At 47.7% G+C, this 71207-nt stretch overlaps 1 protein-coding gene, 2 long non-coding RNA genes and 1 other non-coding gene across 5 annotated transcripts in view; 2 read left to right on the forward strand and 2 right to left on the reverse strand.

Annotated features, from left to right (window-relative positions):
* Nucleotides 1-12672: 12672 nt before the first annotated feature.
* On the forward strand, nucleotides 12673-21996 carry Gm34994. 2 transcript variants are annotated; one of them, XR_377210.2, is made up of 4 exons: nucleotides 12673-13092; nucleotides 20285-20421; nucleotides 21224-21331; nucleotides 21858-21996. It is a non-coding gene; the product is annotated as a predicted gene, 34994 (long non-coding RNA). The 2 variants fall into 2 exon arrangements; XR_868708.1 differs by having other exon boundaries at nucleotides 12673-12736.
* A 20072-nt stretch (nucleotides 21997-42068) lies between these two features.
* Gsx1 (GS homeobox 1) lies at nucleotides 42069-44320 on the forward strand. Its single transcript, NM_008178.2, has 2 exons — nucleotides 42069-42671; nucleotides 43151-44320. The coding sequence occupies exons 1-2, from the start codon at nucleotides 42263-42265 to the stop codon at nucleotides 43525-43527; spliced, it is 786 nt and encodes a 261-aa protein (NP_032204.1). The 5' UTR covers nucleotides 42069-42262; the 3' UTR covers nucleotides 43528-44320.
* A 9176-nt stretch (nucleotides 44321-53496) lies between these two features.
* Nucleotides 53497-53626, reverse strand: Gm24556. Its single transcript, XR_003956096.1, has one exon. It is a non-coding gene; the product is annotated as a small nucleolar RNA SNORA17 (small nucleolar RNA).
* Nucleotides 53627-71196: 17570 nt separating this feature from the next.
* Nucleotides 71197-71207, reverse strand: part of Gm38751 — a 4042-nt gene continuing 4031 nt past the window's right edge. The window contains exon 3 of the long non-coding RNA XR_868710.1: nucleotides 71197-71207. This exon is cut by the window's right edge and continues 33 nt beyond it. This is a non-coding gene — a long non-coding RNA (predicted gene, 38751).

A 71207-nucleotide genomic window follows, 5' to 3' on the forward strand; every position in this document is an offset into this window, starting at 1 on the left:
GAGGCTTGTTTCTCTTGGCTGGCTAAGGCCATGTGTTGTTACCCAGAATGGCTTTAATCCTGGGGAGTTTTTTTTTTTTTTTTTCGAGACAGGGTTTCTCTGTTTAGCCCTGGCTGTCCTGGAACTCATTCTGTAGACCAGGCTGGCCTCGAACTCAGAAATCCGCCTGCCTCTGCCTCCCAAGTGCTGGGATTAAAGACGTGCGCCACCACACCCCTCTCCCTGAGTAGTTTTAAGCCAATTTTCTGTTACCAATGTTACAGACTTTTAACAATATATCACAAATTATAAACCAATATTTTATAACCAAGACATGCAGAACAATACAGTTAAGACCAGTCAAAAATAAATATGTATTGGCCACATGAATTTATATATTTAAAACAGACAGACAGACAGACAGACAGACAAAATTTTAATTTTGATTTATTTTACATTGAATTTATTTGCATTTTAAGATTTTTCAATTTTTAATTTCAGTTACTTCCTGTTGAATCCAGTTCTCATGGGCACAGAGACTCTGTATTGGCTTCAGTTTTCTTACTGGAGAAGCTGCGGAGTTGTTGCCTCCCTTGCTTCTGTCAGTTTGATCAGGCCAGAGGCAGGACTCCAAGGGAAGCACCAGTTTATCCCAATTCAGCTGCTTTTTCCCTAAAAATCCTTGAAATGAGTTAAAATTAAATCAAGGCGTGAACAGCCAGCATATGAAGTTTTAACCATGTTTTTCCTCTGACTATGAAACACAGAGCAACTATCAAGCAGAAAAACAGAACTCTAGACATAAACTGAAAGAAATTGACAGACAGGTGTGCCAAGGACAAACAGTAGAGTTGGAGGAATACCAGAGAGAACCAGATTTCTCACCAAAGTGACCCAAAACCAGAAACAGGCATTCCTCCAGGGGGAGCTAGAGAGCAACCAGGGCATCTCCTGACCTCTTGTGACCCTAGGAGATTTGCTGCATCCAGCCTTCCTCTTTCCACTGCAAATGTTCCAACTGAAACAATTTATCTGACCAAAGATAATAATAAAATACCAAGCAAAGGAATAACCCCAGATGCATAAAATCCAATTCACCAGAAGCAGAAAAACCAAGGTGACATAACTCCTCCAAAAGTTACTAATCCTTCAATAATGACATCTAGTCAGAGTGAGTTGGGTGGCCCCCCAGAGAGCTGGGACAGGGGGATCACAATGATGTTCAAAGAGGAGAATAAACTCCTGGAAGAGAACACAAATGGCTAAAGAGGTAAGGTGGATGACACAGGGTGCAGAAGAGAGATAAAAATGTGAAGAAAAAACAGCCAGAAATGCAGTAAATGAAAACATGGTAAACTCAACCAAAAGCTCTGTGGAAACTCTCACCAACAGAATGGATGAAGAAGAAGACATAAAATCTGAGCTTGAACACAAGGTGCAGGAACTGGAACGTTCCAGCAAGGACAAACATGAAATAATAAGAAGGTACCAGTCTAAATTCCAAGACAGACATGGCACTTTGGAAATACCTAAGCTGTGGGATTTAGGCATATAAGAATCTCATTCCAAAGGCATTTAAAAAAGGAAAGGAAAGGAAAGGAAAGGAAAGGAAAGGAAAGGAAAGGAAAGGAAAAGAAAGCAAAAGAAAAGAAAAGAAAAACTAAAAGAAAGAAAAGAAAAGATTTTTATTTTCAAAATAATCAAAACAAAATTTCTAGAAAGTAGGAAAAGAGATACTAATTCAGGTACAGGGCACTAAGCAAATAAACAAACAAACAAAAAAAAAAACAAAAGAACAAAAATGTCCCCCCTCATTATATTATAATTAGAACAAAAATATACAGACTAAAAATAAATATATATTGAAAACAGCAAGAGACCAGATCACACACAAAGGTAGGCCCATCAGATAACAGCAGACTCATCAACTGAAAATTTAAAAGCCAGAGGAACCTGGGCAGGTGTAAAAGGTGACACCTGGCAGCCCAGACTACTATACCCAGCACAACTATATAGTAAAGACAGAGGAACCTGGGAAGGTGTGAAAGGTGACACCTGGCAGCCCAGACTACTATACCCAGCACAACTATACAGTTGGTGGAAAATAAAACATTTTCATGATAAACACAGACTAAAAGAATTTATTACCACTAACTCAGTTCTGCAGAAGATGCTTGAAGGAATCTTTTGGACTAGAGAGAAAAGCCAAATTATCCATGAGGACACAGGAACAAGCACACCATACTGGAATAATAGTTAAGCAAGAGAAGAATGAGAAAAAACAAAACAAAACAAAAAACCATCACAAATAACAGGAATCAATGCACATGTTTCAATAATATCTCTGAATACTAATGGTCTATATTCTCTAACTAAAAGGCACAGGCTATTAGACTATTCAAAAGGCAGAAACTATCCATTTTCTGCTTCCAAGAGCTACACCTCACCACGACAGGCAGATACTACCTTAGGGTGAAAGAATAAAAAAAGATATTCTAGCTGGGGGGGGGGGTGGCGCACGCCTTTAATCCCAGCACTTGGGAGGCAGAGGCAGGTGGATCTCTAAGTACGAGGTCAGCCTGGTCTACAGAGTGAGTTCCAGGACAGCCAGGGCTATACAGAGAAACCCTGTCTCAAAAAAACAAAAACAAAAACAAAAACCAAAACCAAAAAAAAAAAAACCAATGATATTCTAAGAAAATGGACCTAGGAAACAACATTTGTTATTGTTAATATGTGTGACAAAATAAAATTGCACGCCCAAGCTAGTGAGAAAAATAAAAGTGGCTACTTCATGTTGATTACAGGGGCAATCCCTCAAGAGAACAGCATGACTCTAAACATGAATGTCCCCAAACACAGGTACACCCAACCTCACAAATACTACTATGAAGCCACAGATTAGCATTACCATAATAATAGAATAGAATTAATTTCAATGGCCAGCTTTCATCAGTTCATAGTTCACCTTGATCATATATAAGTGTGTGTGTGTGTGTGTATGCACAAAATGACATCATAGGTCAGATGGACCTAACAGACACATAGAGAAGGTCCCATGCAAACACTACAGAATACAGAATACACATGTCCCTCCGCAGCCCAGAAAGCTTTCTCTAACATAGATCATGTATTAGGACACACAGCAAGTCTAATCAAATACTGGAAAACTGAAATAATGTGTTGTATCTTACCTGATAACAGCATAATAAGACTAGAAATATCAACAGCAAGAGAAACTTTAGAACATACCCAAACTCATGGAGAGTAAACAGCACTTGACTCTATGAAGAATGGGTCCCTGAAGAAATCAAGACGTAGCACACAAAAAATCTATGGGATATAATGAATCCACTAAAGCGGAAGTAAATAGTTCTCAGTGCCTACGTTAGGAAATCAGAGCTGTCTCAAATAAATAACTTAATGATACACCTAGGGACCCAGGGATGAGAGGGAAGGAGCAACTCCAAATCAGTAGACAGAAAGACACCATCAAGATTAGAGCAAAAGGGCTGGAGAGATGGCTCAGCAGTTAAGAGCACTGACTGCTCTTCCAGAGGTCCTGAGTTCAATTCCCAGCAACCACATGGTGGCTCACAACTATCTGTAATGGGATCCTATGCCCTCTTCTGATGTGTATGAAGATAGCAACAGTGTACTCATATGCATTAAATGAATAAATATATCTTTAACAAAAAATAGAAGATTAGAACAGAAATCGGGCAGTGGTACCGCACACCTTTCATCCCAGCATTCAGAAGGCAGAAGCAGGCAGATCTCCAAAGAATAACTAACATTAGTACTTTTTAATAATAATTTAATTATGAATAAGTTCCATAAAATGGGGGGGGGGACACATTGCCAAACTCTTTTTTGTTTGTTTTGTTTTCTGAGACAGGGTTTCTCTGTATAGCCCTGGCTGTCCTGAAACTCACTCTGTAGACCAAGCTGGCTTTGAACTCATAGCAGTCTGCCTTCCTCTGTCTCCTGAGTGCTGGGATTAAAGGTGTGCACCACCACTGCCCAAAGCCAAACTCTTTTTATGAAACTAGTATTACCCTGATACCAAAAGCAGACAAAGACACAAGAAATATATTAATAAATGAAAGAAAATTACAGGCCAATTTTCCTGATGAAGATGGATACAAAATTTCTCCACAGAGTGATTGCAACCTGAATTCAAGAACATACTAAAAGATAATTTATCACAATCAAGTTGGGTTTATTCCAGAGATGCAGAGATGCTTCAATATGTGTAAGCAAATGAATGCTATAAATTACGTAAGTGGATTCAAGTACAAAATCACATAGATATCTCAATGGATGCATTTGAAAACAGGTATTTAAGATAGGGTTCTCACCCGGACCCCAAAGTACATGCATGGCAGGATCCTCTGAGAGGCTCCCACCAACAGCAGACGGAAACAGATTCAGAGATCCACAGCCAAACATTAGATGGAGTTTATGGAGTCTTGTGGAAGAGTCAGGGGGAAGAATTGAGGGGCCAAAGAAGATAGGCACTCCTCAGGAAGACCAACAGATTTAGCTAACCTGGACCCCTGGGAGCTCCCAGAGATTGAACCACCAACCAAAGGCAAGACCTAGCCCCCCCCACCCCCACATATGTAGCAGATGTGTAGTTTGGTCTTCATACGGGTCCCCGACAACTGGAGCATGGTGGTCCCTGAATCTGTATCCTAGTCTGTGGATGCCTGTCTGGTCTGGTCTCAGTGGGAGAGGATGCTAGGGTGGGGTGATACCCAGGGAGAGTCTCCCCCTTCCTAGAAGAGAAGGGGAGGGGCAATGGGGGTAGGAGCTGTGGGAGGAGGGACCTGGGAGAAGAGGAGGTTGGATATTGGGATGTAAAGTGAATAAATAAATTAACTAATGGGGTGGGAGTGGGAGTGGGAGTGGGAGGGGACGATGGGGTTCTCATGATGGTCAAAATGCTGAGAAAAATATTCAGCCCTAAATGGGACATCCATATCAAGGCTTGAGAACACTACAGAACAGGAGAAAGAACAAGCGAACATACAAGCTGGAGCTGGAAGAGTCCTCTGAAACTCTCAGGCTGAGCAGCCAATGATTGAGCAGAGGAGAGAGAAAGGCTGGACTTCTGATCCCAGCCAGGGGGTACTAGGGTAGAAGGAGTTGGGCACCAGGCAGGTGAGGGTCCATAAACTAGGTGTAGGAACAAGAAGAAAGGGGGGAGAGGAGGAGGAGAGAAGGAAGAAGAATCGGACAAAGAAGGAGAAGAAGAAGGAGAAGAAGGTGGTGACCATGAAGTCAGGCATGAGGAAGAGTCGCCAAGGGAGTTCTCCATGAGGACAGACACCTTCAGCAGAGCAAGCCAAGGAAAGATTTAAAAAGCAAGTAACTTGGGGCATGTGGGTGAGAAATAGTTAAGATGGCATAGAGGGTTAGGAATATATGCTCAGTTATTGTGCTTAAAGCTTGTTGAGGAAGTCTCCATCTCAATTATTTGAGAGCTAGCCAGGTTTTTAAAAACAATCTGCCCCTTTTAAATTTCATCCTATATACTTGGGCCTGCAATGAAGCAAGTAACCCATCTGTCAGCCTTCCTTTGCCAATGTTACCACCTAGCTATCACTATAACCAATGCCAGTGAGGTTTTACAATTGTGTGTGCAAGAGTCAGAAGCCTTTCCTGAAAGACCTGCCTCTGCCTCAGCCTCGGCACAGATGGCATGTGATGCCAGATAACCCCTTACCGGGAGAGGCAGGACTGTGCTGTGTGTTGTGGGCTGGTCTGCAGCATCCGCAGCCTCTCTGTGACACACAGAAATACCCTATTGTTAACTGTGCACAGCGTGAGAGCAGAAGGAGCTCAGGGAATTTGCCCCGTGGTGTCTGTCCTTCCTTCTCTTCAGGATCCCGAGGAGTCAGTCCCCACTGGAGCCCTCTGTGGCTAAGACAGATTTAACCCATCCCAACGGCTGTCACTGAGTGGGTTGTACCCATCAATCCATGAATAATTAAATGTAGCTTGTCAGTGTTCTGGAATATCTCAGATCAACTGTATTAAGAGGGCTCTGAGGTCCTCCTGTAACCTCATGTTACAGAGAGAGAGAGCAGGAGAAACTTCTGGAATGTCTTTCTATCAGTCCATTCCAGAGGGCTCCACTCTCAAGAGCTGATCACTTCTTAAAGGCCCAGCCTCCTGATAGCCTCACCTCAGGGCTTAAAACCGCAGCACAGAAATCTGGGGAGGTGTCTACTGCTTCAAATCCTGTTGTGGACTCTGTGGGGAGCCCAGCTGCCCCAGATGGGATTCGTTTTCTCATTGGCCAGGCTCCCTTTCTAGAGACAGGAAGGAAGGACTTCACTCCCTCCCATCCTCACACACCTTCCTTCCCACTTCCTCCAGCCAGCTTTCCAGGAGGGAAATGATCTTTGTAGGACAGACTCTGGTCCCCCAAGGTACTGGGGTGACAGCTTCTCCTGCACTGCTAGTTTAGAACACTGAAACACTATGAACACACATCCTTAGAAAGCTACAAAAAATTTATTTGGGGTTGGTTTTCTTTGCGCCATTGGTATTTGGTGGAGAGAAAGTCTGGTGCGCCAATCCCCACAGCTGTGCTGTTTTCTGTTGCTGTGAGAAAACGCCTTGACCAAGGCAACTTATTGGAAGAGTGAGTTTATTTGGGCTTATGGTTCCCGGGGAGCTAAGTGTCCATGATGGCAGAGCAGGGCCAGCAAGTATGGTGGTTGGAGCAAAAGCTCAGGGCTCACATCTTCAATACACAGAAGAGTTAATGCTTTTTTTTAAGCATAATTTTTTTATCCATGCTTTTGTGAACTTGATACCATGCACCCCAATCCTGTTCATTTCCCAGACCTTCCATATCCACCATCCACCCTTATAACTTTCCTCCAAAATAAAATAAAATAAATAGGAAAGGCCCATCTTGCAATGGAAGCTGCAACGTGCCAGCCACATTGGGATGTCACACAGTATACCACTTTGCTCAGACAGATTTATTTGCAAATGTCCGTTGCAATGAGGCCTCAGCAAGAGCTCGTTCTAAAGGCCCAAGAGTTAAACTTTCAAAGACTACCTCCAGGGATGTCCTAGTTAGGGTTTCTATTGCTGCAATGAAACACCATAACCAAAAAAGCAAGCTGGGAGGGAAGGGTTAATTCAGCTTACACTTCCACTTTGCTGTTCATCAGCAAAGAAAGTCAGGACTGGAACTCAAGCAGGCAGGAACCTGGAGGCAGGAGCTGATGCGGAGGCCGTGGAGGAGTGTTGCTTACTGGCTTGCTTCCCCTGGCTTGCTCAGCCTGTCTTTTTATAGAACCCAGGACCACCAGTCCAGGGATGGCACCACCCATCCTGGGCTGGGACCTCCCACACTGATCACTAATTGAGAAAAGGCCTTACAGCTGGACCTCATGGAGGCATTTCCTCAACTGAGGCTCGTACCTCTCGGATGGCTCTAAGTTGGGTCAAGTTGACACACAAAACCAGCCAATACACGTGACATACTTCCTTCAACAGGACCACACTTCCAAAGCCTCCCCAAACAGTGGCATCAACTGGGGACCAAGTATACAAGACCGTGGGGGGACATCTCATTCAAACTACTGCAACCTGCAAAGGGGATGCCGATTATCAGGTTCCTGGAGCCCTGAACCCCATGAAGAACAAGGGGATCCAGGCTTTACTTCTCTCACTACCTCGTAGGAACTGAATATTTGTTTCCAGTTGGTTGCTGTGTCCACTATATGCTAAGTAAGGAGTGTTTTACACTGACTGACATCTGCTTTGATCAATGGACTGGCAACATGGTAGGAATGATTCCCACAAGGTGTTCTCTGATCTTCATTTGATCACTGTGGTAAACCTGCATGTATAAACACACACACACACACACACACACACACACATTATATGAATGTATGTTTTGCCTGCTTTTATATGTGTGTACGACGTGATTGCCTGATGTCCTAGAAGGCCAGAAGAGAGTGCCAGACAGTTGTGAGCTCCTACGAAGGTTCTGGGAATCCCAAACCCAGGGCTTCTAGAAGAGCAGCCAGTGCTCTTAATCACAAAGCCCTCTCTCCAGACCCCTTAAAAACTTCTGTAAAGGCATTTGTATTCTCCTCTGGGTGCCTGGCCCTATACCATATCAGTAGGACAGCCATTTGCAGCTCTGTGCCTTCGTACTTGGAATGGAGACCAAATAGTATCCTAACTCTGGAGTCTCTGTGCATGGAAATGAAGTAAGGCTAATCACCCCCTCCCCCCCCCCCCCACTCCCCGCCCAGGTCACACAGCCGACAGAAGACACAGCCCTGATTTAGACACCGAAAGCTCTCAAAAACTATGTCATCAAGGCTAGTGCTGAGGTAAACGTCTTACCTGGATAGGACTGAGCCGCCCTCCACTGAAGGGACTTTGTAGAGACAAAACCCCAGACTAGCTCACAGACCCCCAAGCTCTGAGATGCAGGCAATCGCTTATGGAAATGCCAGGCAGATCACCTCTGTGGCCAACTGTCGGAGCTCCCCTTGGCGAGAGCAGTGGCTTGGGCAATCCATCATCCACTCACTGAGGCGCCAGCCGTGGGCTCTGGCCGCCGGTGCTTGATGCTATTAACATCGTTTAGTTTTTGGGCTTATCCTATTAAGAAAAAGGTTCCCACTGGCAACAGCAAAAAATCCTTTCCACCTCTTTCATTACCCCAGCTTTTCTTCCCTGTAATTACTATTGAGCTCCTGGCTGATTAAATTAGGTTTTTTGGAGGTCCTTTCTAAAATCTTGGGGAAATTATCTAAAAATCATGAAATCAATTCCCTTCCGCTGTTTTAATCTTTTATGCCCTCCGCTCAAAGAGGGATGGGCAGACAAGGGCAGGCCCTCGGAGAAGTGTGCAGCCTCCACACTGCTTGCCAGCCTCCTAGGGCCTTTGTGGACCATCTGGGTCAACTTCCTTCCAAGCAAATGAAATGCAAATAAAAATTCCAGCAGTTTTTCAGATGCAGGCTGCCTAGCTGATTAGCATGACAGAGGCTGGGAGATGAGGCCTGACCCTGTGCACTTCCCCTCAGCTCATTAAGTTGTAACTCCACCGCGCCTGCATTCACGCTGTGTAGTGACGCTGAAAGGCGGCTTTATCCAAAACTAGCTAAATTCACATTCACACTTTTTGCCTGGAAGTCTTGCCTGCTTCTGCACCCACATGAAAGTGAACCTATTGTGGCTGGCTCATGAGTCCCGCTGATTCTAAGACAATCTGGAGGGTTCCCAAAAAATGTTTATTTCCCAAGTTTGTATCCTTCCACTCTATGACGCCCCCCTCCTGAGTCCCCCCTCCCCCTCAGCTGCCCGGCCTCTGAGTACAGAGAGACACCCGGTGCTGGAGGAGGTTCAGAGCGTGCGTGGAATTTCTAAAGTCAAGTTCTTGGGGATGCTGGAAAGTGGAGATCTGAGAGGAGGATGTAGGTCTGGGTGATTCTGGGATTTGGGGGCTACCTGGACCAGCTTCTCAGAGATGTTGGTGGCCCAGGGACTCATGCCCTGATGTGTTGCCTGGCACAGATTTCCTTGGTTTATCTTCTAAAAAGCACGCGTAGGTTATAAAGCACGCTACCCATTAACCATATGTGAAAACACACCGCATCAGCAGCCTCGCTTGTTGGAGGCCCTCCTTGGGTTGTGGCTTCAGTATTTGTGGATATTTGTTGCTGAGGTTGGGAGGTCCCACTGTAAGAGAATGCCACATAAGGAACAAGAGCTATTTATCTTTGAAACTAAGAATGAGGGGAGAGGGGATAAAGTCTATGAGGGGGAAGAAGTCACTACTCTTTGTGACTCTCTGGTTGGCCCACAAATAAAATGCAGTAGATCAGAACCCAGTCTCACTGGGTGTTGCCGGGAGTTCAGAGGGAGAGAGCATTTCAGGAAGGTTTGGTTAGTGGTAACTTAACTATATGTAAACAAAGGGTGTGGCTCCTAGATTCCAGATTGCATGGAGGAGGAGGAAGTGCTAGGATCTGCATGTGGTAAGGGGTTGGGGGTCCTTGCAAATGCACTCCTTGTAAGGGTTTTGGTGGGTTGGGGCCAAGGAATGCCACAAAGCCACTCCATGCAACAGATCTCAGGGGAGAGATTTATTGCGCGGGGGTGGGTTGGGGGGGGTAGGGGGGTGGGGGAGTGAGGTTGTAGGGGGAGCACAAAATGAAGTAAATCCATAGATGTGTATGTATATATGTGTATATAAGGCTATATATGTGGTGACAACAGAAATGTATGGCATTTGGCGGTAGGTGACGATGTGGCTGCTGGAACTGAGTTGCTGAAGGTGGGTGAGGGTGGACCTGGTTCCTAACACTCCAGACATCTTCAAAAGCCCGGAAATTTCTTTTGCAGTTCTTAGGTTAGAAGTCAAAGGCTTCAAACCTGCTAGGCAGGTGCTCTACCACTGAGCTATGTGCTCAGCCCAAGGAAACTTTGCTCCCACTGAGCTATGCCCTCAGCCCAAAGAAACATTGTTCCCACTGAGCTATGCCCTCAACCCAAAGAGACATTGTAAAGCAAGTGGACAACACTGGGTCAGATACAGTGCCTTACTAGCTCTGGTGATTTCAAATGAGACAGGTCCCCTCCATAGGCTCGGGTATTTGAATACTTGGTTCCCAGTTGGGGACACTCTGAGAAGCCCAACAGCCTTGTCGAGGTAAATATGCCACTGGAGGTGGGTTTTGAGAGTAAAAAGCTGTGTTTACTTCAATTTGCTCTCTCTGCTTCCTGCTTCTGTTTGAAGACTAGAATTCCCAGGTCTCAAGACCTCACACCTGCCAGTCGCCTCCAGTCTTCTGCTTCCGCTTCTGCTTCCATACTGTGATAGACTGTTATCCCGGAAACCCTAACAAACTGTCTGCTGTCGGTTGCTTCTGGTCATGGAAGGGAAAGGTAACTAACACTGGCCTAGGTAATTTCCCTAGTCCTCTGGATACTGTGCTATCATAGCACAGGGCCCTGATCAGCAGGTGGTCCCTGTGTGGGTGGGGCCTGATTCTCCTGGCTGCTGGCAGACTATTTCCTCTTCACTTGGCCAACAGCAGGAGTTGGGTAAGGAAAGGGCTGCAGGAGCTGTGGAAGGTTACATAAATGTGCTCCGTCCGCTGTGTGCCTCACAACACACGAGGCACATAACCCAATAGGGTGTCCTTGCAAAAGAGCAGCGGCCATCAAAAGAAGCAGCTCTCCTCTCAAGGGAATAAGAGCTATGGTTTACTCTGCAGCAAGTACAGATGACCACAGCTCCAGAGAGCGCCTCCAGATCTCCCCAGATACAAGGTTCCAACATGGAAACAGTTGCATGGAGGAACAAAACAAGTAAAAACAAGTTTTGTTCAAGACATTTTTTAAAAAAATACATGGATGGAAACATTAGAGAGGGTTACAAAGGTGGGGGAGTGTCTCTGACACTTGTTTGTTTGTTTGTTTGTTTGTTTGTTTTGTTATTGGCTTTTTCAAGACTGGGGTTTCTCTGTGTAGTCCTGGCTCTCATGGAACTCGTTCTGTGGATCAGGCTGATCTCTAACTCAGGGATCCTCATGTCTCTGCTTCCTGAGTGCTGGGGTTGAAGGTGTGCACTACTACCACTGACTTTGTTAGCAGTTGAAGGGTAGGAGCTAATGGCCTGCTAAATTAGTAAATTCCTAAAGGCTTTAATCTGTTAGTCACAGGATACCAGGCCGGACACAGAAGTGGACAAGGAAGCTATTTAGGGAGCTAAAGCTAGTCCAAGATAAAGTATAATTAAGCTCTAGACTAGCAACATTCCAACCTCCCGACACCAGTGTAACTGTAATCAATTAATCAGGCCTTGCGAACACAGCTTCCTTCTGGGAATTTTCATTCCCACACCTCCAAGAGGATAAGAGAATTTATTCTGGAGTCAGATATGAATGACCGTGTTCTGGGAACACAGACACGGGTCACCCCAAAAGTCATGTTCCAGCATGGTATCAATTCCAGGAAAGTTTGCAGTGAGTCATAAGTCAAGGTGCTTTTCAGATTTACTGGTAGAAAAATCAGGTAGGCGGGTATAGAAAAGTGGGGAAATCCTACATCAGGCCTCAGGCACTATCTGAGGACATACTTAAGCTTTCCGGTTAGTGAAAACACATTCAGGAGTCTGTTTGTATATCCTAAAGGACTTACCTAGTGCTCACTATCTTAGTCAAGGCTACTATTGTTGTGATGAAACCTCATGGCCAAAAGCAAGTTGGGGAGGAAAGGGTTTATTTGGCTTACACTTCCATATCACTGTTCATCATAAAATGAAGTCAGGACAGAAACTCAAGCAGGGCTGGAACCTGGAGGCAGGAGCTGATGCAGAGGCCGTGGAGGGGTGCTGCTTACTGGCTTGCTCCCTGTGGCTTGCTCAGCCCGCTTTCTTAGGCAACCCAGGATCATCAGCCCAGGGATGGTACCGCACACGATGGGCTAGCCTTCCCACATCAATCACTGATTAAGAAAATGCCCTCAGATTTGCCTATGTCCCGATCTTATAGAGGTATTGTCTCAATTGAGTTACCCTCCTGTCTGATGACTCTAGCTTATGTCACGTTGACATAAAACCAGCCAGAACTGTCACAAAGATGTTACATCACATAGGGGTTGGGTAATAGATGGCTTTTGAGGGTGGGGGTGCTAAAGACGACCCAAAGTAATTTGGCTCTGGATTTGAAACATTCCAACCTCTCCAGGTCACTGAATGGTTAGTATGGGGTGTGGTCCTTTGCAAGAACTTTCATTCAGGAGGGTGAGAACTGACTAACAGGATGTGGCTAGCTTTTAAGCAAACTGCAACAAAAGAAAGGGGCTAATGCAGGAAGTCTGACTAGCCTGGCGCCCTTTCCATGGTCTGCGGTGATTCCGGATGCTTAAACAGCATCAAGGCAGGGTCTGATGTGTGACTGCAGATGGTGAGGCGATGGAGCGATAGCACCTGATAAGATGGTGTAAACCATCTACACCCTACATTCATCTGAAGGTACTACCAGCAACAGGGACGGAAGCACAGCCCCACACTGTCCCTCAGCACAGCTCCCCTCAAGTCACTGTGTAAGACATGTGAGTTCCAGAAAATGGCTACTTACATCCTACAGGAAAAACCTCAGAAAGAAGACATTCTTCATTTGGGAATGTAGTAATTTGCCTCAAGGTCAAGGGAGGGTACGTGTGTGGCCCAGGGGAGCCAGGCAGTGTGTGTGTGTGTGTGTGTGTGTGTGTGCAATGTGTGTGCATGTGTGTATATGTCTCTCTGTGTGTATCTGTGTGTACACTGTGTATGTGAGTGTGTCTATGGGTCTGTATGTATGTGTGTGTACACTGTGTATGTGAGTGTGTCTATGGGTCTGTATGTATGTGTGTGTACACTGTGTATATGAGTGTGTGTATACTGTGTGTGTGTGTCTCTGTGTGTATGTGTGCATAAGCTGTGTATGTGAGGGTATGTGTGCATGTGTGTGTGTGTATGTGTGGGTGCACGTGTATGGTATGTTCAGGTGTTTACATACCAGGGTGCTCATGTGAAAGTAACAGGCAAGAGTTCGTTCTTGGGGCTGGAGAGCTGGCTCAGCGTTTAAGAGCACTGGCAGCTCTTCCAGAGGGCCCAGTTTTGATTTTCAGCACCCATTGGTGGCTTGCAATTTTCATCCCAGGGATGAGACACCCTCTTCTGGCCTTCAAGGGCACTGTGCACATGTTGCACACATACATACATGGAGGCATATACAATTTTTAAAAGAAAAACAAAAGAATATTTGCTTCTGCTGAAGAACCCTGCCTTCATGGATCTCTGAAAAGACCCCCTCAGCCTTTGGCTTGGTGTTTGGTAGCATATGGGAGGTAGAGACCTCCAATTGCAGAATGGTGATCGCTGGTCCCCCTGGCTCCACACAACCATCTGGACTCTTCGGGGAGTTTGTTATCATGACACTTGGTTGTTTCATTTTTATTATTTTTGGAGGGGGTGTCATGAATCCTAGGCTGGCTTACATCCTGGTGTATAGCTGAGGGTGACCTTGAACTCTGAGCCTTCTGCCTCTGCCCCTCAATTCCACCGAATGCCAAGAAGGTTGCTATCTTCCTGCCAAGTACAATGAGATTTGAAGAAGAGAACAGGTTCCTCTCTGACATTGGCTGGGCCATGGGAAAAGACTCTTCAGGGCTGATGTGTCAGCTGGGAAAGGTACTTGCTGCATAAGCCCAAGTTTGGTCCCTAAGATTCATTCCCCAGGTCCCATGATGGAGGGAGAGATCTTCCCAAAGTTGTCCTTTGACCTCATATCATTAGCCATGCTGTCCCCATCAGATGAGCGCACGCGCGCGCACACACACACACACACACACACACACACACAGTAATGAATGAAATAGGCCTGGAGGACCCGCCCTAAGCTCAGCACTTGGGAGGCAGGTGGATCTCTATGAGTTTGAAGTCAGCTTGATCTACATAAGTAGTCACAGGCCACTGATGAATAAATGAAAATGTTTACATCTCTGGCATGAGAGAAAGGTGACGTTATAGAGACACCTCGAGGGAAGGATCGCTGCTCCTCGACACACAGACGTTGAAAGCATCTCACCCGCCCCCAAGCAAAGGATTTCAGCTCTACAAACAAACATTTGCTTGAGGCTCTATGCCTTGCCCAGTTGAAAACCTACAATTTTCCAGGAATCTCACTAGAAACCCTATTCACAGGAAAAGAAATTTCCTAACCTCCTCGGGCAACCTTAGTGGCTCCTGGCTCTTTAGATTAGAGAGAGTGTCATGAAAGTTACTTCTGGAGACAGCCTATCATCTCACTTACCCGAAAGGGAGAGATTACATTTATTCACTTCACTTTATATGTGTTTCCTGCTTATCTGTATGTGCACACTGTGTGTGCTTGATGCCTGCAGAGGCCAGAAGAGGACATCAGATCCTCTGGTATGTGAGTCACAGATGCTTATGAGCCACCATGTGGGTGCTGGGAGTCAATCCTGGGTCCTCTGCAGGAATAAGTGTTCATAAATATAATGCTGCAGGTGCAGTAAGGGGTTACCTGGTGGGCCCATGACAAGGTGTCCCCCTGAGAAATCACACTGTGTGGTATAAGGGTTTATTTGGGGGAAGGGAGGGGAGTGAGGGCCCAGAGAAGGGGTAAAGGCAGGCAGAGCCATGAGGGCAGAGAAAGCAGGGAGAGAGGACAGAAAGAGAGGGAGAGAGGTGGGCTGGGAGGGGGGTGGGTAGAGGGGGAGGGAAGAGAGAGGAAGAGAAAGAAGAGGGAAGACATGGGGGGGGGGGTGTTTGCTGCTGCTGCTGCTGTACCAGGCTCACACTCAGAGGCAATGGCAGGTTCAAGGCCAGCCTGGTCTACAGAGTGAGTTCCAGGACAGCCAGAGCTACACAGAGAGATGCTGTCTCAAAAAAACAACCAACCAACCAACCAACCAACCAACCAACCAACCAAATCAAAACTCACTCTGTGGCACCCTGGAGTTAAACCATGGTCCTTTTGCTCACCAAGCAAGGTTCAACCTCTGAGATAGGTGCTCTCTGGTTTTGAAGATATTTTCACTGGGTATAGACTTACAGGTTAGCTGGGTCATGGTGACACACGCCTTAATCCCAGCACTCAGGAGGCAGAGGGAGGGAGATCCGAGTTGGACCAGCTTGATCTACACAGTGAGTTTCCAAGACAGCCAGGGCTACACAAAGAAACCCTGTCTCAGAAGCAAAAAACAAAATAAAACAAAAACAGCAACAAAAAAAAACCAAACCAAAGCAAACAAACAAAATGTAAGTCTAGGTTTGCAGGTTAAATGATGTTGGTCATAGTTTTTTGTTGTTGTTGCTTTTGTTTTTGTATTGCTTTTGATGTTGGTTTGTTTTCAGGTTTCTGTCACTCCCTTCCTCGCTCCCTCTGTCCTTCCTCCCTCCCTTCATTTCCTTCATTTCCTTCCTTCCTTCCTTCCTCCCTCCCTCCCTCCCTCCCTCCCTCCCTCCCTCCCTCCCTTCCTTCCTTCCTTCCTTCCTCCCTTCCTTCCTTCCTTCCGTCCTTCCTCTCTTTTTAGTATACCACTTTACCATTTGCATTTTTCCATATTTCCTGTGTGTGTGGCTTCTGCCTCTGGCTGCTTTGGTGCTTTGGCATTGGCTCTGATGCCGCAGTGTAGTTTGTTTTGTGTTTCCTCTAGTTGTATTGAACACTGTGGGTCTATGAGGTTGTTGTGTGTGAAAAGCCTGGGCAGTTTCTGCTGCCGCCTCATTATTTCGTGTGCTTCCCTCTTCAGGGCTCTGGCTACGTGTGCATCAGGTGCTCCTGCTATGTGTGCATCAGGGGCTCTGTCCCATAATGCACTGGGACTGTTCTGTTCCCCCAAATTCTTTGTCTTCTGTGATGCTTCTGCTGTGGGGCAGACTTGCTGGGAAGATGCAGCACCACACACACCACACACACCACACACAGACACACACACCACATATACCACATACATACACAATACACACGCATATACACACAAACACACACTGCAAACACACACCACATGTACATCCTGCATACCACACACATGCCACACCACACAAACAGTGCACATATACACACATTATACCACACACACCCACACATACATGCATATATGTATGTATGTATGTATGTATTCACCCCCCAACCAGAGCGAAGTACAAACTGAAGTAATAATTGCACCAAGTTCAACTTGGAAAACCAGTGAGTTTTATTGGGCTCACTAACAGGAGTATTGGGTGGAGGGTGACTTAAAGTGGTAGGGATGATGCAGAAGCCACTGTGTCACCTAAAGTGCCAACCGCAACATGAGAACAAGAGAACTGCAACCACATAGTGCTCCACACAGCCTGGAGCCCTGCTGTCTCAGACTCCCTGCCTGCAGCCAGGTTGGCAGTTGCTTACTCCTTTATCCTGCTGCAGAGGGACCACCAGACCCTCCTAAGTTCTTTTTCTCCCAGACAGGTGACCTTTTGTTCACTCCCTGAGTCTCATGGTCCACTTCCTCCTGATTCCTGGAGGAAAGGCTTCAGTTTAGAAGAAACTGCCAAACAACAGCTTTCTTTGGAGTAGATTCCTGTTTCTATGCTTTTAAATAATCTAAAGTTTTTCTCCAAGCAATTTTCATTAACCCTCTCGTTTCCACCTCCGACAAGAGCGTTTTCATGCCTAGAACTTCAATTTGGATATTATTATTACATCTCCTTGCCTTCCATGTTTCTGTGCCCTACAGAGTGTGCATGTGACCGGGCACTGGAAAATGCAGCTTCTATACTTGGTGGCTTTGTGTCTGTAGCTCAGGTGGCAGCTCAGAGCTCCACCTGCCTCCCAGTGCTACTCTTGATGCTAGTGTTGAACAGATGCAGGACGTTTCATATATTCCAGTCAGGGCTGGAGAAATGGCTCAGCGGGTAAGAGCACTGACTGCTCTTCCAAAGGTCCTGAGTTCAATTCCCAGCAACCACATGGTGGCTCACAACCACCCTTAATGAGATCTGATGTCCTCTTATGGTGTGTCAGAAGACAGCTACAATGTACTTATGTATTATAATAATAAATAAATCTTTAATATATATGTATATATTTATATGTGTGTATCTGCCTTGCACTTCCCCCAACACATTCTTCCACTGCGAAAGAACATTACATCATCGTCTCCATGGACACGTGTTGACCAAAAGCTGGATCAGCACTGACACCCACGATGTGCCCACTAAAAATAATCTTACAAGCCTGGGGTTGTGACTCAGTGGTAGGACACACCAAAAGTCCCGGCAGTCCACCTCCAGCGTTACAGAGAAATCGTTATCGCACGTGTCCTTCCCTGTCGGGAATGTGCCTCTAAGACCCCCACAGTATGCCTGAAACCATCACTAGCACCAAACCCTACACATGCTGACTTCCTCACTTGCCCATACAAGCCTATATAATAAAGTTTAATTCATACGCTGACCTCAGTAAGATATCGAGACGAATAATCATAAACAAGAACGGTTGTAAAAAATATACCATGATGAAGTTGCCAGTGTCACTGCTTATGCACGTAGGGATCATTGATACATAAAATAAGAGTCCCTTGAACTAGGGCTGGAGAGATGGCTCAGTGGTTAAGAGCACTGACTGCTCTTCCAGAGGTCCTGAGTTCAACTCCCAGCAACCACATGGTGGCTCACAACCATCTGTAATGGGATCTGATGCCCTCTTCTGGTGTGTCTGAATAGAGTGACAGTGTACTCACGTACATAAAATAAATGAATCCTTTAAGAGTCCCTTGAGCACAGGTGCCAACGCATCATGCCTGTAGATCCCTCAGCCAAGCAGACTGTGTCGTGCCGGTCAGGTAGCCCATACAGTATGGATACACTGGCAAGAGACAAAAAAAAAAAAAAAAAACACAACTTTATCACTCGTCCCAGAATGGTCTGCAATCTAAAACTCCCGGTGTTTATTTCTGCGGTTTCCCGATTAATGATTTCTGATGGCATCTGAGCATAAATGGCTAAGGCTGCAGGAACCAAAACTGTGGAGAAGGGAGTGTGACCACCACACACCCACTTTACTGAGGGGGCAGAAAGGGCAAGGTTGTCCGCACAGTGTCCCTCAGCCAGCAGATGGCAGAGCAGTCATTCTGTCTGCCTCAGTACAGAGGATACTTAGAAACACTTACCCTCTTACAGAGTCTTTGACACCCTGGTAAGGACAAAGGTGACATGTGATTGTCTGTGGTCTGAGAAGAGACTCCATCCTGTCAAGCACCTAAAGGCTTCGCTCCAAGTCAGGGAGGAATGGATTGCTGAGCAGGTTCCTATCTCGCTTGGAGACAACTTCTAAAAAAAAACAAAAACAAAAACACAGATCCGAAATCCAAAACATTCGTTCTAGTTTAATGCGCCTGTCTGTTGCGATGTTCATTGAGACCAGTCAGAACATGCGACTTTGATTAATTCCATCAGACACCAGAACTTCCGGTGCTGCAGAGCAGAGGACCAGCCACGTCCCGGTGACCATCGCCTTGCAGGAGTTAACCAACTTCCTCTCTTACCTTGGACCACTTATATTCACAAACCTGGACCCTTTTGAAGACCACTAGCAATGGAATTCAGCCCAGGTTCCTCAGACCCCTTGGCAGTGGTGATGTGGAATACTGCCCAGACTGGCAATGGCTTTGCTGTGTGTCTCAGAGCTGATAGATGGGTCTCCAGCTAGGGCAAGACCCTTCAGCTAATACCACAGGCTAGAACAGCTGTCAGAAGCCCTGACACAAGCCTGGTTTTCAAGTGACATTCTATAGTCCCTCTGATACCCTCAGAAGGGGGTCTTCTCATTCCTGGAAGACATAATACCTGCAGCACACTTGGAGGCTCTGGCTTCTGAGCATTTCACACCCTTTCATTTGAGGTTTGCAGCAGCCTGTGTGAGAAGCAAGCAAGTATCTTGTTTTGTCTTCCAGACAGGGTCTTATTATGTAGCCCTGGCTGCCCTGAAACTCACTCTATAAACCAGGCTGGTCTCAGATTCAGAGATCTGCCTGCCTCTGCCTCTGCCTCTGCCTCTGCCTCTGCCTCTGCCTCTGCCTCTGCCTCTGCCTCTGCCTCTGCCTCTGCCTCTGCCTCTGCCTCTGCCTCTGCCTCTGCCTCTGCCTCTGCCTCTGCCTCTGCCTCTGCCTCTGCCTCTGCCTCTGCCTCTGCCTCTGCCTCTGCCTCTGCCTCTGCCTCTGCCTCTGCCTCTGCCTCTGCCTCTGCCTCTGCCTCTGCCTCTGCCTCTGCCTCTGCCTCTGCCTCTGCCTCTGCCTCTGCCTCTGCCTTTCCAGTGCTGGGCTCAAAGGCATGCACTGCTATGACCTGCTACAGGAAAGTATCTTTTTATCTTTGCTTTTTTTCTTGAGAACATTTAGGTTCAGAGAAGATAAACACTTGTTCAAAGTCACACCTGTAACAAGATTTGGGACCCACTATGGCTTCGGATTCTGAGCCTAATGCTTCTTCATGGGTGGGAGGGAGCTGCTCACAGAGAATGGTCTCAGGAAAGAGATGTCGGGATCTACAACCACCTCCAATGATATGGCTGTCTTGCAAATAAACCACAGCTATGTTTAGCCTTTGCGCTATAAGATGCCCACCCTGCGCGCACACACACACACACACACACACACACACACACACACACGACACAGCTCTGCTTACACAGGAGACTCCTTTCCTGTAACTACAGTAGTCACTCCTGTAAATGTATCATCTCTCATATTCTTTCAGACAGAATTTTGTATTCAGGACCAGGCTTTCTTCGGCTTCACTGGCTGAGTGTCTATGGTATCCGTGTGGCACCAAGACCTGATATAACAATGCTTCCAACAAGCAATGTAATGATCACTGATTCTTCCCAACCCAAGGTGAGAACAAAGGAAGACATGCAAGTAGCAAGCTGGCTTTCCCTATCAATGCCCAGAAACACAAGTGGCTGTCATCCACCACGCATCCCAAATTGTGTTCTCATCCTCGGGTCTGTATCCTCCCGAGTCCTCGGCAGGACAGAAAAGTCAGGGATATTTTCTACAATTTACAGACAACAAAAGGCTTTCACATGCCGGGATGAGTGACTGTTAAAAGTCTGCTCTTGTGATGGTGTGAGCAAGCCCACATCCTTAGGAGAGACTGTGAGGGTTATGGGGCTCGGAGAGGAAAACTGAGGCTGGAAGGCACAGAGGGGGAGCCAGAGGCTGGGGACTCCGGCTGTGAAGGGAAGGGGCAAAGAGTCAGGACAGGACACCAGCAGAGGAAAAGAGGGAAGCGGATCCCACTTGCGGATCATTTGCCATACACAGTAGGCCTTTGTCTTAGTCAGGGTTTCTATTCCTGCACAAACATCATGACCAAGAAACAAGTTGGGGAGGAAAGGGTTTATTCAGCTTACACTTCCATACTGCTGTTCATCACCAAGGAAGTCAGGACTGGAACTCAAGCAGGTCAGGAAGCAGGAGCTGATGCAGAGGCCATGGAGGGGTATTCTTTACTGGCTTGCTTCTCCTGGCTTGATCAGCCTGCTCTCTTATAGAACCCAAGACTACCAGCCCAGAGATGGTCCCACCCACAAGGGGCCTTTCCCCCTTGATCACTAATTGAGAAAATGCCTTACAGTTGGATCTCATGGAGGCATTTCCTCAACTGAAGCTCCTTTCTCTGTGATAACTCCAGCTGTGTCAAGTTGACACAAAACCAGCCAGTACAGCCTTTGTCACCTGTGAGCCACCATGTTACAGCTACCAGGAGACAGGGTACCAGTGATCGGGAGCCTATGACAAGGTGAGGAGAGGTGGGAAGAGATCAGATGCTCACTACATGTGATGTCACGGGGGAGGGGGGAGCTCACGGGGAGGGGAGGGGCTTGTTCTACAACTTCTCCATAGTGTCTCCTGGACTCCTCAAACCAGCCCTATCTGTACGTTTACATCTCAGTGACATGGAAGTCAGTGTAATTGCTCAGAGACACATGTTGGTGTCTGGGAAACAGGCCTTCCTGTCTGCCTCTTACATCCTCCCTTCCAAAATATGTCTTTTCTGCTACGCCCCAAACACCACCTTCTCAATGTCCAAATTCTCAGCTCAGACCTCTGACACCTCCTCCAGGGGCTCCTCCGGCCTTTGATGTTCTGTGTGGGGTCTTCATGCTTTCCTTTGCTAAGGTGCAAGGCTCTGGGTGGGCACCAATGACTCTTCTCTTGTTCCTACCTTGCCTTGATGGCCGCTCAGTGGATAACTGTTCAAAGAGAATGAATCTGAACCTCTCCGCCCTGCCTCTGCTAACCCGGCCCCCTGGATTCCTTTCCAGTAAGTCCATGGTATCTGTACCTGACAATGTCTCAAAGAACAAACCTGCCGCATGATGGATCTCACGGCTGAAGGACACCCCACCCACCCCCAACAACCCCAGATGACTGGACTTGCATGCTTCTGTGATTTCAATGTGTTCCCCAAAGTTCATGTATTTGAAGCTTAAATTCCCAGTGGACATACCAGAGGCAGAACTTACAGAAAGGCACAGGGTAGAATTGATGTTACAGAGTGTGTCAGTTACCTAGAAGGTGGATTTGTAATTTAAAACCATGCTTGGTCCTCTCTTACCTACTTTCCTCCTGGAATGATGCAGAAGGAAGGTTCTTGCCAGCTGTGGCCTCCTGATCTTAGACCTTCCAACTTCTAGATCTCAAGCCAAATATATCTGCTTTCTTTCCTGCACAGGAATTTAGATCTCTCCTAGAACCTTCTTTTCTTTAAAGATTACGCAGCCTCAGGTACTTGGTTACAGAAGCACAAACCAGACTAGGAGAGGCGCGTTAGTTAGCCTAGAGTGAAGCAGCATTCAGCTTCTCCCAATGGCAACTTAATGAGTGTAGCTTGAAGTTCTCAGTTCTGGAAAGGTCAGGGGAAACTGAGGCTGCACTAGCAGTCAGTGATAGTGGATGCCTTCTAACGGTGTCCCCAGCTGCCTCAGAGGCACCCCCAGGAAGTGAGAGTGGCATTAGCCATAATTACTCTCTTCATCCCTTCCCTTAGTGTCTAGCCTTCTGACACTGAGGCGCAGCACTGTCGTCCACAGTCGTGCTGGGCCACATTCATAGCTGTCCTGGGACACATGCAGCTTGCTCATGAGCTTCAGGTTGGACCTGCCTGACCAGAGTCTCCTGGTACATGGCTCCCATGGCTCAGTGAAGGGCAGACACCTGTAGCAGAGTCAGCAAGAGAGGCCAGATTTCAAAACCCGGCTAATCCTCATGGCTGCCCGACTTTGGTGATGTGGGAAAGACGAGCCTGGCTGGCTTGGCCGTACTACCCAAGAGGGAAGAAACTTCTGGCATCCAAGGAGGGGCCTCTTACTGAACTGACAGTGAGGCCGGGCTGCTCTATCTATGGCTGTTCCAGTCTTGAGCATTGGTGGGGTTGAACTAGGCAATCCTCCCTTTCAAACACCTCACAGAGTTTTTTCATCTTCATCTGGTAGGAACCTCCATACTAGAGCACGCTGGGCAGAATGAATGTCTTCCTCCAGCAACTTTCCCTTGATCCCTGAAGCAGGAAACTTCAGAATAAGAACATGCATATGCGTACAAACACACACACACACATGTACACACACACACACACACACACACACACACGCATGTACACACACACATACATGCATGTATACACACACACACATACACGTACACACACACACACGCATGTACACACACATACATGCATGTATACACACACATACACGTACACACACACACACACATGTACACACACATGTACACACACATGTACACACATACACGCATGTATACACACACACATGCATGTACACACACACACATGCATGTACACACACACACACATACACGTATACATACACACTGCCTAGGCAAGCAGGAACCCCACCGTTCAGAGAGCCCAGCCATGGTGGCCCGTAGCCTCGCAACAAGCTCTGTCAATGGTCCTGTCCCTCCTTCATGGAAACAGTAATGAGTTTATAGCAAGCTATAAAGTGGCTTGAGAAAAATCCAGTCCCCAGCTGGCAGGCCCAGCAGCCCACCACATTCATCTCAGCCCTGACTCCAACTGGACCTCCATCCATCACTGCCTCCTGCCATGGGAGACTCTAAACCCAGCCTCCAAGGCCTGGCATCTCCAGAGTCACAGAGACGGCGGCAACCAGCGGATCTCTTTGTCCTGGGGACTGTATAGAAAATGCACTTCATTCCAACATCCGCTCCCAAGCAGAAGTCTAGACTAGGCAAAGATTCTGTATCTCTATTGATTTTGCCCGATGGAGGGAGGTAGATGTGTGGTCTCTGCCCTTAGTATTATTATCATATTTATGATGGGACATTGGTACTTTTTCTCTGAAAGACTCTTGAGTCTTAAACAATAGTGATCCTTTAGAAAGGTCTGTTATAATGTGAGGAACAAATTAGTGCTCACTCCTGTGTTGAGTTCACAATGGGAAACATCAGCCTAGCTAGGCATGGTGATACAGGTCTGTGACCCTAGCCTAGACAATAAAGGTTAGAAGACTGCAAGTTCAAGGCCAGCCTGAGCTACATATTGAGTTTCAGCCATGTGGACCATACAGCAAGACTCTGTCTCCAGTGAGGAAAAGTAGGGACTGGAAATTGGCTTAGGGGTTAAGAGCACTTGCTGATTTTCAGAGGACTCAAGTTCAGTTCTCAGCACCTCTATCAGGTGGCTCACAACTGCATGAAACTCCAGCTCTGGAGGATCTGATGTATACACACACACACACAGAGTAAGTGGAAAGTGGGGACTTCTCTGAGAACTGAATGAATCCTGAAAAAAAAATCAATCTTCCTTCAGAAAATGCTCTTTAAAATGCAGACTCACTAGGCAGTGGTGGCACATACTTTTAATCCCAGCACTTGGGGTGGGGGTGGGGGGCAGGGGCAGGTGGATCTCTACAAGTCTGAGGCCATCCTGGTCTACAATGTGAGTTCCAGGACAGCTAGGGCTACAAAGGAAAACCCTGCCTTAAAACAAACAAACAAACAAACAACAACAACAAAAAACAAAAAAGCAGACCCAAGCAGAGTGAGCACAGTAGTGCACATCTTCGCTCCCACCACTCAGGAAGCAGAAACAGGTGCATCTCTGTCGGTTTGAGGTCAGCCTGATTTACCTAGTGAGCTTGGGCTGTGTAAAGAGACTTTATCAAAAGAACATAGAGAGAAAGAAGCAAAGAGAACACTGTTATATGCAAGAAGCCTTGCTGATGGCTGTACAGAAAGACAAAGGAAGATTGCGGGGGGGGGGGGGGGCGGCAGGGAAAATGCTGTGGGAAAAGGAGGGAGACATGGAAACAGGCTGCAAGAGCCTTGGAAATTTTGGAGGACATCCAACTTCCCAAGTGTGTTGGTCAGCTTTCCACTACTGTCACCAAGTACCTGAGACAGTCAACTTAAAAAGGCGAAAGGTTTGAAGGCCATGCAAAGAATGGTGGGTGGGAAGCTAAGCAGAAAATAAGGGGCTGTAGTCCCAATATCCACTTCATGCCCACAATGACCTAATTTCCTTTCAGTGGGACCCACCTCCTCAGCGTTCCACTATGTCCCAGTAAAACCACAGGATGAGGGCTACACCTCTAACACTTGGATCTGTAGGGGACACATCTCAGAAGTGCTATGTCCCTGGGATGAGATGGGGGTGTCCAGCACATGACATGTGGCGCCATGGTGCCCAGGGACATCTAAAACCAAGATGTCTGATGGCTCAGTACATAAAGTTCTTGCAAGAAATTGGAGCTCTGGTTCCTAGGAACCACATAGATGCTGGATAGATATCGTGGCTCACCTGTAATGCCAGCATTCAGGAGTCAGAGGCGGGGGGTTGGGTGGGGGGCACTAGAACAAGCTGGTTAGCTAGACTAGCTGACTCAGTGAGGCAGAATTTGAATAAGAGACTGCCTGAATATAAGATGGAGCATGAGCCACACCCTGTACGTACACACTTTACACACATGCAAACACTCACAAACACAGACAACATAAACAACATGCAAAAAAATCCATAAAAGTTCATTAGTCCACTTATACTTTCTGATTCTCTGAATGTCAATGATGGCATCCTGTAAAATTGTCAGGCTTCTGTTGTGTCATAAAATCCAGGGTGTGTGGTAGGGTCAGGGGTGGGAGGACTGGGAAGAGAGCTCAGTTAATAGAGGGCTACTGTGCAAGTCTGAGAACTGAGTTTAATCCCCATCACCCATGTAAATAGCCAGGTGTGATGTTGTGAGCTTGTAAGCCCAGCACTAGGGAAGTAAGAGACAGGCAGATTCTTCAAATTTGCTGGTAGCCTGGCCTCAGGTCACCATGCAAGACTCTGTCTCCAACAAAACAAAACAAAACCAACAATAACGACCAAAACAGCTGGGCATGGTACACCTTTAACCCTAGCACTTGGAAAGCAGAGACAGGTATAGAAAAAATACATATTCTAGCTAGCTCGTATAGCTCCCAAATAAAAGACACAGAAACCTGGTACTCACTTTACAAGCTGAAAGCCTAGAGTGGGCAGGTTCTGAGCTATTCTAATTTATATCCAAACCCAGCCCACTCCTTGTTACTTACAGTTTGAGTCTTGCTGGGCTTGGGTTGAGTTCTTGCCTAATGTGTGCAAGGCCCCAGGCTCCACCAGCAATATCAAAAAACAATCAGATAAATAAGCAACATCTGCATACAAAAAAATGATAGATAAAAGAAAGAAGGACATGAGGACTGAGAGAGATTTATTGTGAAGTATGTAAACTTGATAGGTCAAACTTCAAAGAAATTGACCTTGGAGGAAGGCAGAATTCACTGTATTTTGTACAAACTTCATTTCACATGCAGTACCCCCTGCCGCCATGATATTTATATCAAGCAAATTAACACAGACTCATCTGTGCTATCTTGGAACATACTGGAGCTAGTAGATGCTGTTTAATTACCAAGGCAGCTGGCATGTGGCTCAGTGGTACAGGGCCTGCATCGCATGCACATGGCCTTGAGATCAACTCCTAGCACTACAGAAACAAAACAAAAGAGTGAAAATGAGAAGTTACATGTTTTTATTCTTTTTTTTTAAAGATTTATTTATTTATTTATTTATTTATTTATTTATTTATTTATTATTATATGGAAGTACATTGTAGCTGTCTTCAGACACTCCAGAAGAGGGAGTCAGATCTCGTTACGGATGGTTGTGAGCCACCATGTGGTTTGCTGGGATTTGAACTCTGGACCTTCGGAAGAGCAGTCGGGTGCTCTTACCCACTGAGCCATCTCACCAGCCCCATGTTTTTATTCTTACAAACATAACAATAGTGACTCGTTCTAGGTAATGTAAATCACCGTTAACAGATTCTCAAATGCGGTAGTTTCTGTTCTGCATGACCTCTGCTGTGAACAGATTCCCCCAAAGCCTTCTTTGGAATCTCAGTCAGAGTGAGATGTTCTAAAGGGAGGTGAAACAGTCCATCCTGCAGGGAAGCTCCTTACACTCAGAAAGTACACAACTCAAAAGCTCCAGGAAGTTCCTGAAACTGACCAAATACATTAAGTCCCTCCCTTCCTTAACTGTACATAAGCAATAAGGTCTGCTGAGAGACATTCTCTGACAACCTGAGATGCCTAGAAGCAGAGATCAGCCAAACTGCCTGGAAGAAGCAGAGACTAGCCAAGATGTGTGGGAGAGGCTCTGTTCAACTGGTCTGCCTGGAAAGAAAACTCTTCAACCTGTTGAACTTCCTGCAGGCTGTTCAGTGCACTCCAGGTTTCCAGCTTTCAACACCCCAGTTGTCTTTGTGTCATTTCTGCTCCTATAAGTAACCCCTCACCCATATTCCTGTAAGTAACCCCAATAAAACTCATAGGCTCACTACAGAGAACTTTGGTGGTATCCACACTTTGGTTTGTTATCAGTTATCTGAGGTTAGTAGACATTGTTCATGTCTTCTCAGGAGTAGTGCCCCACAACAGCTCCTAAGCCTCCTAGTGGCTAGCTTGGATTTGTTCTCAAGGTAAAGGAAAGGCTCCTAGAGAGCACAGAAGTATGCAGGGCTTGGGACTGGCATTTCATTGCCTTCGTAGCAGTCACCAGCTAAGGAGGATGACAAGATCCATCCAGATGCAAAGGGCAAGCAACAAGCTGTTTCTCGGCATGTGAGCTGTAATCTCAGACCGCTAGAGCTCTGAGGCCACCATCTCTTTCCAATAGCTCTCCATGATTTCAACACCAAGTTTGGACTGAATGCTGTTCTACACAGCAAGGAGACTCACCCCAGGTTGCCACGCTTTCAGTTTTGAATGAGTGAGTTTAGTAACAACATACCAAGGCAGAGGACACCCAGAGGCCAGCCAACTGCCGTGCTCAAGACACTATGAAGAGAGGCAGAACTGGACATGCAAGGGTAGAGAGGAATAATTTGGTGTGAGTGGCCTGCCCCGCCATGATGGAGTCCTGGCCCGTGTTGCCACTGAGGGCCATGTGTGGATCTGAGGCCATGCAGCAGCAGCCTGTTCATGGTCAATGTCTATGGTTCATATTACCACCAAAGGCCATGAGGACATCCCCGGTCTGGGCTGCCACCAAGGACCACAATGATGTCCAAGGGCAGTGCAGAGCTGACCCCGCCCCTCACTGGCTGCAGCATTCTGGAACGTGGGCCCTGTGCCCGCCCTAAGCAGCACAGGAGAACTGACCCTGGTGATGGCGAAGATGAGCTGGCCCTGAGGGCATGGGTGAGGGAGAGATGCCCCCACCTTGCTCTCACCACCCGAGGCAGTTGGGAGAGCTGGCCCAGGTGTCATGACAGCAAGAGAGCTGACCCTGCCCCTTACCAGTGCTGTAGCATGGGGTGAGTTAGCCAGGGTAGTACTGGAAAGCCCACCCTGGTGGTGTTCTTGCGGGAGAGCTGGCAGGCTGACCAACTCAGCTACCACCCAGGGCCAGATCCGGGGCTCTGAGCTGACCCACCCCAACATGGATCCCATCTATGAACTGCTGAAGCGAGTGACGGGGCCAGTCCTGCAGAGCCAAAGCTGCAGGATCTCCATGAGGCAGGGCAACAACAGAACATCTGAGAGGAGCGACCTTGGGGATCCAGTATAGACAATGTAGCAGAAGCCAGAGGATTCTGCTGAAAGCAGGCCAAGGAGTCATTGCAATGGACATTTGCAAGCAAGGAAGTGGGGACAAAAGGATACACTGTGGGATAAATACACTGTGACACTCTACAGCTTCCAGGGTGAGAGGAATTTTTTTGTTTTTGTTCATTTTTATTTTATTTTATTATAATAAAATACAATAAAAATTTATTTGGTGGGGGGAGGTTGCAAGGGCAGAGGGCAGATACAAAGAGACCAAGAGCTGAGTGGGATTGGGGGTGCATGATGTGAAACTCACAAACTCAATATAAAGTTAAAAAATAAATAAATGAATAAATAACAAGTAGTGAGTGGAGACAAACAGCAGGCAGCCAGCAACTGTCGTGTTCACAGGAGCCAGCAGATGTGGTGTTCATGGTGGGTGGCAGAGATTCCTGGAGTAGCCCAGCTCAGACATGGAGCTGAAGCAACAAAGTCAGCAGCACTCTGGAGGGAGAGCAGGCAGAGCTCTGTGAGTTCAAGGCCAGCCTGGTCTGCAGAGCAAACTCTAGGACAGCCAGGGCTACACAGAGAAACTGTTTCAATGAACAAACAAACAAAAAGTGCTTAGAAAATCCTGCAGAAACTGACCAGGGCAGCCTTGCTGAGTCAGCCTGTCCTGGGGGCAGAGCAGCTCATTCATGGCTGAGCTTAGGGCTCAAGGGCACAATGTTTTTAAGACCTCTAGCTGTTTGCTGTTTCCCCCATCTTTATTATAGAGCCAAGGGACCAGCCTGATCCTTTTGTTTGGAGGATGTTGTAAGACAAACATGCTTGGGTCTGAAATGGGGTAGAGGTACATGTCTATGTCATTTGTGAATCAGCAATTTCCCAACATAAGAGATATCACAAATGTTTTCCTCTGTGTTCCTATATCTGGAATGAATATTTTTATCCATGTTAAACCATGACCAACACCTTTTAGAAGAGAAATACTTGGCTTCCTTGTTGTTCTGTCAATAAGCTCACTGAGTAAAAATAACAGCACTTACTAACTTTCTATGTTGTTGTTTTGGTTGGTTGGCTTTAGAGACAGGGTTCCTCTGTGTAGCCCTGGCTGTCCTGGAACTCACTCTGTAGACCATGCTGGCCTCGAACCAGGAGACCTGCCTGCCTCAGCACCCCCCCCCACCCCCCAATGGCTAGGACTAAAGGCGTGTGCCACCACTTTCTAGCTAACTTTCCATTTTCCATAACAGCAAAATCAAGGCAAAGCTGCCATGCCAGAGGTTGTTGACCATTTAGGGAAACACGTATTCTGGAGTCCTGGTGGCAGGCAGTAAGGTGAGACACTCAGTGCAGGTGCTAGCATTCCCCTCCTTCGAAACAGGAGTGAGCTTTGCCCCCTCCTCACCCTCAAGAGCTATCCCCACAGCACTGAGAGTTCAAAGAATGGTCTGGAAGCATTTGCTTCTTTATGATACTAAACAGTTAAAACACCTCTAAATGCCTACTAAGCACTAGGTTAAATTGATGGTTTGTTGCTGGGCTTAGTGGCACACTCTTTTGACCTCAGCAGCAGAGGCAGGAGGATCTCTGAGTTAGAGACCAGTTGGTCTACAGAGTGAGTTCCAGGACAGCCAGGGCTACACAGAGAAACCTTGTCTGGGAGAGCAGGGTTGTTTGTTTGTTTGTCTGTCCAAGACAAAGCATTATCCTGAAGAGCAAACTGCCCCAGATCTCACTATGTCAGCCATTTGTTCTTAAACTCATGACGCTCTTTCTGTCTCATACTCCTGAGGGCTCAGCTTACAGGGATGGGTTATCCTACCCAGCCTTCATTGTGTGGATCTGTACAATGAAACTACAGTTGGGTATTTCAAATATTATTTTGGCTGCTAGACATGGTAGCACATGCTTTTAAATCCCAGTACTCTGGAGACAGAGGCAGGAGGATTTCCATGAATTCCAGGCCAGCCTGAACTACACAGTGAAAGCCTGTCTATAAATAAGTAAGTAAATAAGTAAGTAAATAAATAAATAAATAAATGTTATTTGAGCTGGTTATATTAATGAGTAGGAGTATACTATTAAATGAAAAAATATCAAAATTTAATAAATATATTTTCCACATGGAAAAATCTGTGTGAAAAAATATCTTGCTGAGGATTTAGCTCAGTGATGGAGCACTTACCTAGCACATGCAAGGCCCAGAGGTTTTTCTGTCGCTAACACAGAAGGTAGTGAGTTTCTTAGTGATGTTTGCATAAAAAAAAAAAAAAAAAACTTAGTAGTTGCTCATAAAGTTCCAGGGATCTATTCCCAGCCTTGACAACAGCAACAACAAAAATCTGGACTAATGTAAGCCAAAATACCGGTGGTCACCTGTGAGAGATGGATTTAAGAATTTTCTTTCTATTTAGTGTCATTGCTGCTTAAATCTTTTTATTTCTAGATTTGTTTATTTTATTTCATATGTATGAGTGTTTTGCCTGCCACAGAGGGGGCTCCTGTTGACTATTTCCACAAACACCTGTTTTGAACTTGGAAGAAAAAGGCCCGAGCAGTATTTAGTCACTCAGGCCGTTTCCAGGATGATTTCCTGCCAGTCTAGCTTGCTTTAAACTGGAAAAGAGTGAGTATTCTCCCAACCCATCTGTGCATTGATGACAAGGGCGAATACATTTCCCTCCACGCCGATGTCGTTACATCTCTATCCCTTCTTTTTAACCCAGCACCACTTCCAAATCAATTTCTATGGAGAAAGACTACCTGGACATTTAAATCCATCAAAAAGGAGTAAATGAGCATTTCAGATACATCTATCAAGAGAAATGCCCCCTTCTCCCCATCATTGTGGGGCTTTGTCAGCCGCCCGTCAGATGAATGTCCCCATAAGTGTTTATTAATCATCCTCATGCTCGCTGATGGGCCTGGACACTTCACTCTTCTGCATCCGCGACACACAGAGGATGCAGTGGGCTCCTTCGATCTGTCTCTCCGTGCAGTTACTTACTTTGTTAAAGTTAATTTCCGCTCATTTCTGGCTTTGATGGAACGATTCCTTTATCAGTTCAATTCATGTGTGTTGTCTGCAATCAAGGCAATATTGTCTGCTAATGTGAGGTACATTCGATGCTCTCCCTCCATCTTATGCTAACGCCTTTCTTCTGCTGGTCCTGGAGTGGAGAATTGAGGATGAAGCTCCCTCCCTGGTCTTCAGAGATGAGCCGTGAGTTACTGAATGGCAGCCATTCATCTCTTCCTAGAATTCCTGGGCTGGAGAAGTGATGGGTTCCTGTTTATCCTAGGACCCACCCATATTGAAAAACAAGTTGATTGAAAAGAGAAGGGACTGGGAACATATGGTGGCGGTTTGTTATTCTGCCACATCTTCAGAGCCAACTCTCATTTTGCAACTCACTACTCCCTGCACTAGGCACTAAATGAAGGGTTCTACCATCTATGCCCAAGTTCATCATATCCCCACCATACTTACATAGCCCTTCTTTTTTTGGGGGGGGGTGTTTTTTGAGACAGGGTTGCTCTGTGTAGCCCTGGCTGTCCTGGAACTCACTCTGTAGACCAGGCTGGCCTCGAACTCAGAAATCCACCTGCCTCTGCCTCCCAAGTGCTGGGATTAAAGGCATGGGCCACCACTGCCTGGCTTTACACTTCTTATCCTATTCTCTCTCTCTCTCTCTCTCTCTCTCTCTCTCTCTCTCTCTCTCCTTCCCTCACTCCCTCTGTGGTCTTGAGCTCAGGGATTTCAGAGAGTGGGAGACTGGGGGAGAGAATATGTGTCTTAGTCAGGATTTCTATTCTTGCACAAACATCATGACCAAGATGAAAGTTGGGGAGGAAAGGGTTTATTCAGCTTACACTTTTCAATTGCTGTTCATCACCAAAGGAAGTCAGGACTGGAACTCAAGCAGGTCAGGAAGCAGGAGCTGATGCAGAGGCTATGGAGGGATGCTTCCCCTGGCTTGCTCAGCTTGCTCTCTTATAGAACTCAAGACCAACTCAGGGATGGCACCACCCACAATGGGCCCTCCCCGCCTTGATCACTAATTGAGAAAATGTCTTTCAGCTGGATCTCATGGAGGCATTTCCTCACCTGAAGCTCCTTTCTCTGTGATAACTGCAGCCTGTGTCAAGTTGAAATACAAAACCAGTCAGTACCATACGGCTTGGGATTGCTCTGATAAAGATGGGGAAAGAGCACAGAGCATCTCCAGAGGGCGTTGGTTGGTCCTTTGCTGTTAGGTGCTGCCAGCTGGCTGGTCCCTCAGCTGCTGGCTTCTGCCTACAGAAGAAAGGGTGGGGGGAGAGCAGTTCAGCCCAGAAAGTCTCAAAAGCAAGCTTACTGTTGGGAATTCCCTTGTGGGCCACAAACAAATCTGATTGGTGACAAAGGTAAAAGATCACTTTCACCCGTAAGGGGCAAATTGATTGTTCTTTTGTTGTTGTTGTTGTTGTTTTTGTTGTTGTTTTTGTTTTTGTTTTTTTTGAGACAGGGTTTCTCTGTATAGCCCTGGCTGTCCTGGAACTCACTTTGTAGACCAGGCTGGCCTCGAACTCAGAAATCCACCTGCCTCTGCCTAAATTGATTGTTCTAAAGGCAAGAGCTACTTATGGTAAGGTGACCATAAGTATTTTTCAATACAAACCACCTTAAACGGGCTTATTGCTGTCTGCTTGGTATCCACTGTGTTCCTTTTAAATCAACAAGCTTCTCTCTCTGCGATCCTTACTAGGATGGTCTGTTCTGTTGACAAACACCTTCATAACAACCTTTACTTCAGACTGTCACCGTAAAAGGGAAGGTTGTGGTTGGTTCCTTGGGATGGAGGCACCCCCCCCCCCCCCCCGCCGAGGAAGCTTCACCAATGGCCTAGCATTCTTTTTTTTTTTAATAAAGTATTTAGTCTTTTTTTTTTTAGATTTATTTATTTATTACATGTAAGTACACTATAGCTGTCTTCAGACACTCCAGAAGAGGGAGTCAGATCAGATATGGATGGTTGTGAGCCACCATGTGGTTGCTGGGATTTGAACTTCAGACCTTCAGAAAAGCAGTCGGGTGCTCTTACCCACTGAGCCATCTCACCAGCCCGGCCTAGCATTCTTTCACACAGGAAAAAAAAAAAAAATCAGACTCAGCTTTCATGGACTAAAAACCCATTCTGTCAGAAACACTGAGCTCTGCGTTTTATAAATGCATCAACATTGGTCCCTGGAACAAAGCCTAAGAGGTTGCAGACTATCCCAGGCCAAGCCCATGCAAGGGGACTCTCTATGCAAGGGGAGGGTACAAGGTTGTCAGACTTCATGTTGTGTTGTTCCATCACCATAGGAGACACATGAGAGAGAGAGAGAGAGAGAGAGAGAGAGAGAGAGAGAGAGAGCAAGGAAAGACTAAAGGCACTTTCTAAAGATGTTGTGAGTGAGTGTATATATATTTTATGGTTTTAGAACTTTATTGTAGAAAGGCAGGGAGAAAGGAGAGAAGGTAGAAAGAGAGAAGCCGGCCACGGCCACGTGGAGAGAGGGGGGGAGGGAAAGAGAGAAGGAGGGCTAGAGACTAAGAAAGGTGAGGGATAAAGAGCTTCTTAATATTTTAAAAACTAAACAGAACTGTTTTATTTATTTATTTATTCTCATGGCTCTTCTCTAGTATACCACACCACCTTACTTCCTCCAATTACTTAGAATTCTAGAGCTATCAAAGAGCAAATACAAGTTCTGACGTTAAGGAAGATTCTACCCCGTCCCCTTTGGCCCAGACCTTAGAAGTAGGTCTGAAATAATTCTACTAGCAGCTGGGGCTGCAGCTCAGTGATAAGAGGACTTATGTAGCTCACCGGAATCCCTGGGTTCAATTCCCACCACCAAAACAATAACAAAAATTGAGACTACTAATAATTAACCCCACCCAGACTGAAGCTGCTATCTGGAAAGTTCCAAGTCCTTCGGCAGTCTGTAAGTGAAACCCCTCTGGGGTGGAAGCATTCGGTTCAGTCAAACAGCAGCATCACCTGGAGCTGGGAGACAGACACAGAGATGACAGCACCCCACTTAGAGGAGAGAGCACCCCACTTTGCATTCAGAAGACCTGACCTTCTTTCACAGCCACTCACAAACTCTGTGGTCATCCCCAGGTCTCTCTCAAGCCCAGCTTCTCTGTGTCTGGGATGGCGCTGGCGCTCTGAGCAGTTGTCTTGCTCAGGAGCAACCATGCTAAACAGTGGACATCGGTTACATTTGAAATTTCAATGCACAAGTGCTTAGTATAAATCATATACATTTCCATAATATCAGAGGCATAACTACACTAAAAAAAAGACTATTTTGTTTATATGAAATTCTAATTTGTATGGGTATCCTGCACTTTTCCATTTCTTCTGCTTTTTTTTTTTTTTTTCCTGCCCCCAGTTGCCTTAGCTGTTGTCTTGGTCACTTTTCTATTACTGTGAGAAGACACCATGACCAAAGCAACTTGTAAAAGAAAGCATTGGATTTATGAGTTCTTAGTCCCATGGCCATCACAGCAGGGAGCATGACAGGAGACAGGCAGGCATGGCACTGGAGCAATAGCTGAAAGTTCACATCAGAAGACAATAACCATGAGGCAGAGAGACAGAGGGAGGGAGGGAGGGAGGGAGGGAGGGAGGGAGGGAGGGAAGGAGGGAGGGAAGGATGGAGGGAGAGAGCAAGCTAACTGGGAATAGCATGGATTTTTAGAACCTCAAAGCCCATTCCCAATGACATTCCCAATCTCCTCCAACAAAGCCACCGCACCTCCTAATCCTTCCTATTCCCACCAACTAGAAACCAATCATTCAAATATATGAGCTTATGGGGGCCAAATCATTCAAATTGCACAGCTATCTTCTAGGGGGACTTCCCTGATTTGTCTGCTTAATGTGAGTGTTCCTCAGAAATATATCTACAATTCCCTTTACCTATCTCCCTCTCTCCATCCTAAGTAAGATTAATGCTACCATTTTGGCACACATATGTTCCAAGCTTCTCCTTATTTCCAGTCAATCTCTTCCTCTGCCTGTGAAACATTAGCACAATGCTCTGAAGGACTAAAATCCAGCAGGTGCATCCGGCGTCAGATTAGTGGATCTGGTGGGTAAGTTCTTGCTCTGTCCTTTGATGTCATCACACACTCTTATCTCCTGGTGAGCATCTAGGAGGTGGCAGGCATGATGGATAGCTCTCTTTCTAGATGTTTCCCTCCAAGATATGCCTGTGTGTGTGCTCTGACGCATTTGCACACCCTCTCACGCTTCTTTAGTTGGTCCTAGCCTTTAATTCCTCTTTAGTTTCTCTGAGTAGTTCCTTGTCTGGTGGCCCTGATCCCACCTTAGGTGGCCAGCGCTCATCACTTGGCCTAATTCAGTCTTCCCCTTTCTTCTTTTCCCTGTTCACTCATTAATTTGCTAAATAACTTGTTGGATTCTTTCTATCTCCACCAGGAGTCCACAAATCACATTTCTTAGGCTCACATCAGGCTTGGTTTCTCCCCTGGCTTAAAAGTCTTGGAACATGGAGCTTGTGGTGGTTTGAATATGCTTGGCCCAGGAAGTGGCACTATTAGGAGGTGTGGCCCTGTTGGAGAAAGTGTATCACTGTAGGGTAGGCTTTGAGACCCTCCTCCTAGCTGCCTGGAAGACAGTCTTCTCCTAGTAGCCTTCAGATGAAGACATAGAACTCTCAGCTCCTCCTGTGCCATGCTTGCCTGGATGCTGCCACCTTGATAATAATGGACTGAGCCTCTGGACCTGTAAGCCAGCCCCAATTAAATGTTGTCTGTCTTAGGGTTTTACTTCTGTAAACAGACACCATGACCAAGACAACTCTTATAAGGCATTGCACTATCCAGGCAGGCATGGTACAGGAGGAACTGAGAGTTCTACATCTTCACCTGAAGGCTGCTAGTGGAAGACTGACTTCCAGGCAGCTAGGGTGAAGGTCTTAAAGCCCACCCTCACAGTGATACACCTACAATGAGGACACACCTTCTAATATTGCCACTCCCCGAGCCAAACACATTCAAACCATGACATTGTCCTTTATAAGAGTTGCTTTGGTCATGGTATCTCTTCATAGCAATGGAAACCCAAACTAAGATAGAGCTATAGAGATGGCTCAGTGCTTAAGGGCATGTATTGCTCCTGCAGAGGACCCCTGTTCTATTCCCAGCACCCACATGGTGGTTCACAACTATCTGTAACTCCAGTTCTGGTTCCCTCTTTAACCTCTGAGGGTACCAGGATACATGTGGTGCACAGAGATATGTAGGTGCTATTTCTTAGCATTTTATTGGGTTCTTATATCTACCACCCTTCCAAACCTTATTTCACCCTAATCCCTTCCATCACCACCCCAACACTAGGTAGGGGAGAAAGAAGGTTAGAGGGAAAAGGGGGTGTAGACCTCCTCAGAGTGCTTCCTGCTGACCAGAGACATCATCGAGTTCCATGGGGCAAGTCCAGTCTTTGTAGTCAGGATATCTAATTTCTTTGCTCATGATCACTTGACAAACCACAACAGCAGCAAGCTGGAGTAACAGGGGGAGCAGCAGCCTCCCCATTTATCCCCTCTCCAGAGTCCCAAATGTAAACTCTCTGCAGCTGGCAAAAATCACTCCCCTCCTAGAGCAGGAGACAATTACAGTTAATGGCTGTGGACAACCCGAAGCAGCCCCATATCCCACACCTGGGATTAAAACAAAAACATGTTCACATAACACAACTGTTTTTTTTTTTAAGAAACCAATATTCTCACTACAGACATATGTACAGGAAAAGCACACATGCACATACATTTAAAACAAACAAAAAAAAAAACTTAGCCAGGAATAGCGGTGCACACTTCAATCCTAATACTTGAAGGATGGAGGGAGAGGTAGGCCCTTCTCTGCAAATTCAAGGTCAGCCTGGTCTACAGAACTAGTTCCAGGTCACTCAGGACTACACAGAAAAGTTCTGTCTTTAAAACCAAGAAAGAAGCCAGCCGGGTGTGGTGGCACATGCCTTAATCCCAGCACTCGGGAAGCAGAGGCAGGCAGATTTCTGAGTTCGAGGCCAGCCTGGTCTACAAAGTGAGTTCTAGGACAGCCAGGGCTACACAGAGAAACCCTGTCTCGAAAAACCAAAAAAACAAAAACCAAAAAACCAAGAAAGAAAGAAAGAAAGAAAGAAAGAGAGAAAGGGAGAGAGAGACAGAGACAAAGAGGGAGAGAAAGGAAGAAAGAAAATGAGGAGGAAGGAAGGAAGGAAGATCTATCTTGAGAATCAAGCATTAACAGTGCATGCCTCTGATCCCATCACTCAGGAGTCAGAGGCAGGGGGATCTTTATGAGTTTTAGCCAGTGTGATCTAAAGAGCCAGTTCCAGTATTGAAGGGGCTACAGAGAGAATGTTTGTCTCAAAGAAGAAGGGGGGGGAGGAGGGGGAAGGAGGAGGAGGAGGAAGGACTAAATAAGTAAATCTTGGACCACGTGCAGAAATCCAAGGGTGTCAGTTCAAGTCTCCATGACTGGGTCTCACCTCATCTTCCTGTGCACACCCATTGTCACGGTCCTCAATCTCCTTGGGGATCTTCCTCTCCTGGTTGCAGTCAGCATTCCCTGACACCCCTGGCCTCTTGTTTCTGCTCATTGGGACAGCTGGCAAGCCCCTGGGCCAGCTGTCTAGACACCTGCTGCTCAGGAGACAGAATCTTTCCTTACAACAGGAATTCTCTGGTACCTCAGCCAAAAATAAAATAAAATAAAATAAAATAAAATAAAATAAAATAAAATAAAAAAAAAAGGCAGAACTGTGCTGCTATTTCCTAGGCGTGGACTGTATGTATCTCTTCCCCTTCCAGCTCAACCTCCTCTTTTCTATAAACAGGAAACATCTCAGACATGAAGTCTTTCTCCGTAAGAACTACCTCGAATGGAAGCCATTTTGTCTCTAGAACCTGCCTCGGAGGCTGGGGGTGGATGGGGCATTCTTAGGTTTGTCTGATAGTCAGTTAACAAACACATTGAGGTCTTATGAAGGCCCAGATCCCGGGAATGAGGGAGGACCCGCAGATTCCAAGACCCTTGACCTCCTGGGTCTCACCACACACGTCTGCCAGTCCAGTCAGGCTCCTCAGGATCCAGGTAGAATTAGGCTAGGCGGACACGGCAGAAAATCCAAGGAAAGTCCTGCTTCCGGGTGAGTTCTTTCACCTTGATTTATTCCCCCAACAAATAAGCCTATTATGAGTTAGGGAGTTTTTGCAACAGATACAGCAGACCCTCATTCTTCCAGAACACGGATTTCAGGATGGTGAGGGAGCCAGAAAAGTGAAAGAGCAAAAGGCACAACCAACTTAGAAGTTGCTTCTGAGGCAGAAGCTTCTGAGGTAGAGAGGGCAGGGAGACGGATGGTGTTTTAAATATGGCTTCTATGAGAAGGCAAATGATCTTTGAGGGATGGAGATGGGGAAAATCCACATTTATGCTTTTTTTTTTCCTTCCTGCAAATATCTCACAAGGGAGGCCGCGGTGTGCACGGGGAAGAAAAGGCCGGGATCGCAGAAACGGTTCCAGTTTGAGCCGTACCTGATGGACACTTGAAAACCGGCTGGGGGCGGGGAAGCGGGCGCTGAGGCCCAGGGGCTGGGGGGGGGGGGGCGACGATGGGGGGGGGGGGGCTGTCGCAGGGCTGTCAGGCTAATCCGGCTGCCTGCTCCCACCCTGCCCCTCCCTAGGGGGCGTTTGTTCCGCGGAGAACAGTTCAGCCGAAGGGAGCTCGGCCTGGAGCTTTAAGTAGAAAAGCAGCTCCGCTGCGGGGAAGACCACAAGAGGAACTGGGGAACGCAGAGGCAGAAGGCAGGGCGACAGGGCCACCGTGCGCCCGGGGAGCGGACCTAGCTGCCCGTACTGCTCCACGAAGCAGAACTTTTTATCAAGTGATTGCCTGGTGCAGCGGTGACCTAGGAACACCGAGCAGGGAGTCCATTACCCATCGCAGAGTTTGGACATAGCCAGGTTGCCAGCGCCTTCTCTTCAGGCCGGGTGAAAACACCCTGGGACAGGTCAGTCCCTGCCCGGGACTCCCCCGTTCCGAGTTACACAACCAACCGTTTCACCATTTCGGCACAAACCCCGGTCCACTGTGGGGCCGCACATTAAAAAGTGTTATTCGCTTTGAAGGTTTTGTCTAATGGTTCTAAACTGAAAGAAAATGTTTTCCTATTACTTAATTCAATCATAGCGAAGAGACTTGGTAAAAAGCCCACGGATTTTGTCCCAAAGTGTGACAGAGTTCTCTTTGTGTTTGCTTATCCTCCGCTGTCACACACTTTAATTCGCCTCTCTTTATCTGGCATTCAAAACTTTCTTCAATGACATTCAATAAGGTCTAGGGGCTGGAGGGAGAGGGGGAAACTGGTTATTCTCCCCCCCCCCCCCCCATATTCTTTCCCAGTAGCTTTGGCCTTGCTTGTATTCAAGGGCTCTTAACCCTTTCCTCGCTTGGGGCGTTCGGCAGCTCCCAGGAGAGCCCTTGCATTGGCACCTCGGCTGACTTGCCAGCTTTGGAGCGCAGCAGCCTCCCCCTTCTACCCTCGGGCAGCGTCCACACCCGTTCCGCCCTAACCCGCCTCAGCCCAGCGGGGAGCCCCTCTCTAGTCTCAGCTCTCCCGCCACCCAGCCCAGCCCAAATTTCCCAGAGAGCAATTAGAACGGGAATTAGGCTGCATTGATGCGTACCGGCTGGTTTGCGGGAGCTTTGGGGCCGAGACCATAGCTTGGGGGCACCGCATGCCAAGCACCAGGGGACCACTGAGCCCTCACTCTTGCTAGATGGCGAGATGGCACGCCCTCCACGCAGGTTAGCTCCCCCTATGGCGACCCTCCCATTGTCGAGGCAGTTGCTCTCACACACACCCTCTCCCATAACAAATCATCTTTGATTTTTTTAACCAGTTGTTTGTGGCGGCTCGGATGTCATGAACACTGCAAACCCATACAGAGGCCTCGGGTTTGGGCGGCCTTGCACTGATTCATCCACCCCCTCCGTAAAGCTCCCCTTTCTTGGTCTCACGATTCCGTTCACGGTTCAGAGCAGGTGACTGTGGCGATTTGTAAAATCGAAAGTAGTAAATTCGAAATCTTTTATGCTAATTTCTCATTGTATGTTAAACGCACAGGGACAGAGACAGCTCTGAATCCCGGGATGATTTTTTTAAAAAACTGAAGCTGTGTACACAGAGCGTGGCATTTGAAGTTGTTTAACCATTGTGTTACCAGAAAGAAAGAAAAAAAAGAGTGCGGCGACGGTAGGAGGAAGCAAAGGGCAACAGAAACTGGGAAAGACAGAAGAGTGCTCTTCCTTTCTCTCCAGCCGTGGGAAGCAACGCTTTCGAGTGCACCGGCGTGTCTAGTGGAGTGTGTGCGAGTGGAGAGTGCGCGCGCAACGTCTGTGAGAGTCTACACCATCCACACTCACCACGTTTGGTGGGGTGGGAAAGCTTCATACCCACGAATTCGGCTCTCACTCCCCTTGCTATGTATCTGTCCGTATTTTCAAAGACTACCCACCCGCGTACTTGTTTTGTTGCTATTTCTTTACATACACGGCCCTGTTGTTGAAGGGAAGAGCTGGTTGGCCAAGGGTCCACCGAACAAAGATGAGGAGTCACAGGCAACACCAAAATTGGGAGCCTTTGATTTTCTGAGAAAACACGGACAGAGATGAGGTTAGTCTCCAATGAGGACTAGGGAGCCTTTCTCTCATCCTCTGAGGCGCACTCAGAAACCTTGTTTTTCTGTCTCCAAATAGTGCGAGAGAAGAGACTCCACAGGTGGGAATGGTGGCCGCCCATTAGGATGCTTCATAGGATGCAGAGCTGAGCTTCGAGAACTAAGCGAAAGCGATACACTTGGTGGAACTGGGGTGGGGGGAACGAGCAAGGAAGAAGTAACAGAAAGAAAGGGACCAGGATCAAGTGGGCAGAGGAGATGGGTGTGCGCCCACGGGGATCTGTGCAAGCGAGGCAGCACGGGTGCGGAAATCAATAAGATAAATGGACCGATCGCCAGCGCAAAGCCAAAGGAAAGTAAGAAATAAAGAGAAAGAAAAGAATATTAAATCGCGGGAGAATGAGAAAATAAACCCGAAAAGGGAAGAGGAGGGGGGCGAGTGCGCCTGTTACGGCGTGGGTGGGGTTGACAAGAATAGAGTACATTATGCAGTTCATTTAGTTAACAAGTGAAATAATGAGGAAGCGTGCAGAGTGAATGCCAAGAGAAAGGGCACAAAAACCCTATTGAGAGGCCCCGGCCGCTCCTGGCGTAGCCCATCACATGGCAATAGTCCTATTTAAGCGGCGCCGCCGGCGTCTTTCAGCACCACTAGCGCTGGCCAGCACCTCGCCCGCTCCGGGAGGTGCCCGCAGCAGCAGCCAAGGTGATTCCAGCCCGGGCTTGAGCCGCGCGTGGAGCCTCCGGGGCCCGGGAAGCTGCGGGTGGCCGCGGCCAGGGGAAGCTACGACAGGATCTGCAGTTCCCTCGGGCTCCAGGGGCGGGCTGGCGGCAGGTGGACCGCGCGCCGGAGCCATGCCGCGCTCCTTCCTGGTGGATTCCCTTGTGCTGCGGGAAGCCAGCGACAAGAAGGCTCCGGAGGGCAGCCCGCCACCGCTCTTCCCCTACGCGGTCCCGCCGCCGCACGCGCTCCACGGCCTCTCGCCGGGCGCCTGCCACGCGCGCAAGGCCGGCTTGCTGTGCGTGTGTCCCCTCTGTGTCACCGCTTCGCAGCTGCACGGGCCCCCCGGGCCGCCGGCACTGCCGCTACTCAAGGCGTCCTTCCCTCCCTTCGGATCGCAGTACTGCCACGCACCCCTGGGCCGCCAGCACTCCGTGTCCCCTGGAGTCGCCCACGGCCCGGCTGCGGCCGCAGCAGCTGCTGCACTCTACCAGACCTCCTACCCGCTGCCGGATCCCAGACAGTTTCACTGCATCTCTGTGGGTAAGCGGGGTCCCCGCGCGAAATTGGGGGGCGGTGGTCCCGGGGTGGGGGGAAGTGAGTGAGCTAGGGATGGGGAAACGGCGCGCTATGGGGGACGGTGAGGATACTCGAGGGGCGCTCACAGTGCTAGACTGGGACCGGACGTAGGAACCGGGGAGAAGCCAGAAAGATCCTGGGGCGAAGGGGAAGGGGTTAAGGCCAGCTTTGAGATGTTCCTTAAAGGGGTGTTAGGGACAACCGATTCCGAGGAGAATTGGAGTCTGTGACTTGGCAAGGAGGCACCCGCCTGTGGAGTGATGAATGGAAGGATGGAAGGGATGTGTGCCTGATTCCAAGGTTGAGGCTAGCCTCAGTTCAGCGGGAAATTAGGCCCAAGGCTCAGAGGTTTGATGATCTCTCTCTCTCTCTCTCTCTCTCTCTCTCTCTCTCTCTCTCTCTCTCTCTTTCCCTCCCTCCCCCCCCCCCCCATCGCCCTCCAGACAGCAGCTCGAACCAGCTGCCCAGCAGCAAGAGGATGCGGACGGCGTTCACCAGCACACAGCTCCTGGAGCTGGAGCGAGAGTTCGCCTCCAACATGTACCTCTCCCGCCTGCGGCGCATCGAGATCGCGACCTATCTGAACCTGTCCGAGAAGCAGGTGAAGATCTGGTTTCAGAACCGCCGGGTGAAGCACAAGAAAGAAGGCAAAGGCAGTAACCACCGCGGCGGAGCTGGGGCGGGGGCCGGCGGGGGCGCACCGCAAGGCTGCAAGTGCTCTTCGCTCTCCTCAGCCAAATGCTCAGAGGACGACGACGAATTGCCCATGTCTCCATCTTCCTCCGGGAAGGATGACAGAGATCTCACAGTCACTCCGTAGGTGCGCCTTTTAGAGGACCATTGGTTTCCCCACCCCCCACCCCGACCCTTCCCGCACTGGTCCCCAGGCACCCGCTGGCCAACCGACGGATTTCGTTGGGCTTTGCGGTGGTGCGCAGCTTTAGGCAGAGCTAAGACCTTAGCAGACACTTGAAGACAGTGCCCCTGTCCCTTGGGCTTCAGGGTGTTTAGGAGGACTCCAAGCGATGAAGGCTGAGTCCTCCTCCTAGGACACAGCCTCTTCTCCCAGGCACGCAGGCCGGAGCACAGCGCCTTGCTGACCGCCAGCGCCTCTTCGCCTGCCAACTCTGGGCTGGTTCAAGCTTCCTCGGTTCCACTATTCTCTCCTTCTCGGTCAATCTGGGCTTTTCACTCCGCGAGTGGCTGTTTGCTTTTCTTTTAACATTTCTTTCTTGCCCCCAACTCGTCTCCCCCCACTGTGGTCCTTTATGCAACACGTCTATGGACTTAACTTTTCCTTCCCTCCTCAGGAAGTCTCTCCCTTCTGTCCGTTTGTCCCTTAAACAGGGATCAGGTCTTGCTGTTCGAAGAAGTCCCCCTAGCAGAGAGAACTGTCTCACATGGTATTGTATTGGGGAAAATGACTCTGTTTCCAATACGCTCTAAACCCCCTTCAAATGAAGCCGCTGTAACCAACCTCTCCCCATTGTCCAGGCCCCGACTCCCTCTGGGGACTGACTGACTGTGTCATTGTATCGTCTCTGTAATGCCAGAAGATATTTATTTATTTATTTATGTACAAAATTTTAAATAAACTTTTTTTTTCTTAGAAATTCCCCTGCCTCTGGGGTCCCCAGGCTTAGGCTGTAGGCCAGGCAGGCACAGGCAAGGGCTGGCACTCTCTGCTTGGGCGCTGCAGAGATCCAAGCTCAGCTCCTCCACTTACAGGTAGCCACTCTCCTCCCCACACCCGCAGCTCTCTTGAAGCTCCGGGATTCTACTCCAACTCCGTGTCCTTCCCAGTATTCCTGTGCAGGGCGGGCAGGCTGGCTGCTCCCTCCGATCTCCAACAAAAGATGCTATGCTTCCCTGGCTAATTCCAAGGGTAGAGACCAGGGATCCAACCTTCTTAGGGTTTGAGCTGCTCTAGCCTTTATGAAGGGTGCGCCCCGGTTTTGCTTTCAGGCAAAAGGTCCCTGAAAGGTGGCGCAAGATTCCAGCTGATTCCGGCTTTCCTCGGGGATCTGTGTGGGCTTTTTATGCATCTGTATTAGATGAGATGCGTGGAGTTCCGCCGAGCCGGTGAGCGCGTACGCGCTTAGACACCCAATAGCAGGTGTTACTACAGTTCGCGGACTCAAAGCTGGGCGAACTGCGGACCCAGGTGCTCTCCATCTGTTTCTTATTGGATACCTAGAACTCTTCTCTTTGTTCCAGAAGCCCACCACCCGTTCTCTAACACGCCCTGAGGAACCACGAACGAACCGGCTGTATTTAGGCAAAGATTCTTTTGAGCGGAAAAGTGTAGCTAGGGTTGCTCAGCATTCGTGATGGTCCCTTGTATTGTCTTCTCATTGAAACCAGGCTCAGTGCGAAGGTCTCTCTCTAGTTCTCCTCTAGAACAGCGTGCGCCCCCCCTCCCCAGAAGCCACTTTTGATTCCCCGGTTTTTGTGCAGGAGATCGAAGGGGGTTGGTTACTTGCCCCTGCGCACCCTTGGCCCCGCTCCCATTCCCATCCATCCGAGCCTCAGCTTCACTCGGACTAGTTTTCTGATCTCCCTGGAGAGGTCATGGTGCCAAACTAAAGGCAGCCAAGGCTTTCAGGACCCTAGAATAGCGACTGCCGATTTGTTGCTGGGACGACTTCAGCGGCTTCCTGGCTAACATGACCACCTCGTTAGATTTGTTGAGTCCTTCAGCTTCATGAAACTCACAAGTGTGTCTTTGGCTAGGATTCAGGGGTGGACTGCAGCAATGACTCTCAGTATGAAGAAGGCTGCAGTGGATTCGAAGGGCTGGTTTAAAACCAGGCCACCACCAAGATTACCTGAATGGGTGACTTTTGCGCAAAGGACAGGCTCCGCGAGAGGCCCCTCCGTGAGAAACACAGTTTCAAACCGTGCTGGGAGCCAAGTTGGGGGTGGGAGGCAAGACTAAGAGAGAAAGGTAGAGGCTGAACCCCTTCCTCTTTCACACCCTATTCCATCGCCACCCTCCCTGGGTCTTGCTCCTTCCCAGTGGCCTGCAGAAAGTGGTGGTGATTTGTGGTGCGCTGAGTCCACAGCAGTTCATTTCTCCCGGGAGCCAAGTTTCTTCTCTGGAGGTTTCTTTCCCAGGGCTTACATTTCCTGCCATTCTTGGTTTTCGGCTTTCTGGTGGATGACCCTGACGCATAGTGGGAAAGAGCGCAGCCTGCTCCTGCCATCTCGGTCTTTCCCTAGGCCAAGTTGAAGCGCAGCGCAGCGCGCAGGGAAGAGCGGAGGCAGCCTTGGCAGCGAACTTCTGGGCTCACCTCACCGTCCTGCCGCCTGGACCACAGGACGATTGTCTGAAAGCACACACAGGCCTCACCTTACAGCCTCCAGCATTAATACAGAAATAGCCTAGGTTTTGTAGGGACATAGACTCCAGGTTGAAGTCAGGGGTCAAAGCCATCCTCCAAAGCATAGTTTCAAACTCCATCCCAGAGAGACACAGTCCAGCCTTCAAAACTCGTGGTTTGAGCTGGAATTTAGAATTTGTAAGACAAATTTTAAAATTAGACCAAACCTGAAGATCAGGATGAAATTTCCTATAAATTATCGTTGAGTTGGGGAAATCCACATACAGGTTGCCAAGTTTATTTTGGCGATGAAGTCCTTTTCCCAGTAGAGTTTGGTGGCTAAGAGTTTAGATGGCTAGAATCCACCGTCCTGGCTTTACAAACTATTTTTACCATTCACTTAAACTGGGTAATTGTGCTCAATTTCTGTGTGACATTAAAGGACAGAATTTACATAGGACACTAAGCACAATGCCCACCAAATTTCAGTGGAAATTAATTGATGTTGTTGTTGCATTGAGATTGTTACCAATAATATCAACGCCTGTAACAGGAGTGTAGCTATTACTGAGTTATTTAGGGGATGCTGAGATGACACACAGTTTTAAACCGAATGAAGAGCTAGAAGAATCTGAGCAGGTAAAGGTTTGGTGGTGAGGCTTGCCCAGCGCTGGGGAGGTGGAAGCCATTCATGATCAGATCAGAGACAGGGCTGACCCCTCTGCTAGGAAGTGGAGAATCACTTCAAACAGGAATCCTCTTCCCATCTTCAAGTGGACGAGCTCCTCCATCTTGCTTTGCTGATGTCTCCATTCATGATTCTCTGAAGACTCTGCCCTATTAAGGATGCTAACGTATATCCATGGCCTCTACCTTTGATTGCCAGTAGTTTATTCTCTCTCTCTCTCTCTCTCTCTCTCTCTCTCTCTCTCTCTCTCCCTCCCTCCCTCTTCCTCTCTCTCTCCATATATATATATATATATATATATATATATATATATATATTACATATTATATATCTATCCACATATCTATGCATCTATACATTTATATCTATATATCACCTGTATATCTAGATATCTCTATCTAGATATCTCTCTATATAGAGGCAGAGATACCTATATGTGGATCTGGATATAGAAATAGGTATCACTTGAGACAGTTAAGGATTGTTGCAAAAAGTCTCCTGAAGGGCAGAAATGCTTCAGGCTGAAAACCACTAATCTGATTTATCCCCGCTGAAGTCCTAAATGGCCAGGATTGCACAGCTCAATTCTGAGCGTTCTTCCTCCCTCTCTCTCAGTTCCCTGGGTCTCAGACAAGTGAGGTGCTGGACCTGAGCTGTGGTGTGGTGTGAGAGAAGGAAGGGGAGGCTGCACAGCAAAGGCCTCGCTCCTCTCCTGGAGCAGCTCAGGGCCGAAGGTTGGCATCTGGAGGGCTTGCTGGCGAGTGGGCTCAGAAGCCAGCAGAGTCTTCCCAGAGCTTCCCGTTTGTATGCATGGATCAGGGCTTGTAGAGGAGTGGGCTTCACAAATTAAGTAAATCCATGCTATCTCACAAGGGAACCTTTCAGGAGAGCATTTTTTGAACTTCATGTGGTGTGTCCCCCACAAATCTTTCTCCTCTCCTGCACTTTCCTCCCTTCCCCTCCCTCTCCTCCATTATGTTTTCTAGGGCCAGTTTTTATCAATGCTTAACAGTTTAAATTTTAAAATCAACTCTTTTTTAAAATTAAACTCTTATCTTTGCCTCAAAGACAGAAACTTTGAAAACAGGGACCAAAGAGGTCTGGTAGTATTACTCGGTGACAGAATACATGCTGGTCACATGTAAGGCCATGGGTTCAAACCAGAGCCATCAAAAATGTCCATATACAGGTAATTGATGCCAAAGAATATAAAACAGCAGATAAAGGGGTGGCTACTGTACTAGTAGGTTTGTGTGTGTAAACGTGCATGCATGTGTGTGTATATAAGTGTGTGTGTGTGTTAGAAAGGCTAAGGCAAAATGAAGGGTTTTTTTGTTGTTAGTGGTGGGGTTTTGTTTTTGTTTCTAAGACAGGTTTTCTTTGTGTAGCCCTGATTGTACCGAAACTCAATCTGTAGACCAGGCAGCCCTCAAAATCAAGTTCAAGGCCTTTGCTCCATAGTGCTGGGAATGAAGGTATGGCCCACAATGCCTGGCACAAAATGAACAGTTTTATTTTATTTTTTAAATTGAAAAAATAGCTTTGATTGTTGTTTTCTGGGCTGGAGAGATGGCTCAGCGGTTAAGAGCACTGGCTAATCTTCTGAAGGTTCTGAGTTCAAATTTGAGCAACCACATGGTGGCTCACAACCATCCATAATGGAATCTGATGCCCTCTTCTGGTGTGTCTGAAGACAGCTAAAGTGTACTTAGATATAATGATAAATAAATAAATAAATAAATAAATAAATAAATAAATAAAATTTTAATTGTTGTTTTCCCTTTAATGTAAGATCAAGTGAAAAATAGCTTTATGTTCTTTTTTTTTTTTCCCTCCATTATTCACTTTACATCCTGATCTTGGCCCCTCCCCTTCCCACACACCGCGTCACACAGCCCCTCCCCCAAAATGAAGGGTTTTTTTGTTTGTTTCTTTTTTCTTTTTTTAAAGATCTATTTATTTATTTTATGCATATGAGTATATACACATAATGTATATAGCACATGATGTACACATTTTATGTCTATGAGTATGCTGTGGCTCTCTTCAGACACACCAGAAAAGGCCGTCAGGCCCCACTACAGATGGTTGTAAGCCACCAGGTGGTTGCTGGGATTTGAACTCAGGATCTCTGGAGAGTAGTCAGTGCTCTTAACCGCTGAGCCTCTCCAGTCTCTCCAGCCCGAAGGTTTTTAAAATATAAGGAAACCACTCAAAGGAGACTGAGGGCACAGCTCAGCTGATAGCATGCTCTCTGACTTGCATGAAGGGCTGGTTTCCTCCTCCCAAATGCATCCACATCCACAGCATAGACCGGGTAGAATCTGGTACTGAGGAGGTAGAGGCAGGAAGATCAGAAATTCCACACCACCCTTGGCCACATAGTAAGTTTATGGCCAGCCTAGGCTACATAAAACCCTTCCTTAAAAACCAAACCAAACAGGAAAAACAGCTGGTGACCTAAGAGACTAGGTTAGCCACTGTACCTGGAGGATCACCCTGTCAGACCCTGTGGCTCCACCCCTGTGGTTCCTAGGTTCTTTTTGAAGCACTAGGGAAGGAAGGATAAGACTGGGAACTTCCCATCTGACAGCAGGTTTCTGGACCTCTGTGTGCGAGCATTCTCAGTTCAAGGGGGGTGGGGGAAGACATGGCCCTTGAGCCATGCCCAAATTGCGGGAGGTGGGGGGGAGAATAAGGAGGGGTGCTGAGATTTTTGTTTTTATTCCTCCCTTGAAAATTTCATACTTTTATATAATTGATTTTGATTATATCAACTGCCTGTTCTTAGGGACCCTCCTCTCCCCGCACCCCCCTCTCAACTTCACATTCTTATTTGGCAGCCTGTTGAGCTGGCTGGTGTTGTCCTTATTGTGTGGATGTGTTAAAGGCTAATGAAGGGCCTTGTGTTTTGGCATGCACTCAGGCTACAGTAGGTAGGGAAGATATGGCCCTCAGGAGTCCTGGCTGCTCTTCCCTATGGTCAGACTGGGGCTGAGTTTAGAGACTCCTTAGGGAGCAGTTTCTTCTCTGCTGGTTGTGTTGGTCTCTGCTATTTACTGAGACCAATGGGGTCAGTCCAGTAGTCACCAGGAGGGGTACTGGGGACACGGATAGCTATTTCCTTTGCGTTAGGATGATGTGACTTTTTAGAACAATACTGTGTGTACTGAACAGAGCACTTCCTCCTACAATTATTGTGTTGCAGGCTTACCCTCTAATGCTCCTACTTACACTAGGAGAGAGGGTTTTTTTATAGGCTGGAAGGTGAGATGTAGTCACATTTAGAACATCAGGAACCCTTAAAAGAAGAGAAGATGAGGGCCCAAGACTCAGAAAAGACACAGGGGGGAGATGGACAACCCTGCTATCCCAACACTGGGGAGACAGCGCCCGGCTTAGAGGAGCAGGGTTTCCAGGCCAGCCTGGGCTACATTGTGAAACCCCATCTCAGTGAAAACCAAAACCAGCCGGAGAAGGAAGCTCCTGCAAGGCAAAGAGAGAGCTTTAGAAGTACCACACCGCTACTGCCCTGGCCTTGGAGCTCAGCTTCAAGAACTATGAGTCAATAAATGTCCCTAGTTTAAACTGCCTGGTCCAGTTGAGGTGTCTGTCAAGGCGGCCCTAGGCGAGTTTTAAGAATTCTCTCTGAACTCAGGCTATCTGACAAACGTGAGTTTTTTGTTGTTGTTGTTGTTTGTTTTTGTTTTTGTTTCTGCTCAGCATTCACGTCTCTCTGATCATTACACCTAGGTTATGTTCTTCCTGTCAAATGCAAATTAAAATCTTGCTGGGAGGTGGTGGCTCAGGCCTTTAACCCCAGAGGTAGAGGCAGGGGAGTCTCTTGAGTTCCAGGCCAGCCAGGGCTACCCAGAGAAACAAAATGAAACAAAACTCTCTTCTGGAAAAGAGCATCTATTGAAATAGGCACTTGGACCCTGTGGGACATCCCCCCACCCACAGAACAGCCCTGTGAACTAGGGTCAACTTCCCACTACCAAATCAAATGGAGGCTAGATGTTGGCTGTCCGACTCACTCGATGCTACTCAGGTCTGGGAACAGGACATCAGCAGGCTGAGGTGAGAGAGGAGTGACCCAGAGATGTGTGCTGTGTACTTGTGCTGTGCACTTGTGCTGTGTACCTGTTGTTCCTTATTGAGTCTCCATTTGATGGTCAATGACCAGTTGTCCAGATGGACACTTCAGAGATGGCCTTTAGCTGGATACCCACAGCAGAGACACTGCCTTGGCCCCATTCTCCTGCTTGCTTTCTACACCTTTTTTAAAACCTTTTTATTGGTTCTTTGTGAATTTCACATCATGCATGCACCCTAGTCCCACTCATCTCCTTCTCCCCTCAAGCCCTCCACCCTTGCAACCCCTCCCCAGCAGAGAGGAGAAAATCTCTATGTGGGAGCTGTAGTGTGTTAGTATGTCCCACAGTATACCCTTTTGACCACATTTCTTTGCTTGCAAATGTTCATTACAATGACTCCTTCATCTGGTATGAGACCTCTGGCTTCTGCTACTCGATCAATACTGAAACCTCACTGTGACACCTCTCAGATATTATGCTGCTGCCCCGTGTCATGGAGATCCCTTAATTTGGATCTGTAGGACCAGCCCCTTCATGCATTCCAACCGTTCATTGATGGGGTAGATATTGGGGTGAGCCAATTGGAAGCCCTGCATCTGGGCCTGAGAGGCATCTGAGCTGGTCAGCTCACAGGCTTTCCCACTCTCATGCTCTTGGGGCTGGCTCACTTACAAACCCTGCAACCAGGACCAGCTCTACCCTGTTGTCCAAGTGAAGTACAGGGCCCACTCTGCTGCGTGTGGTGGCTGGTGAGGGACAGGACAATTCTCCCACTCTCAGGACCCCACACCAGCTCTCTCACCTGCCATAGATGGCAAGGGACAAGGGAGGGCTGGAGGGTGTCTCTCCCTCAACCATGCCACTGTCCAGCAGACAAGAGGCTGGGCCGGCTCTTTGCGCTCTTACCCGACCCCCCCCCCCCCCATCCAGGGCCAGCTCTGTTGTGCTACCCTGGGGGAGGCGCAGGGTCAACTCTCCTGAATGCTGCATCAGGTGAGGGGTAGGGCCAGCTCTCCTCTCCGCCACAGGAGCAAGGGAGAGAGAGGGTATCTCTGCCTTGTCCGGGCCACCACCGAGTGGAAGGACCAGATCTCCCACACTTGTATCCTCAGCCAGCTCACCCGAAACTCCTGCAATTTACAGGATCTGCTCTCTGGAGTAATACTGCAGGATTTTCCCTGTCCGATTACATTAGGGCAGCAGGAGGCCTGAGATTGGACAAGAACAAGGGAGGCGGAGCTAAGAGTTGAAAGGTGGGAGAAAGGGAGAAGTGAACCTTCGTGGCTTGAACCAGCCACAGGTAGTTATGATATCATGAGGTTAGAATAATTGGGATAAAGCTTTTATCATTATCAATTGGCTCTGAAATCATTGTATTGGCATCTTGTAAATTGTGATTTTATTGATACATAAATCTGTTTGGTTAACCATAATTAGAAGCTTTAAGAGTTTTGATTCTACTGGGTAATTAATTGGGTGTTGTGATGGCTGACCGTGGGGTGGGCGGTCGTTGCGTGAGAGGAACTTGGGAGGTCCGGCCCCGGCGGAGAATTGGCGGGGTGGGAGATGCAGGAGCGTGGACAGTTGGCAGGTTCTTTTTTTTTTTTTTTTTAATATTTCTCGAAACAGAGTAATACAGGTGGCTAGGATGAGGTCAGCCCCACCCTTCCCCACTTTCATGCCTCCAAGGCCAGCTCAGGTGAGAGTTGGGGGCTAGTTCTGCACAGCCCTCACAAGTCAATATGCCTCTAGGAGGCAGCCTAGATCAGGCACATCTGCCTGGCCTTTGCTGGTAACAGACCCCTGCTGCTGCAGGGCCACAGGTCCAGATGTGTCCCCCTGCGGCAGCACAGGTCAGGACCCCACCATGGTCTCAGGTGGCATCAGGCTGGTCCTCACTACCCTTGAGCCTACAGTTCTGTCTCTCTCTCTCTTCATGTGCCCACATCCTTCTGTTTCTCTTCCATTTCTCCACCACTTACTTGTTCCTCTTAGTGGTACCATGGGTCTCTGAGTGTCTGGGTCACCTCAGAGTGGTCTCAAGAATGCTCTGGGACTGGAGAGATGGCTCAGCGGTTAAGAGCACTAACTGCTCTTCCAAAGGTCCTGAGTTCAAATCCCAGCAACCACATGGTGGCTCACAACCATCTGTAATGAGATCTGATGCCTTCTTCTGGTGTGCCTGAAGTCAGTTACAGTGTACTTACATATAGTAAATCTTTGGGCCGGAGTGAGTGGAGCCAGAGTGAGCAGAAGTCCTGAGTTCAATTCCCAGCAACCACATGATGGCTTACAACCATCTGTACAGCTACAGTGTACTCATATACATAAAATAAACAAATAAATCTTTGGGAGAAAAAAAAAAGAATGCTCTGCTCCACTTATGTATTATGGTACCAGGTAGGGGTCATCTTGGGTATAGTCTGCCACCTACACCCTAGTCCTGTCCAGTGCTGAACTGGTGGTCATCTCAGGCTAGCTCCCTGTCCAGGCTCCATGGCACCAGTCATCTTGGGCTTGATCCTTGCCAGACCCACCCAAGTGGCCCCTTGCGATAGGGTTGTCAGTCCCTGGGGAGGGGGTCGGTTCTCCTAGTCTCCTGCTTGCTCCTCCTCCTAGGATCCCTTCCAGGCCTGCCTGGTGCCAGACTGGTGGTTGTCTCAGGTTTACTTTATTCAGGGAATGTTAGGCTACTAACCATTCAGATGTTCACAGATCAGAACACTGAGTATAGACACGGCCACTCTCCTCTCTGCTACCTATTGCACACACATGTGACACAGCAGCCGCACCGGCACATTTAGGAGTGGCTCTAAGCCATTCTTCCCCAGCTTTTCCATGGACTATCACATGATTTCCTTTCCTTCTTTCTTTTTCTTTTAATTGTTGGTTTCTCGAGACAGGCTTTCTCTGGGTAGCCCTGGCTGTTCTAGAGCTTGTTCTGTAGATCAGGTTGGCCTCAGAGATCTACCTGTCTCTGCCTCCTGAGTGCTGGGATTAAACCCTGCGCCAGCGCCACCCAGCTCATTTCATTTTCTGCTTTATTAGCCAAAACCGGCTTCCATCACCTGCAATGAAGAACTGGGAGTAACGTAGCAACCTGTGTCATGATCAACTTAAGACTAGTGTGTAGTGTGTAGGCTATAGAAAGCACTGGTCTTCTACTGGAACTGAGTTGTATCCTGACCAGTGATAAGTCATAGATTTGGTGTCAGAAATGGGGGCCGGGTCTATCCACATAGAGTTCTCTGCTCAAGGCTCCTTCCAGGCATCTAGGCAGGGGTGACAATGTAGGAGTCCTCATCCAAAGGCCATAAACTAGAGCAGGATTAATCTCTCCTTGGCATACCCTCTGCTATCTGGGAGCAGCAGTGATTGGTTTCCTGAGAAGCCATGCACAGGACTGGGTGCAGGTTGTGCCCTCTTGAGTGGCCATCCACACTGTATACTAATTCATTCAGTCGCCCTCTGACTTTCACAGTCACCAGGACATGTGTGTTCTTCTACACAATGATGACAGTACACTAATTAATAAATACTCTTAATTATGGTGGGGGCTTTTCTACTTGTTTCTATTTGGGGTTTTGCTATGTAGGTCAGGGTAGCCTCAAACTCTTTACCCTCCTATCTCTGACTCCCCAGTGCTGACATTACAGGTGTGGTTTCACTCCTAATGCAAACATAAATTTCATTGTGGAAAGGGTTTAGAGCTTTGGACACTTTTCAGAACATCTGAGTCCCCGAGACCAAAACGTTTGAGAAGGGCTGTGGCTGTTTCCTTGGCATAGCCCAGATCCATGTCTTTTATGTGTAAGGGTGTTTTTCCTGTGTGCATGTCTGTACACCTTGTACATGCCTGGTACCTGGAGAAGGCTGAAAATGGCAACAGATACCCTGGAACTGCAGTTACAGGTGGCTGCGAGCCGCCATGCGGATGCTGGGAATGGAACCCAGGTCCTCTGAAAGATCAGCCAGTGCTCTTAAAGGCCATCTTGGCAGCATCTCTCAATCCAAGCCTTAATCCTCCTAACAGCTGTGAGAAGCAGGATACACAGAACCTGGAGGGGGCGAGGCTGGGAGGTGGGCACAGAGGCTGTGTGTGTGTGTGTGGGGGGCAGGGCACAGAGGCTGTGTGTGTGTGGGGGGGGCAGGGCACAGAGGCTGTGTGTGTGTGGGGGGGGGCGCAGGGCACAGAGGCTGAGGGGCTCTCAGCCTCATTCCAGGTCCATGTTCTCAAATGTATCACATGCTGCTTTATAAGACCTGGCCTCCGGTTCCTCAGAAAATTGGACATAGTACTACCGGAGGATCCCGTAATACCTCTCCTGGGCATATATCCAGAAGATGTCCCAACCGGTAAGAAGGACACATGCTCCACTATGTTCATAGCAGCCTTATTTATAATAGCCAGAAGCTGGAAAGAACCCAGATGCCCCTCAACAGAGGAATGGATACAAAAAATGTGGTACATTTACACAATGGAGTACTACTCAACTATTAAAAAGAATGAATTTATGAAATTCCTAGGCAAATGGTTGGACCTGGAGGGCATCATCCTGAGTGAGGTAACACAATCACAAAAGAACTCAAATGATATGTACTCACTGATAAGTGGATATTAGCCCAGAAACTTAGTATACCCGAGATATAAGAGACAATTTGTAAAACACATGAAACTGAAGAAGAACGAAGACCAAAGTGTGGACACTTTGCCCCTTCTTAGAATTGGAAACAATCACCCATGAAGGAGTTACAGAGAAAAAGTTAGGAGCTGTGATGAAAGGATGGACCATCTAGAGTCTGCCATATCCAGGGATCCATCCCATAATTAGCCTCCAAACGATGACACCATTGCATACACTAGCAAGCGTTTGCTGAAAGGACCCTGATATAGCTGTCTCTTGTGAGACTAGGCCAGGGCCTAGCAAACACATAAGTGGATGCTCACAGTCAGCTATTGGATGGATCACAGGGCCCCAATGGAGGAGCTAGAGAAAGTATCCAAGGAGCTAAAGAGATCTGCAACCATGTAGGTGCAACAACATTATGAACTAACCAATACCCTGGAGCTCTCTTGACTCTAGCTGCATATGTATCAAAAAATGGCCTAGTCGACCATCCCTGGAAAGAGAGGCCCACTGGACACGCAAACTTTATATGCCCCAGTACAGGGGAACGCCAGGGCCAAAAAGTGGGAATGGGTGGGTAGGGGGGTGGGGGGGGGAGGGTATGGGGGACTTTTGGGATAGCATTGGAAATGTAATTGAGGAAAATACGTAATTTAAAAAAAATATATATATATATATATAGACCTGGCCTCCATTTCTGGCACTACACAATAAGAAAATTTAAAAATAAAAATTGAGAGTAACTCTGTGAGCCACCCACAGCCTGGGTGCCCATTCAACTTCATAAGCTCAGGAGGCCCTGACATCGAGCCCTTCCCTTCGACTACACAGGAACTGAGGCTAGTGGCTACAAAAATAATTTAAAAATAAAATAATATTGGCCAGTGATAGTGGTCCCTGCATTCCCAGACCTTGGTAGTCAGGCTGGAAGGGAGTCAAGAGTCTGAGACTAACCTGGGTTACATGGTAAGATCTGCTCTCAAGATTTAAACTCAATCAATCAATAAGTCAAACACTTGCTAGGCCTGATGGGTTATTCATGCAACCCCACTGAGAGCACTGTGTGTTCCAAGGCTTGCCTGGGCTCCACACCAAGTCCTTGTCCCAAAACAAAAGAAGCCAGGTGTGGTGGCGCATGCCTTTAATCCCAGCCCTCAGGAGGCAGAGGCAGGTGGATTTCTGAGTTCAAGCCCAGCCTGGTGTACAAAGTGAGTTCCAGGACAGCCAGGACTACACAGAGAAACCCTGTCTCGAACTCCCCACCCCCCAAGAAAAGCAAAAGAAAACAAAACTTGTAGACTATAATAAAATAGCAAATAATTTTTAAAGTTATGTTGAGCACAGGAGTCATAACCTCTTTCCTTTCTTGCTTCTTATTGTAAAATATTATAATCATAAAAAATATTTTATTTTACTTCTTAAGACAATGTTTCACTATGTTGCCCTGGCTGGCCTTGAACTGAGAAATCTGCCTGCCTCTGCCTCCCAATTCGGAGTTTCTTACTTAATATCTGCCAATCTGACTTTGGGAACAAAGTATCAAGAGAATCATCTTCTCTCATAACAAACAGCAAGGATGGGCTGGTGAGGTGGCTCAGCGGGTAAGCGCACCGACTGCTCTTCCAAAGGTCCTGAGTTCAAATCCCAGCAACCACATGGTGGCTCATAACCATCCATGGCAAGATCTGGTGCCCTCTTCTGGTGTCGGAAGGCTTTATTATGTGTACTTACACATAATAAATAAATAAATCTTAAAAACAAACAGCAAGGAAACTCCAGCCAGTGGGCAATCACACTGTTTCATATCTGTTTTGTCCTGGTAGGTTTTTTTGGGTTTTTTTGGGGTGGGGTGTTTGTTTGTTTTTTGAGACAGGGTTTCTCTGTTTAGCTCTGGCTGTCCTGAAACTCACTTTGTAGACCAGGCTGGCCTCGAACTCAAGTGCTGGGATTAAAGGCGTGCGCCACCATGCCTGGCTGTCCTGGTAGGTTTTGAGACAAGGTCTCTCTATGCCGCTCTGGGTGATCTTAAACTATAGAACTCAGGTTCACCACCAATCCTCAGTGCTGGGATTACAGGTGTGTGCACCACGCTGGCTCTCGATTCACACAGTGCTATTATACTCACAACACTGGCAACTGTAGGTAGCTCTGTGTGTTACTTGCCTTCTAAGCCATTTTATCCAATGCCTGGTATCTTTGCAATGCTAGGGATCAAACCCAAGGTCTTGTGGGTGCTAAGCAAGTGCTCCACCACTGAGCCACATCCACAGTTCCTTAATCCTGGCTGGGCGCAGTGGCACATTGCTTTTAAATTCCAACACTCAGGAGGCAGAGGCTGGCAGATCTCTGGTTCAAGCACAGCCTGTTGCTATAGAGTGAGTTCCAGGACAGGCAGGGTTTTTAAACCCTGTCTTAAAAAACCAAGGTGTGTGTGTGTGTGTGTGTGTGTGTGTGTGTGAGCGTGTGTGCTCGAGTGTAAATCCATCCCACATGTACCAGTGCAAGAGAATTCCAGTTATAATAGTATCACTTAATTCAAGGCCCTCTGGTGACCAGCCAATGTCCTGGAACTCTTTGCATGCACTAAGCTATCTGTGCCCACATGATTTATCTTCATAACCCTAGCCCCAGTGTACCAAGCTTAATATGACATTTGCTAGGTAACAGAAACCCCCTTTTCCTCAAGTACCTTTTAATTAAAATGTTAATTTGGCCGTGCATAATTTATCTTAACTCTAGCCCAGAAAGAAGGGTGCTAACTTAAACAGCGGTTTGAAATTCTTTCATCAACTTAAGGCATTCGGGGAGCTATGAAAGATGCTTCAGAGAATGAAGCTGTCAGGTATTGTATGTGTAAATAAACCTTTTAGCTCACTGGCAGAATCCTAGCGCCGCAGGACTAGAAAAGCATTCTGGGTATTGGCATGCAAATGAGCGTGTCAACAGCGGTTCAAGTGTACCTTGGGGTGGTAAACAAGCTGATTGTCATGGGAAATGTAGTCGGCTTGCCCTGTTTGAAACTGTTACAAATCCCTTGTTTGGTTAGATCTCTGAAAGTTGAATTTGTGAACTCAATAATACAGCTTAATACCATGCTCCCAGCCACACTGTCTTTGGATGCCTGGCAGGGTTGTGTGGGCCTTTAAGGAGGGACAAGCAGGCATGCCCAATTAGGCTTGGAATGTACAGAGGGCCTGAAGGAAACACAAACAGAGGGCTCAAGTGAGACGTGGGCTACAATTAGGAAACGGCCAGGGGAAGCAGTTCTGTGTCCCACGGTGGGATGGTCACGACCTTGCTGGCCCTGTGCACTTCTGCAAATGTTCTGTTCTCACTCTGCCTGAAATGTCCAGCCCTCCACTCCCAGTCACCCCACCCCACCCGGCCCCTTTCAGGAGGTTTCCTTCTTCCTGGACTTCCCAGGCAGAGCTGATTCTCCATCCCAGGGGTTCCGTCCTGTCTGTCCCCTCTAACCTGTGTTTATTTGTGCAGACTTAGTGAGGTGACCGGCAAGATGCTGCTACCTGCAATGGTGCTGCAGACAGGAGGCTGAACCTTCCCCAGTCCCAAGACTTGGGCATGTTGGGGGCACTTGTAAAGGATGCCATGTGTTCTCAGTTCCTATCCTCAGTACCTAGAGGAAGGTGTCAAGAAAAGGCTGAACTCTGGTCCTACCTTTCTAACTGTATCCCCCTTTTGGTTCTCAGTGAGCACAATTACAAATAAAAACAGCTTCAGGAGCTGGGCAGTGCTGGTGCACGCCTTTAATCCAGCACCCAGGAGGCAGAGGCAGGCGGGTCTCTTGAATTCGAGGCCAGCCTGGTATACTTGAGTGATTTCGAGGACAGCCGGGGCTACACAGAGAAATCCTGTCTCAACAAACAAACAAACAAAAAGCAAAAACAAACAAAAACAAGAACAGCCACAACAAAAACAGCTTAAGGGAGGAAAGACTTCTTTGGCTCAGGATTTCAGTCCACGCAGACTGAATGCGCAGAGACTGAAGACAACAGCCAAGGGACAGGTATGGAATCCTCAAAGGCTGGACCAGCTGAGCTCCCCCCAAAGCACCACCCACTGGTCAGAAAGCACTTTAACAGGAACCAGGGCTCTTTAAAGTCAAACCACATCGAATGCCCTGCATAGAGAATGCCTCTGCAGCTTCCACACACCTCACTCTCCTGAGGGATCGGGACCCCCAGATCACCCCCACACTGCATTTTATAAAGATACCTTCCCCCTTTCCCAGCCTAAACCTGTTGGTTTGTTCGTTTGTTTTTTCCTTTTTTGGCTTGTTTGTTGTTTCCTGTTCTGAGATAGTCTCCTGTATCCCAGGTTGGCTTTGAACTCAATATTCAGTGGAGAGTAACCCTGAACTTTCTGATCCCCTGTGTCCACCCACTGAGCGCTAGGATCACAGGGGTATACCACCATGCCCAGTTTATCTGATGCTGTTTAAAATTCTCAACCAGGCTTCTTGTTTTCTTTTTGAAACAGTGTTTCTCTTTGTGTAGTCCTGGCTGTCCTGGAATTCGCTGTGTAGACAAGGCTGGCCTCAAACCACCTGTCCCTGCTGGGATTAAAGAAGTGTACCACCACCGCTAGGCAAAACCCTCCTCTTCTAAGAGGCCTTTGGAGTTTTGTTTGTTTGCTTGGTTTGGTTTGAGACAGGGTTTCGTGTGTCTTAGGCTGACCTTGAACTTCGGATCTTCCTTGCTTGGGTGGTAGAATCTCAAGTGTGAGCCACCATGCCTGTTTTTATGCAGTGCTGGATGTCAAACCCAGAGCTTTGTGCAAGCTAAATGACTACTCTACCCACTGAGCTACATCCCTAACACCTTTAGTGTTTTGCTTTCTTAATTTTCATTGTGTATTTTCATTGTACACAGAATTGTGCTACACAGAAAGACATTCCCAGCGTAGGGCACATCTGTACTCTGTGCACGTGGCCCTGTAGCCCGCTGCTACTCTTAGTCCCACGGTCCCCTCACCAGGCTTACTTCTGCTTCCTGGTCATACATACAGAAATGCTTTTATGTGTCTGTGTAAGCGCTAGGAACCAAGAATGACAGGAAATATATGATATTGATCTTTCTGAGACTGCCTTACTTCGCTTACCATGATTTTCTCAGTGGTATCCATTTTCTTTTTCTTTCTTTTTTTTTTTAAATTTTTTAATTTTATTTCTGGTATCCATTTTCTTAAAAGCAATGCAATTTAATTGCTTGTTTGTGGCAAAAACAAAACAAAACAAACAACAACAAAAAAACAAACAAAACAACCAAAACCAAAAACCACGGTGTGTATGAGCTATGTTTTCGTCATCCATTCCCCTGTTGCTGGACACCTAGGCTGGCTCCACAATGTAGGTATCAACACTGACGTATGCGCGTGCGCAGTGAACACTGATGTATGCGCATGCGCCTGTGGCACATTAGGTGCTACGTAAATGCTCAGGAATGGAATGGCTGGGTCATAAGGAAAATCTATTTTATAGTTTTTCTGGTTTTTGTTGTTGTTGTTGTTGTTGTTTTTAATTTTATATGTATGAAAGTTTTGCCTGAATGTATATCCTTGCAGTAACTAAGTGGCTAGTGCCCATGGAAATCAGAAGAGTGTCCCAGGTCCCTTGGAACAAATGGTTTTGAGCTGAACTTGGGCCCTCTCTAGCAAGAACAGCCAGTGTTTCAGCCACTGAGCTATCTCTCCAGTTCCAGTAAATCTTGTGTGTAAGTGCCTGTGTTTGTGTCCGTGTGCATGTCCGTGTCCATGTGTCCATATCCGTGTGTGTGTGTGAGTGCCTGTGTCCGTGTCCGTGTGTGTGAGTGCCTGTGTCTGTGTCCGTGTGCATGTCCGTGTGTGTGTGCATGTGTGTCCGTGTCCGTGAGTGCCTGTGTCTGTGTCCGTGTGCATGTCCGTGTGTGTGTGCATGTGTGTTCGTGTCCATGTGTGTGAGTGCCTGTGTCTGTGTCCGTGTGCATGTCCGTGTGTGTGTGCATGTGTGTCCGTGTGTGTGAGTGCCTGTGTCTGTGTGCATGTCCGTGTGTGTGTGTCCATGTGCATGTCCGTGTGTGTGTGTGAGTGCCTGTGTCTGTGTCCGTGTGCATGTGTCTCCGTGTCCGTGTGCATGTCTGTGTCCGTGTCCGTGTGCCTGTGTCCATGTCTGTGTGCATGTGTGTCTGTGTCCGTGTGTGTGTGTCCGTCCGTGTGTGTGCACCTGTGCACGAGCATGGATAATGAAACTCTATGCTGATTTCTGCAGTGGGTGGACTGGTTTTATGTCTCAAGTTGTTTTGCTATTTGATTTCTGATATCTAATGAGGGTGAATATTTTCTCATATGTGTATTGGCCCTTTTGTACTTTAGAATGCTTTGCTCATTTTACCAACTAATTAATTGTGTTTTGATGCCTTGATATTTAACTCCTTTAGTTCTTTTTGCATTCCAGATATCAATGCACATATTTTCTCCCATTCTGCAGATTGTCTTTTTTTTTTTTTTTAATCATTTAAATGGTTTTTATTTTCATGTGTATGGGTGTTTTGCTTGCTTGTGTGTCTGTGCACCACAAGTGCAGTGCCTGTGGGGGCCAGTAGAGGGCGTCTCAATCCCTGGAACTGGAGTTACAGATAGTTGTGAGGAACTGTGTAGGTGCTTGCACCTCAACCCAGGTCCTTGAAAAGAGCAATCAGTGCTTTTTTAACCACACAGCCATCTCTCCAGCCCCTCTGCAGGCTGTCCTGAAGAGCCTTTTGTACTTGAACCGATCCCTGAAGATTTCTTTGACCAAAATGGCATCAGTTTTGTGACAACCATTTAACTATCCCCAGGAGGCCTGGTCAAACCAGTGAAGAGGGGCCTGAGTAGTGGGAGGGCCCACCTGTTATCACTGAGGCGTCAGCCATGGGAAGTGACTTCCCAGGGCATGACTCATGGTCTCTATGTCACTAAAGATGTATGGGAGCCAGGATGGGGAAGGGCACACCCGAAAGACTTCCACACTCCACTCCACAGTGCTACTTTTGGAAGAAAAGGTTTGGTTATAAAGATGAAAATGTTATTTATGTTCTTATTAAAAAAAAAAAAAACAGCGCTGGCTATGGTGGTGCCAGGCTTTGAGAGGCAGGAGCCGGTAGATAGATCTCTGTGAGTTTGAGGCCAACCTGGTCTACGTAGGGAGTTCCAGGAAAGACCCTGTCACAAATACAAAACAGAACAAGACACACACCCCCTCCCAAAGAAAAGAAAAAGAAATAAACAAACTGTGAGACAACACTTTTATCAAACCTTGCTGTTGGGTTGGCCATTTCAAACACGTATGTTTTGGTTTGTTCACATGTTAAAGTCCATGCTCAAGACATGACTGTCTTGGGGTGGAACCTTCAAAAGGTGCAGCCAAGTAAAAGTAGATGTTAGGGTGTCCTGAGCTAACCCAAGCTTTTTATTTTTTTAAATAATATTTGAGAATTTTATACAGTGTATTTTGATTCATATTTATCTCTCCTTCAACTCTAGGATTCACCCCTACTTCCCTACCCACCCAACTTCCTTTCCTCCTCCTCCTCTTCTTCCTCTTCCTACTCCCCTTTCTCCTCTCTTTTCCTTTCCTTCCTCCTTCTCCTCCACTTGGAGACCAAACCCTGAAGCACAGTCAATACAGCTGGTGCCACACCCTTAGAGAAGACCGACTTTCCCTCCTGGAGCATCTATCAACTGCCCCTAGCTCCTCAGCCAGGAACGGGACTTTGTGCCCAACTCCCTCCCCTTGTTAGGATTTTTGTCTAGCTTGAGCTTGTACAGGTTGAGCCAAGTTCTTAAGGGAAGGAGGGATTAGAATATGCCTGGAAGGGCACATGGAGGGTACCTGCCGAGGACACATTAGCCATCTATATGCCAAGGAGAAAGGCCTTGGAAAAATCAGAAGTTATCAGCTCCCGTAGTGTGGCCATGCAGTGGGCAGCTCTGTGAGACACGCCCCCAGCCTGCGGTGGCAGCTGCCATTGGCTGGCACACCAGTACATGTGACGTCTACTGAAAGCTCAACAGGCAGAGCTTCCTCTGCCAGACGTAGGGATCCTTCTGATCCTACGGTGACATCAGAAGACAACCCCCAAAGCCACCTTGGGGCAGTCTCTATGCCATGTTCCAAATTTCCCTGGCTTGCCCCGACCAAGCAGAGGCACAGAATCACTGGCAGCCATTAGGCTCCCTGAAGGCTGTAGGAACTCTGGCGTCTCCTCCCAGCTATGCTTACTCGATAAGCATTGCTCAAGCACACGTGGTCTGCCCATCAGGGTGCAAGGGGAAAGTCTACCCTGGGATACAAGCTTACAGCAGGCAGGAGGTGAAAGACTACCCAGAATCACCACAGCTGGTGGAAGAAATCAGCAAAAGATCAGAAAGAACTGAGGTGCTAAGAGTCTGGGGAAGGGCTACGGGTACCGGAGATGTCAAGGACAGCACAAAAAGACCCACAGAGTCAACTAACCTGGGCCCACGGGGTCTCACAGGACTGAACCACCAACCAAAGAGCATACATTGGCTAGACCAAGTCCCCCGACACTTGTGTAGCAGATGTACAGCTTGGTCTTCATTTGGGTCCTTCAACAATTGGAACTGGGGCTGTCTCTGACTCTGTTGCCTGCCTTTGAATTCCATTCCCATAACTGGACTGCCTTGTCTGGCCTCAGTGAGAGAGGATGCACTTAGTCCTGCTGAGGCTTGCTTGATGTGCCAGGGTGGGTGGTACCCATGTGTGTGTTTCCCCTTCTTTGAGGAAAAAAGGAGGGTAGGATGGGGGAAGGGGTATGAGGTGGGACTGAGAAGAGAGGAAGGAGGAAGGCTTTGACTGGATGTAAAGTGATTTTTTTTAAGTGAGTCAAAAAAGAAAGGGGACTGGAGAAATGGCTTGGTGGTTAAGAATACTGGAAGAAGACCAGGGTTGAATCCCAGGCACCTCTATGGCAGCTCAAACTTGTTTGTAACCCCAGTTCCAGAAAATCTGGCACCCTCACACAGACACACATGCAGGCAAAACACCAATGCACACCAAAACAAAAATAAATCACACACACACACACACACACACACACACACAGAGAGAGAGAGAGAGAGAAAGAGAGAGAGAGAGAGAAAAAGATGGCTCAAGGCTAAGACCCCTGGCTGCTCTTTAGAGGACTCAGGTTCCATTTCCAGCACTCACAAGATGGCTCACAACCATCTCTAACACCAGTCCCAGGAGATCTGACGCCCTCTTCTGACCTCCACATGTACTGCATGCACACAGCGCACAAACAAGCATGAGGGAAAACCCCTACACATAAAGCTGCGGTCATGGGCAGGAGGACCTCTCCTCAGCAGAGGAAGAACTACAGAAAGCACAGCAGATCTTGAGGAGAGTGGGGGTGAGGGTGAGGGTGGTCAGACAGACACTGGAGCCTTGCAAGGCTGGCTGGGAATTGAACCTTGTGCTTGCCCATTCCGTTGTCCTCAAACTTAGGCTTTCTCATCTACGGCCATTTGTCTGCAGAGCTGACTAAGTTCCTCTGAGACAGCAGACCAATGGCTCCTAGGATAGATACAGGAGTGAACAGGAGGCAAGCTGTCTTAGGATTTTACTGCTGTGAGCAGACATCATGACCATGGCAAGTCTCATAAGGACAACATTTAATTGGGGTTGGCTTACAGGTTCAGAGGTTCAGGCCATTATCATCAAGGCAGGAGCATGGCAGCATCCAGGCAGGCATGGTGCAGGAGGAGCTGAGAGATCTACATCCTCATCTGAAGGCAGCTAGAAGACTGACTTCCAGACAACTAGGAAGAGGGTATTTAAGCCCACACCCACAGCAACACACCAACTCCAACAAGGCCACACCCACTCCCACAAGGCCACACCTCCTAAAAGTGCCACTCCCTGGGTCAAGCATATACAAACCATCACATAAGCTAACTGCTTTCATATCAACCAAACACATAAATGGCCAAGGGCTGTGAGGTCTGAGAGGGAGATGGAAAACGGGAACTTTTATGAAAGGGCTAAAAATTGAGGAAGAACTATTCATTTTCTCCTCCTTTTCACAAGCACGTGTGCATGGTATGTGGGGTTTGCATGTGTGTTTGTGTGCGTGCGTTTTCAGGTGTTCAAGCATATGTCCACCTGTGCATGTGGAAGACCATCATTGACACTAGAAAGTCTTCCTCCATCATTCTTCCAACCTTATTCTTTGAGGCAGGGTCTCTAAATCAACCCAGAGCTTGCTAGCAGCTAATCTTACTAGATCACTTTAGCGATTCTCTGTGTCTGCCATATGAGGCTAGAACTATAAGTGAGCTGCCACACACACACACACATATGAACACACACATGCACGTGCATCATGTGCACTCATGACATCTACCTGGGTTCTGGAGAACTGAATGCTGGTCTTTTTGCTCAAATGGCAACTACTTTAACTGCTGAGCCATCTCCCCAGCCTGAGGAGTAGCCATTTCTAGTACAGTAACCAGAGAAATCTCAGAGAAGACATATCCAATTGGAATTTGAATTATGAGGATACGAAGGCAGAGAGTTGGAAAGTGGCCACACAGGAATTCAGGTGTGTGCAAAGGTCTTGAAGCAGAGAAGGAGTTCAACAGTACCACATAGAGGGACAAGGCTAGATTGTCAGGAAGTGAGGGGCAAAGAGGCACCCTGGCTGGGAGTGGAGAAGCAGACAGAGGTCCTATGAGATGTCTCAATGGAAGGGAAAGGATGGAGCCCCAGTGTAATGGCTTGGCTCACACTTTTAATCCCAGCACTCAGGAGACAGAGCCAGGCAGATCTCTGTGAGTTCAAGGCTGGCCTGGTTTACATAGTTTCAGGAAAGCTAGGACTACATAGTAAGACCCTGGAGAGAGAGGGAGGAAGTGGGGATAGAGAGGGAGAGGGAGAGGGAGAGAGAGAGAGAGAAGGCACACTTTAGATTTTGTTGTATGAATTAATTTAAATCATTCTCAGTGGTGATGGAGAACTGACTCAGTCATTCAGAGCACTTGCTGCCCTTCCAGAGGGCACAGATTTGGCTCCAGTTCCCACATCAGGTGTCTCAGGCACACACCTGAAACTCCAGCCCTAAGGGATTCCATATGCTCTTCCAGTCTCTGAGGTAACCACCAGACACCGCCACACAGACATACACATAAACCAACATTTAAAAAGTAAACATGAAAAATTAGATCTCCTGGGCACAAGTCAACCTCTCACCCATAGCCAGGACTCCAGATATCGGGTGCCACCACGCCTGGCTGTAGATTTTGAGGATAAAACTGTTCGACTAAAAATCTATTATTGGCTAATTCTTAACAGACGCAAGATCGTCTGATGTGTGTTTTTAAGGGGTCATCCAGGATGCTGGGGGAAACAGAGTTCAGGGAAAGCAGCCAAGGAGAGCATGGTTGCTATAGTGCAGTACCAAGCTGCTGACAGCTGGACCAGGGAGGAGCTACAAAGGCATAGAGTGCTGTGACAAACACAGAGAGGGTAAAGCCATCACAGCTGTGTTGTGTTGTCGGGATGGGAGTAGGGAGCTGGGTGAGTAGAACTTTGGCCTGTGCTGCCATTTCTGGTCCGCCCATCTAATGACATGGAGACACCTGGGAAGGCAGAGGTCCCAAAGGGGAAAGATGTCACTCAAGGGCACTACCTGAGCCATGCTACACTGTCGAGGCTGCTGCTGTGTGACTTTTTCTGGGAAGACATGAACAACTCCTCTGCAGCCCAGATAGGCCATTGTTGACAGATCAACGTCACGATTCCACCTTCATGTAGCTCAATGGGCCACAGAGGGCTTTGTTGGTGTATTTGGCATCTGTCATAGCAACTTAGTGAACAGGTGAAGTTTTGGGGATCCCTCACAGGAACTCGGAGGGGAAGCCTCTCACAGGAGTATAGTGACTCAAAGGAGCCGCCAGCGTGAAAATCCCAGCCAGCGTGAGTAAGAGTTCCAATGGGATACATTCCTGAGACCCTTCTGAATAAATTTCAGATAGCTGGGCCAGCTGGAGCACCTACTGTTTGCAACAATTGTTACTGCTCCTAAAACCTTGAGGAAGAAGAGCATTGTGAATCTTGTAACTTTCAGAGCTCCCAGAAAATCTGTTCTCAGCCTTTGGGGTTATGAAGCCCTTGGCAAACATCTATCTCCAATATATATATATATATAATGATTCATAACAGTAGCAAAATTACAGATATGTAGTAGTAACAATAATAAATTTATGGTTGGGGATCACAATAGGAACTGTATTAAAGGGTTGCAGCATTAGGAAGGTTGAGGACCACTGCTCTAGAGCCTCATAAAGTGCATTCTCAACCTCCAGGAGAGAACACCCTAATTCCCCCAAAATGGCTATTGCAAAGATGCCCATTAGAGTTGGCATAGGGAGGAGGTGGCAGCTGGCATAGGCATTCAAAGTCTTGTAGGAAGAAAAGATGGCGATAGGAACCAATAAGAGGAGAGGACCCTGAGGAGCTGGAATATGGCATGAGAGACATCCATTCATGGCTTACAAGGATGAAGACCACTCTTGCCACAGTCTCCAGCTCTAGCACATCCCTCAAATATTTCTAAGTCCACCCAGCACAGCTGGGGGTGCCCCAGGATGCAGCAAGAAGCAGAAGGAAGTCTTCCTGGGCAGAAGAGAAGCTTCTGATCAGCTGAACACCATGGGACAACCGTGCAGCAGATGGATCCAAAAGTTCTGCTGGAGGAAGCCTTACCTGAGCCCAGGTGACTGGAGTGAGAAAGGGGGGGGGGCACTGAGATATGCGAATACCTGGAAGCCAACAAGAGGCTGACACATTCAGAAAGGAACATGGCTGTGTGTGAGGCTGGCAGAGACAGGTGTGTGGGAGTGGGTGTCCCCTGAGGCCTACAAGAAACCACACATGGGTGCATGAGTGCTCATACACACAAAGAGAGAGGGAGAAGGAGGCGGAGGGGGAGGGGAGAAGGGGGAAGGAGAGGGGAGAGGGAAAGGGGGAAGGAGAGGAGAGAGAGAAAGAGGGAGGGGGAGAGGGAGAGGGAGAGGGAGAGGGAGAGGGAGAGGGAGAGGGAGAGGGAGAGGGAGAGGGAGAGGGAGATTAAGCCAAAGAGTGACCATGGGGACACTGGAAAAGTCACTAAGTGGAAAACAGCTTGGACTCCCCCTCCCTATCTCTACCTCCATGAGGACATCTATCTCCACTGTCCCTATGCCTTGTGGGAAATTCCTCTCAGGCCTTGGTTGGCCTTTTGAAGACCCTCATCCCCCAACCCTGGGCTCTTCTCTCACTACCAACACCATCATCAGTCTCAAGACTTCAAAGCAACCCAAGGTGAGAGCCATCCAGCAAGTCTCTGAAAGACAGCTCCGCGCCAGACCTCGTCCAGCTTTGACTCCATTGTAGAAGACAGGCCCAAGCCACGCCTTGCCGGAACCCAAATTCCAGGGTAACAGGTGATCAGCACAAGAAGTTTTATAATGCATTTGTCTTAGATGGTAGCTGTTGGGAGGGGGCGTCACAGGCTCCGAGAGGAGAGAGGCAATGCTATGTAGAATAGTGGGATGTGTTTTCAGTGGGGTTCCACTGTTGTGTGTGGAGGGAAGGCTTCCTCCGGGGAGGAAAGCAGCGTCATGTAGGATGAGTGCTGTGTGGAAGGGTGTTCCCTGGGGAGGAGACAGAGCTCTGTGAGGTGATGGGAGCATGGTCCCAGGGGAGGGACCCAGTGTTGCATCGAGGTGGGTCCAAGGTACCAGAGGGACAGAGGGACAGAAGGACGCAGGACTATACATGGAGCTTGAGAGTATTGCAGGTTCTAGGGGGTCAGCCTTATTGGGTAGGTGGTATAAGTATGTCTCTCCGTATAGGAGGAAACTAGTGCGCATGCCCAAAGCTGGCTCACACGGCGTTTCATCCCTCCCCTAACCATGTGAATCTCATATCTAGCATTCCTCTCAAAACTAGAATTCCCGCTGTGGTCCAGCTGCCCAGATAGAAAAGCCATCGTGGCGCTCATCATCAGTACTTCTGGAAGATAAAATGAGTTCTCCCCTCCTTTTTTTCTCTCGAAAGCTACCAATCTCTCTCCTGCACTTGGCTTCCCCGCTCAGGCCTTGGTCCATATCCTCCTTGAGTTCCTTGAACATGTTTACAATTGTTTGGAAATCCTTTGTCCTGTGCCTTAGCTAAGCTACTTTTCTGAATGAATCTTCGGGTGAGAGTCCTCGTTTCTGGGGGAGACATATCATCTTGGTCATTCATATCGCTTGCGGTTTTGTGATTGTGCCTAGGCATCTGGATGTAGGTCACTGGCAGTGTTTCTAGGTGTGAATGTCTGGTCTCCCCTGTGCTGAATGGTTGTTTGAATCCTTGTCAGGCTGTCCACCTACTGAATTGGGCTCGGTGGTCCGTCTTGGGGCCACTCTGTGTTGAGGTTTGAATGGAGCATCAGAATTGGCATCGGAATTGGCTTGCCTAGGAATAGGTGCAACTTCTGAGCCTAGCAGTAACTTTCTGGGGCTGGAGAGATGGCTCAGTGCTTAAGAGACATTGGGGACCTTCCCATATGATCTGGCTCCTTCCACCCAGCTTCCCCTTTTCCTCCTTGCCCCGTGCACACCAGACACAGCACCGCACAGGGGAAAGAGGGAAGGTCAGAGAGTTGCTTTGAAAAATGCCTTTATTGTTCTTGTTAAGAGTTGGGCCAGAGCCTCCTGGGATTAAGCCCTTCCTCCCGTGAGTGGTCCCTGGCTCAGGCCAACCCACAGGGCTGAAGCCCAACATCCCAACCTGGTGTGGTCCCCGCCATAATCCAGGGTGTTCATTCTCAAATGAGGGAATACCCCAGCTTTGGTCAGAGGGGAAGCCTGCGTAGTCTGTAGTCACAAGTGGGAAGTGGGAAAACCTTAGGAAAGCAGAGTGATATTGGGGATGTTGGCAGAATGAGGAAGAGAGGACAGAAGATCGCTCCTCCTGCTGGTCAAGTCAGAGAAGATTTAAGCTTGCTCTCAAGGGTCGAATCTTGAATGTCCTCCACAGGCCCAAGTGGAAAAAAACTGGATAGCACTGTTAGAAGATCCTGGTCTGGGCTGGAGAGATGGCTCAGCAGTTGAGAGCACTGACCGTTCTTCCAGAGGTCCTGAGTTCAATTCCCAGCAATCACATGGTGGCTCACAACCATCTGTAATAGGATCCAATGCCCTCTGTGGTATGTCTGAAGACAGCAACAGTGTATTCATCATACATATTAAATAAATAAATAAATAAATAAATAAATAAATAAATAAATAAATAAGATCTTTAAGAAAAAGAAGTTCCTGGCACCTTTGCAAGGTCCTCGGGTCACTGGAGACATGCCTTAAAAAGGAACTGTGGAGCTTGGCCTTCATTCTTGCCTTTTGCTTCTTGGCGACAAAGTGAGTAGTTTCCTCTGCCACACATTTTTCACCCTAACACACAGCATGCTCACGAGAGACCCGAAGGTCTGAGTTCCCGCATCTCAGGTTGGTGCCTCCAGAGCTAAATAGACCTTTCCCTCTCAGATAAATTATCTTGAGTAGCCTTTATTTTATTTTATTTTATTTTATTTTATTTTTTTACCTTTTAAATAAAAGCAAAATTGTAGGGCTGGAGAGTTGGCTCAGGGGTTACGAGCACCGACTGCTCTTGCAGAGGTCCTGAGTTCAATTCCCATCAACCACATGGTGGCTCACAACCATCTGTAATGATACATCATGCCCTCTTC

This window comes from Mus musculus, chromosome 5 (genome assembly GCF_000001635.26).
Source record: "Mus musculus strain C57BL/6J chromosome 5, GRCm38.p6 C57BL/6J".
NCBI classification, from domain to species: domain Eukaryota; kingdom Metazoa; phylum Chordata; class Mammalia; order Rodentia; family Muridae; genus Mus; species Mus musculus.

Bases quoted from the DNA above. Each gene is read 5' to 3' on its own strand.
- Gsx1 (NM_008178.2), top strand. From the start codon at position 42,263: ATGCCGCGCTCCTTCCTGGTGGATTCCCTTGTGCTGCGGGAAGCCAGC. The intron at 42,672-43,150 runs GTAAGCGGGGTC...ATCGCCCTCCAG, and splicing joins GTTTCACTGCATCTCTGTGG to ACAGCAGCTCGAACCAGCTG.